Source organism: Onychomys torridus, chromosome X, assembly GCF_903995425.1.
Source record: "Onychomys torridus chromosome X, mOncTor1.1, whole genome shotgun sequence".
NCBI classification, from domain to species: domain Eukaryota; kingdom Metazoa; phylum Chordata; class Mammalia; order Rodentia; family Cricetidae; genus Onychomys; species Onychomys torridus.
The window spans coordinates 84818554-84890642 of NC_050466.1; the positions used below are offsets into that span (position 1 = coordinate 84818554).

Sequence of the window (72089 nt, forward strand, 5' to 3'; positions counted from 1 at the left end):
TTTCTTTATCCATTCTACAGTTGAAGGACATCTAGGTTGTTTCCAGGTTCTGGCTATTACAAACAATGCTGATATGAACATAGCTGAGCAAATGCCCTTGTGGTATGATTGAGAAATCCTTGGGTATATGCCCAAGAGTGCTATAGCAGGGAGAAGCAGAGTGCTGGAGAGGTCCCCAGAAATCCACAAAGATACCTCCACTGTAGACTACTGGCAATGGTCAAGAGAAAGCCTGATCTGACCTAGTCTGGTGATCAGATGGCCAAACACCCTAACAGTCGAGCTGGAACTCTCATCCAATAACTGATAGAAGTGGATGCAGAGATCCTCAGCCAGGCCCCAGGTGGAGCTCCAGGAGTCCAATTGTCGAGAAAGAGGAGGGACTGTAAGAGTGTGAATTGCTGAGACCAAGATTGGAAGAGCACAGGGACAAATAGCCAAACTAATGGAAACACATGAATTGTGAACCAAAAGCTGTGGAGCCCCCAACTGGAGCAGGCCCTCTGGATAAGTGAGACAATTGAATAGCTTGAACTGTTTGGGAGGCATCCAGGCAGTAGGACCCAGACCTGTGCTTAGTGTATGAGCTGGCTGTTTGGAACCTGGGGCTTACACAGGGACACTTTGCTCATCCTGGAAGGAGGGGACTGGACCTGCCTGTACTGAATCTACCAGGTTTAAATGAATCCCCAGGGGAGTCTTTGCCCTGGAGGAGATGGGAATGGAGGGGAGGGGCTGGGGGGAAGGTGGGGATGGGGGCGGGAGAGGGGAGGACAGGGGAACCCATGGCTGATGTGTAAAATTAAAACACAAACATAATAAAAAAAGTTTCCTGTGCTGGTCAGGACCAGACTTATGGCCATCCTCCCTATGGCAGATCAAACCCTTTCCCCAGGGGCCCTCCCCCATTCCCACGCATAAACAGCAGACACCATAGCCACCAGGATATACTTTGCTGAGGGCTTTATTATGGAGGATACTACACCAGAAAAGTCATGAGGTCTATTATCCTCAAGCTACCTGTTTTAGCAGGTAGTTTTGGGAGGTATTATGGGTTCCTTGGAAGGTTGAAAGCTTATCACTGATGTTTGAGGTAGTTCATCAACACAGGGGGGATATCCAGCTGGTCGACGGCTTGTGGCTGCTTGGCCTGGATCAGCGATCTGCGGATAACCAAACGAGCCTGAGACAGCAGGGACCGTGGAGTGGCTACGGCAACGAGAAACAGATTATGAGTATCAGTTCTCGGTGTGCTCATCCTTTCCAAGCCTACATCTACTGTGCCGTGGCTACTACAGCCATAACACCCTCTCCCTTCTAGGAAGTGTCCCAACTGTCTCCCAATGCATGATACCAATGGGGATACACTGAGGCCTAGAGAAGAGATGCTCCGGGCATCAAAATAGTCAGTCATTGGCAGATCTAAGACCAGGAATTCTATAAATGCTTTCTAAATACCTCATTGTAGTGACCCTTGTACTCATGTGGAATCTTTACCCTTTTCTCCCCAGGACCCCAGGAGAATGGAGAAGATGGAGCTGTCTCTACTTCAACCCAGAGGGAAGGACTTAGATGATGATTAGGAACCCTGGGACCTCCAATAAAAAAAAAAAAATCTATGAGGTATGCATGATCACCACTCACCTCTGGCTTGTTGCAGCAACTTGATGCCTTTATTATTTTGTGAGGTCAGATCCAAGGGGAGAGATGGAAGGTAGATGTTAGCTCCAAAATCTATTAAAAGCTGGATGTACTCTGGCTCACAATTATGATGAAGGCATATTTCAAGGAGAGTGCGGGGCTGCGGAACACGACCTATGAGGCTCTGGTCGGTGCAGTTGTAATTGGGATCTGCCCCATAGAGCAAAAGCAGGCGGAAGCAGTCAAGGTGACCATAGACTGCAGCCAAATAGAGGGGGCCCGAACATGAAGCTATGTTTGATGCCCAGACTGGAAGCTTAGCTTTGACATTGGCCTCTGCACCATGCCCTAGGAGCTCCTGTAAGATGGCAACAGCACCATCACGTGAGGCAGTGAGAACAGGAGAGCAATTGTTGTAGATGCTTCCACTAGGACAGGCACCAGCTTCTAGAAGCATGCGCACACATTCCAGATGACCATGACTGACAGCAGTGAAAAGTGGTGTTTGTGCTTTGACATCCAAGCTATCAACATCAGCACCATGTTCCAGTAGAACCTTCACACAATTCAAGTGGCCATAGGAAGCTGCCAAACGCAAGGGTGTTCCAGGTATTCCCCATCCACTCCTGCTGTTGATGAATCTTTTATAGCGCTCCTGTTGTAGAAGGCGGTCCAGGGTACAGGAGTCATTGTCATATACAGCTTGATTGAGAGCCTGCTTCTCTTCTGTGTTATTATCCTCCTCCTCCTTTTCAGGCTGCAGAAGAGAGAAGATCTTGGCGATGTCCATGAGGTTCATTCTGGCTTATTGGAATAGCGCTATTTTCATTCTGAGGAAGTGACAATTAGAGATTTGTGAGTAACAAAAGAGGGAGACAGACTAAATGTCTCTATCAAAAATATGGAATGCCAGACTCTACTCTCTGACCTTCACCATTAGGGTACTCATCCATGGGTGTCTTGTTTCTCAGTTTCAATTTTGTTTTAGGACTCAAGATGGTTTTCAAATTAGTCAGGTAATTTCACAGTTTGGTGACTTAGCATATACCATTCTGCCTGCCCTCAAAACTCTTACTTCTGGGAAGATTTTCCTGAGTTCTTGGAGATTTCAAAAAGATCATAATTAGAATTCAGCTACAAACAGACACATTTGTACTTAATTGTGCACCACTTAGTGAATCAAGTGTATGACAAGGACCCTATATCCATCTGGTATTTTACTATTGGTAATAGGGCATGCTTCCTGGCTGGAGACTTGGGAGATGCTTCTTCCTCAGTTGACAATGTGACATTAACAAGGTAGCTTAGGCCAGGTAGTGAGCAGCTAAATAGAATGATAATTTGTGATATCAAGCTGTCATTTATGGGTACTCTAATAACAGTCTCAGGGGGTAAGCTCTCAACTCCACCTCTTGGCATTTTAGATGGAATTCAACTTTTTCATGTCCCCCTCATCCATAACAAAATAAATATCCCTCTCCTGAGCTTTCTGTAACCTCTTCTCAGATTAAGACCCTATGGGGTTCAGGAAGAGAGGTGCCTAAAAAAACAGATGCTAAGGGTATTGGCTGTTTAAATGAAGAGGTAGCATCACAAAGAATATGATTAATATAAAGGCAAGTAGATGGCAGAAACAACAGGTTTCCAGAGCAAGTTCTCTATGGTGATGAATAGCTTCTCCTTCAGGACTATTTCAAACCAAGAGTACTTTGACACTTAGATTCTTCTGCTTTTCCATCTTTTGACTCGAGCCTTATCACATTCTCTGTCAAATATGGTCTAGAGCTTTGATGCAAACTCTTTTTCCCTCAATAATCTTTAGGCCTCAATAAATCACCTATGACCCAATAATGGACTTAGCTTAACCCCTGACCATGCCAGTCCCTCTCTAGGCTCTCCAAGTGAAGTTTTCTCACCTTACTTGTAATGTCATCAGGGTGAGCTGGTAGGGTTTTCAGAGCTCAGGACTCCCTGCTTTCCCATAGTCTTCAGCCTAGGTCTCAGGGCCTCACAGCTCCATTTATTCACTATCTCCCCAAACCCTTTTGTTTGATAGGCGCCTCAGGAAAATACCCCTTTAAGAATATTATGGGGTGGATGAGTGAGGTCACCCTCAATTTTAGCTCTGTCCTCACTTGCTAGCATCAGCTTCGTTCTTGGAGTGCGATGGAAGTAGAATTTGGGGAATCAGACAGACCAAGGTTTGTAACTCAGCTCTCCAAGATCCTAACACAGTATCTTGGGCAAGTCTCTTTTTTTGTGATTTACTATCTTTATCTACAAGACAGAAATGGTAGTTCAATGTTTTATGGGGTTTCTAGGGTAAAGATAACTCCTCTACATAAAACTTCAAAGATGAGCTGCTTTACATTTTCAACCTCCTTACATTAGCTCCTCTCCCTCAACTAACTTAGGAAATGAAACGTTCTCCATCAGTCTTCTTTACCAAACATATTCAGATACCTACAATTTACATACCCACCTCCTATTTATTTCTCTAGCCTATGCAGTGTTGCACCATACACTCTCAATCTGAGAAAGCTTTTAAATAGGCTGAACCTATTAGATATTTTGAACATCTTTTCTTTCCTCTCTTCTTTTCTTTCTTTTTTCTTGTGGTATTAAGAATGAACCCAGGGCTTCATGAATCAAGCACTTCACCACCCTCTGCTCACTTTGCAGACTTTTCTGAAATAACTGTCCTTACTGAATGTTCCATTCTACAAAACCCTATCAACTTCTTAAGGAGGACAATCCCCTGATTTTTCTCCTCACAGTTCTTCACTGGAATATTTATATTCCCCTGTTTTCTCCTCTATGCTCTTCAGTCCCAGAGCTTAGCTTTAGCCCTCACCTTTGTTCTACTGATTTCTAGTCTATTACATCACTGTCCCACCCTCGGGCCTCTTTTTAGTTCCAGGCATATATTCGTTGAGTCTCTACAATTATTTCCAAGTCAGTAGTACCATACTAGGACCATTACTACTCTGAGACTTAATCCTTATATCAACTCCTCATCATCTACCAAACGAAATCTCCAAGACATATCTTAGTTCCTTATCTCTTACCACTTCCACTCAATCTCACGTCTGGTGGGTTTTATAACCTAGAGACTTCTCCAGACCATATATCCTCTTCAGAGTTTCATACCCATTCTAATACTTTATCTAGGCCTCCACTGTCTTTTGCCTCAACCATTGCAGTTATCTCTTGACTATAGTTTCCTTTATCAATATCTTTCCCGTATTGTGGTTAAAATGATAGTATAAAAATACAAGTGTGATCTATTCTAAATCAGTTAATAAGTTCTCTTTTCTTTGCTTTATTTTCTTATTTTCAGTAATGGGGATTGATTATTCAGCTTTGCTGGTGTTATTGCTCTATCACTGAACCACATCTCCAGCATTCTTTGTACATTTTAATTTTGAGGCAGGGTTGGCGTTGAACTTGCAACCCTCATGCCTCAGCCTCCTTAGTAGCTGTGCCTTCAGTCCCAAACAATGCTTTTTCTTTCGTTCAAGTTATATATGAAATGCTTTATATCTCACATAACTTTGTCAACCTCTCCAGCCTCATTTTATACTACTTTTCTAATTAGACTCTGAAATACAGTGATAAGGGGTGAAAATGACCTCAACTACCTCTCCATGTACATCAATCTTTTTTTATGTCACTATATGTCTTTTGAGTTAGTTCCTCTATAGTTTATGTTCATATAAACTCTACTGTCATCACCATGCACTGTAACTTTTATAGGGATCTGTTTTGTTCCCATTGTGGATGAAGAAGTCATGTAGGGGTAGGAGTAAAACATAGGTCTGGAGTTGAGTTTCAGTCATGTAACTGTGTGGCCTAGGGCATTCTTAATTTCTCTGCATGAACTTCTTTATCACTACAGAGGAGGTAATGATAGTAATTGGAGTAATTGCTTAAAATGTGCCTGAACATGGTTCTTGATAGTTAATTAGATCATGTTCCACTTCTATTATTTTAATGACATATAAGTCAGATTGAATTGTAAGATGGCAAAATAGGGACAAACAGCATTCTCCTAAGTCTTAAGGAATCTGAAAGAAAACATCTGATTACTGACTCAAAAAAGAGGTAAGAATCATGGAAAGGCAAGAGAGGATCAGAGTAAAGAGTGGACTCAGCAATTAGAAAAATAGAGAAATGTTGAATGGTAGAGGCATGAAGGAAATACAATTTTTACCATGATCTCAATAGATTCCCAGAACACTTGAGACAAAGTCTGACATTACTTTGTGATAAATACATTGAAGAAACCAGGAATAGAAAGAATATAACTTAACAACATAAAGGATATATGAAAACCTATAGCCAATGTTATACTAAATAGGGAAAATTTCAAAGCATTTCCAGTACAAACAGAAAGGAGATAAAGGGTTGAATTTTTTCTATTTTTAATAAATGTAGTCCTTGAAGTCTTAGCTTGACCAATAAGACCTCGTCTGGCAGCGCAGTAGAGCTGATCCTATTGATGAGGGTGGGGGATGGGGTGCAGATGAACCTGCAAGGGGTGAACTAGCTGGGACAATGACTGAGAGCTCACCCCTGGTGGTGAAGATGGGGGAGAGGTGGTAGGCTGACCAACCCTGCAACTACTCAGGCCCAGATCCAGGGTTATGAGTTGGTCTACCCTAACATCCACCCCGGCTATGATCTGCTGGAGCAGAAGGGGCCAGTCCTGCAGACCCAGAATTTCCATGACACAGGGCAACAACAGGATATCCAAGAGAAGGACCCAGCATTGATGATGTATGAGAAACCAGAGGCCTGAAACCAGACCAATGATTCTTTGCACTGAGTACTTTCACATAAAGACATACCGATAAAAGGGTTTACTGCATGACTCACTATGTCACTCTACAGCTTCCATAACAAGACTTTTCCTTTTTTCTTTCTTTTTTTATCTTAAATTTTACTTTATTTTTAGGGGGAGGTTACAGGGGCAGAGAGCAGTTACAAAGGGACAGGAAATGAATGGGATCAAGATGCATGATGTGAAAGATACAAAGAATAAATAAAAAGAAATAAAAAACAAATAAATAAATAAATAAATGTAGTCCTTGAAGTCTTAGCTTGACCAATAAGAAAAAAGAAATAAAAGGAACATGAATTTTTTAAAAAGGCAGAAATAAACTTATCTGTACAGGCAGAAGTCACCTTACCCATATTGCATATTTTCAGACCATATGATGTTATACATAAGAAACCCTTAAGATTTTACCAAAAAACAAAACAAAACAAAACAAACCATCTCAGAATTGATAAACACGTCCAGTGAAATAGCAAGATAAAATATTGATATATAAAGCTCAACAGCCTCCCTATATACTGATAATGAACATGCTGAGTTACAAACCAACAAACTACCCCATTCACAGTGGCTTCAAAAGTGTGGTGGTTTGAAAGAAAATGGTCCCCAAAGGAAGGGGCACTATTAGGAGATGTGGACTTATTGGAGTAGGTGTGGTATTGTTGGATGAAGTGTGTTACCAAGGAGGCAGGCTTTGAGGTCTCATATATGTATGCTAAAGCCATGCCCAGTGTCACAGTCTACTTCTTGTTGCCTGTGAATCAACATGTAGGACTCTCAGCTACTTCTTCAGCACCATGTCTGTATGCATGCCACCATGTCCCATGGTGGTAATAGACTAAACCTCTGAAGATGTAAGGTACCCCAATTAAGTGTTTTTCCTTTATAAGAGTTGCCATGGTCATGGTATCTCTTCACAGCAATAGAAACCCTAAATAAGACAGAAGCATATCTTGGAATAAACTTGATAGATGAGTCCTTTTTAGTAAAAATTTATATAACTGAACAAAGAAACTGACTAAGATATCAGAAGATAGAAATACTTCAAATGATCAGAGATTGGAAGAATTAATATTGTGAAATTGACATATTACCAAAAACAATCTACAGAATTAATTTGATCCAAATCAAAATTCCAACAATGTTCTTCACAGAAACAAAGAATATAGTCCTACAATTCACACTGAAGCACAATAGAACCCAAATAGCCAAAGTAATCCTGAATAAAACTACCTATACTGAAGGTATAAAGGCTTATTTTGACTTATACCACAGAGCTGCAATAACAATGTCTGCATGGTAGTAGCACAAAAACAGACACATACACCAACAGAATAGAAGGCCTAAAAATAAATCCAAGCAGCTGCAGCCATTTGATTCTTTTTGTTTGTTTGTTTTTTGTTTTTTGTTTTTCGAGACAGGGTTTCTCTGTGTAGCTTTGGAGCCTGTCCTGGAGCTCACTCTGTAGACCAGGCTGGCCTCGTACTCACAGAGATCCACCTGGCTCTGCCTCCTGAGTGCTGGGATTAAAGGTGTATGCCACCATCACCTGGCTCCAGCCATTTGATTCTTACCAAAGGTGTAAAAAAACTAAATCATAGAAAATAAAACCTATTCAACATTTGATGAAGGTAAAACTAGATATCCACATGTAGCAGAATGAAACAAAATCCATATTGCTCAGCCTATACAAAAATCAATTCAAAGAGTATCAAAGACATTAATGTAAGATTTGGAACTCTCAAATTACTAGAAGAAAGATAAGAAAAACACCTCAAGAGATCAGCATTGATAATGATAACATGGGAAATAATGACGAAGAATTGGCAAATGTAATTATATAAAATTAAAAGTTTTTTTCACAGTAAAAATAAACTATTTATAATAGAATGATGATGCCATTTACAGAACTGAAGAAAATATTTGCTATGTATACAACTAACAAGGTATAAATATCTAGAATAAAAAGAAACCTAAAATAGGACTACTATATGACCCAGTAATACTCCTCATTGATACATACCTGAAAGACTCTAAGTGAACATACGAGAGTTATTTACGCATGTTTATAATAGTACTACTCATAATAGCCAAGTTGTGGAATCAACCTAGGTATCCAACAATAGATAAATGGTAAGGAAACTGTGGTGTGTGTAAACATTGGAGCTTTATTCAGCCATAAAGACAAACAAGATTATGTCACCTGCAAGAAAATGGTTATAACTGGACATCATATTTTGCAAAATAAGTCACAGATTCAGAGAAATATTTTTCTCATTTGTGTGTATTAGAGATTTTATTCTAATGCTTAAAATTATTTTAATCTGTATGTCAAAGTAGAAGTAGACTTTCTGGGAGAATGAAGTGGAGCAGAGAAAGAGGGTGGGTGGTAAGGGGTGGAGAGAAGGGAAGGATAATGGGGTGAATACGGACAAAGGACACTTTTGAATGAAAATACCTTTATGAAACCAAACTATGTGCAATAATTATATGCTCATGAAGACAAATTTCAATTAACTTTTAATTATGATAGTTATAGATTTCTTTTTTTATTTCCTTTTTTAAAATTCTTTTTAGACAAAATCACTCTATGTTATAGTGGGTAGCCATGCCAGCTTTGATCTGGAAGTTCCAACCCCCACTGAGGCTTTGGTAACTGCCACACCTACAAGGCGGGGCCGAGAGAGGACCCTGAAGACCCGAGATCAGAAAGCATTGGCTCTCTTGGTTCCTCGACCCTGGACACGGGGGGTATACGGAGCAGAGTTCTTCAGAGAACACTGCGGGACTGCGCTACACCTTTCCCAGACCCTGTTACCTATCCCTTCACTTGTATGTAAGTTACCCCACAAAATAAATCTCCCTTTTAACTATGTGGAGTGGCCTTAATAATTTCACCAATACTATGTAGTCCAGGCTGTAGTACACAGAGATCCATCTGCTTCTGCCTCCCCAAAGCTGGGTTTAAAGAAGTGCACTATAATACCTGGCTTTGATTATTAATTTCTATGATTATTCTCTACCTTGTGATTAAATTTCCTCATCTATAGGCACAAATGGTAGTCGATCCTTCATGAGAGAAATAAGTACTCCTATAATCTTATTTTCTTTCTGTATTTCCTATTTCTTCCCAATGGATCTTGTCAACTACTTTAGGGGACAAATCAGAAAAAAAAACTATAGTTTATATGTTGTGGTTTTCTATGATTATTGCTTACTTAATATTTTTAAAACTTGAGCTGGAATGGATCTTATAGACAAGTTAATTTCTTCACCTTAAGGAAGGGCAATTCAAAGCTTAGAGTGTTTCAGTGACTTTTCTAATATCACATTATTGTTATTATGAATTATCTTGTTATTATGAACCCAGAATATATCTGTAAACTTATACGTTTCAAAGGTATTTCACATAGTGGCATAAATAACACCCTCATTTTGAAGATGGTAGAAACTAGAGCTTGGAAGTTAATATATTTGTGAAGTGCCTTACACCAACCAGATCATTTCTACCAGAGCTAGAAATAAAATCTAGATTTCCCTACTTTTCACCCCCCCTTTCTTGGATTGTAACATAAAACATACATACACTCCTCTTCCTTGCTTCATGTTTAGTTACACTGCAGCCTTTAACTTTTGAGCATCATATTGAATTCCAAGAACTTTTGTAATGGAAGTTTCACTTATATATATTTTCTCCTGACAGTGCATGGGGATTCTCTTCTTACTATTTTATTTTAGGGACTTGGGTCTCTGTTGGAAGAAATGCTGACATTCTCACCTAGGTCACACAATGAGTTCACAGAACAGTTTATATTATAATGAGCTCCAGACAGAAAGAAGCCATGGCTGTTTGTGCTTGAGGTAACTGTGCCTCAATTAGATAAGAACACAAAAATCCAGCTAGTCTACTGTGTAGCTTTACCTTGCTCTAGATTTTTAATAAACAGTTAGTACATGTATACTGTACAGAAAGAACTTCTTTTTAATCCCCATTTAAACATTTCCTTTGTGACACCGATAGTGGTAAAGTCAAAGTCCTTTTTGTTCTGCTTTTAGTACATGAAGTAATACATATATAAATAAAGAGCCAACTAGCTTGAAATGTTGCTATCAAATCATTTTTAACACTGTATGATATAGTAAATAACAAGATCTATTAATAATTTGTAAGTGGTGGTTGACGGTCAATGTAATTTCAGGACCTCTGCCACATTGTAATATGATATGCTTGTGATTTATTCTGGTGACCAAGTCATACAAACTTGTAACACTACCACCACTTGCTGCCTACATTCATCTTAGAAAAAAATATGCTGAATTTCAGTTAGAGGTTAGGGAATAGGAGACAAAAGGTAATTGCTTATTTTCCAAGTTTTTTAAACCTTTTATATTTTATCTAAGGCCCTCTTAGAATCTGTGTGCCCAGAGTAAGAACTCTTCTAGGGAGAGTAGATGGTTTCATGGGAGCTAGAACATTCCTTAAGACATTATTAGACTCTTTTTAAGTTTCACCTTCTTTATTCCATCTTGAGAAACTCTGTCTTTATGGCCTTGAGCCCACTCTACTGCATACTCCCGGTCATACAAATGCTGTGTAGGGACACACAACCAAACTTTTAACTTTATCTCTGTGGCAGATAACAACACATATTCCTGAATAAATAAATTCATCCACACATAGTGGCCCATGCCTGTAATCCTAGCACTAGGAAACTTAAGGCAAGATTTCCACTTTGAAGAAGTTTAAGGCCAGACTATGTGGTAGATTGAGATTCTGTATCAAAAAGCACCACTGCAACTACCACCACCACCAAAATCAAACAGAAAACATTTTTTGAAACAAAAATTAAAAAATGGAAACCAAGACAATACAAAACAAAGTAATGAAAAAAGTCACAGACACACTTTGAGACAGATGAATCAAGAAGCTTCCATAATATCCGTTCTCCCTCTAAAGGTTCCGGGATAGAGCTGAAAGTTAGGATACTCACCGGACTTCAGCTTGAGCTGTGCTGAATGGGGAGTCGCAGTCCTAGCTCCTCTGTGAAGCACAAAGGTCCTAGTTGGCCCTCTTAAGAGGTTTGGAACCTCTCTTCCCAGTGGAAAGACTAGTCATTGGTCCCTGGGCTGATTTACTCTAGGTGGCTATTTTTAGTTAACCCTCATTCTCCCTCCCTTGACTGTGTTATCTTACCAGTGACATTCTGGGAGTGATCTCAGCAAGAGGAGGAGGGATGCCCCAGGGAAGTCCTATGAGGCCTTTTTGATAGATAGGCATCTGGGAGGCTAAAACATGCTCTCAGTATGTCCTCACGTACTCTGCTACAGTGCTCACTAGGACACTAAGATAAGGGCGCTGAGCAATAGACATTCCTATGTATCACAAAGGCGCCAGAGAAATCCCAGCTTCACATAGCTAGCTCACCTTCCCCTGGGCTATAACCTTTTACTTTCTTCTCCCCTATGAAGCTCTCTGTCTTTTCCTTTCTTTAGGACTCTATAATGTATCACTCCATTCTCTACTGACTGAAGAGGAGGATGAATAGGGGAAAACTTCATACTGGAATGAGCTCTCTGTCATCTTTTCTAAAGCTTAAACAAATCTTGCTGTCTTATGAAGGAACTTCTTCATCTACTCATCCATTGGGTTCACTCTGAAGGTGTTACCTTCTTACTTAGAGGCAACACCTCCAGATTAATGGACACAGCAATAGGAACTTAGTCAACATCACAGTTCTTAGGTATATAATTTTTCTCTCCGATTACCTTTAAATGATGGAAATGGTACAAAACTAATTTTATAAATAACTACATCATCAATTTTAGATGTTACAAACAAAAGTGGAACCAGCATCCTGCCTCCCTCTGGAATAAAAACCAGTCTTTCTGTTTGGATTTGAGTCTCATTCCTTGGATGTCAATTCATACACGATACTGTAAACCTTGTCAAAAGCCTGTAGCTAAGGAGATCATAGGCCCTAATGGGAAAACTTCTGCTGTTTTATAAATGGGTATGACATGCCTATCATGTTGTCTTCTAAGTAACTCTTTATGCATATACATCAGTGCCGCTATGAGCTTCAGTCAGAGAAGCTTCTTTTTGCAGTGGCCATAAAAAACTGCACAAACTCAATTGGTCAAAGTGCTAAGAATAAGTGATTGTTGAATGCTGAGCCCCAAACGAAACATCAGTATCACCCCCTCCAATGCTTAGGGAATGTGATGAAAGAATGGTTGGAAAGAATGTAAGAGCCAGAGGAAGAAAGGCGAGTGGTGAAGAACTCTGACTAACGGGCATGGCACAGACTTGGATGTAGCACTCTAAATTTCCCAGCAGCTGTGATTGCATGCACAACATTGGTCTCCATCAAGAGCCTGTCTCAAAGCAGAAAGAGCTTATGGGAGGATTTGCACATCGTTAATGGTTGCTAGGGGAGGGAAAGACATTTTCTTTGAGTAGTAAGGTTCCCACGTTCCTGTAAACAAACTCTTATCCATGTTCCTGGGTAAGCAACCCTAATGAAATTCCAGGAATGGAGACAGAGACAGAGACAGAGAGAGAGAGAGAGAGAGAGAGAGAGAGAGAGAGAGAGAGAGAAGAAGGAGGAGGAGGAGGAGGAGGAGGAGGAGGAGGAGGAGGAGGAAAAAGACAAGAAAGTAAAAGTAAAGGGAGCTACTTGCTGGGAAGAGGAGGAGGATCAGTGGGAATGGGAGAAGGGTGAGAGAATAATAGGAGGAGAAATAATGAAACCTATTGCTGTGTATAATTAATATATGCTAATTTATTTCTTAATCATCTTTAGTTCTTCTTTTGAGAACTCTCTCCAGATCCTTAGCCCATTTTTAAATGGGTCTTTTTTTATTCTTTGTGTTTTGAGTTCTCTATATATTCTAGATTTTAATCCTGTCAGTGTTCAGCTGGCAAAGAGTCTCTCCCATTCTGTAGGCATCCTCCTTATGTGATTGTTTCTTTAGCTGTGCACAAGCTTTTCAGTTTCATGAGATCTCACTTGATGGTTGGTAGCCTTGATTCTTGGGGAAATGAGGTCCTATCAGAAAGTCCTGTCCTACACCTACATCACATAGGGTACTGCCTATGTTACCTTCTGACAGCTTCAGACTTCATGTTTTGGTCTTTGGAGTTAGTTTTGTGCAGAGGTGATAGAGTTCTAATTTCATGTGAACATCTAGTTTTCCCAGCACCATTTGTTTAAGATACTTTCTTTTCTCCAGCTTGTTTTTTGGCATGTTTGTCAAATATGAAGTAGCTAAAGTTATGTGTGCTCATATTTGGGTTTTTTATTTTGTTCCATTGATATTCATGTTTGTTTTTGTACCAGTACCATATTATTTTTATTACTATGGCTCTGTAACAAATCTTTGAAGTATTAACCCCTCCAGCATTGTTCTTTTTGTCCAGGATTGCTTTCCATTGCCATCCAGGGTCTTTTGTGATAAATGATGTAATGATATTATAATTTCAAAAATATTTAAAATAAAGAAAACAAATGCATCTAATCAGTACATGTGCAAATGAACTGAACAGAGATCTTAAAAAAGACAAATGGCCAATAAACACTTGAGAAATGTTTAACCCCTCTAAACAAAGGAAAATATAAGTGAAACTACTTTGAACTTTCATCTTACCTCCGTCATAATGGCTACCAAGAACACAAATCATAATGAATGCTGGTGAAGATGTGGGGAAAGGTGATTCTTATACACTGATTGTAGGAATGGAAGCTGGAATACCTTGAAACACTAAAAACAGAACCATCATATGACCCAATTATGCTACTCTTAGGTATATACTCAAATTCTAAGTTAGTTATGTCAGAGATCCCTGAACATATATGTTTATGGCCACAGTATTCACAATAGCATGCTATGAAACTAGTCTTTATACTTATTAATGGCAAAAGAAAATGTGGTGCATACACAATAGTTTTATCAAGTCTAAAGAGGACTAAAATTATATAAAATTCAGGAAAATAGAAAGAACCAGAGATCATCATGTAATTAGGCAAAATAAATGAGCCATATTCAGAAAGACAAATATATTTTAAATATGTAGGACCTGGAGTTAAGGGTGTGTGTGTGTGTGTGTGTGTGTGTGTGTGTGTGTGTGTAGTTCAGACTGTGAAGGGGGAGCACAGGGTCTAATGGGTGTCAGCAGAGTGGAATAAGAGAGAGTAATGGGGGAAAGAAAAAGAATTCTCATACCAGATTAACAATATATGCATGTACACCTATATGATAGAACAGAAGAAGGGGACTGTATTTGATGGGAAGGTAAACAGAAGGGATAAATGGAGAAGATAGCAGAGGGGTGGGAAATATGAGGAAAGTATAAGTCTGTTATTAATAAAAGACGTAACAAGATAGTGTACAAAAAAGAATACAAGGTCATCACCAGCTATGGTCACATATAGTACAATAGGTCTCAAAGTATTTCTTGTAACTCCTAAATTTATCTACACCAAGGCTCTAGCATTTCTTCAATTAAAGATGAAATTTTTCTACTGTTGTACTAGTTCCTATTTGAGGATTCTGCTCATAGATTTGTGCTTTGATAAATTGTGATTCCTTTACATCTTTGTATCTATTCCTCCAAATTAGGGGATAGTGTTTTGTTCCATGGTCTTGTTACTGGCCTAGCAAAAATGAAGATATTCTAAAGAGATACTTTTGTCTCTCAATCTGACCATCAGACTATTCAAATAATGGACCCCAAAGAAATGGAAATTGCCCCAAGAATCTCATGTTGATAGAAGGTAAAGGCACCACCCAGATGGCAAATGTATCTCACAAGAAGAGATTTCACACAGATCTAACAACTTGTCAGACCACTTTATAGGATGAGACCTAAGCCCAGACAGTGATGGGTCAGAGATAGACAGGGCCACACCTTGTCCAGAACAGTTCGGGTGTGGATATCTCTGGCCCTCTATTTAAATTTTAGTCTCATTTTAGGCCCTCAAGATGGACTTGAGGAAATCAATGGATCTGATCTCTTTGTCACTCTTCCCAGTGTGGCCACATTGAATAAATCTCCTTTTTCTGCTTTCCACTGGTAATAGGATTATTTTTAATGGCTTATTTAGGATGTGTGATCAAACTTGGCTTGGGGCACAGAAGTGTGACCCAAGCCAGGTTTAATGACAAACTCAGTTCTTTAATGTATTTAAGAAAATTTGTTAATTTTGTTTGTTTCCCTGTTTTCTTCTTTATGAGTTGGGATGGCAATTTCCAAGATTTTTCCCATGCTAACTTACAAACAGGAAAGCCTTTTATGTTGTTACATTTCCTTTGAGGTCTCATAGATTATATAGAAATGTTTTGATAACAAATTGCCTAGAGACTTTTGCTGTAATCTTTATGCTATAAACTTCTAGTTTTACGACATTGTGGGAAGAATGTCCAATCCATATGATTATCATTCCTTTAAAGTTGTTGGGGCTTGTTTTAGGGATAAAGATGTGGTTTACTTTGGTATGTTATATCAGAGCTTGAAATTCTGTACTCTGCTGTTGTTGGAGACATATAACAGATTTTGTTGGCTGGAGGGTTTTTCCCCCCATTCCTATATTCTTATTTTCTATTATTGTTATCAGTTCCTGAAAGAAGGATGTTAAAGTCCTCAACTACAATTATGTTTGTTTGTTTCTCATTTAACTTCTATCATGGTTTGTTTCGTGTATTTTGAGTTTCTGTTGTTGGATCTGTATTCATGTTGGGTCATAATGTCTCCCTCTTTCTTTGATTAGTTTTTCAATGCTTTGTTTCATTTGTCATCATTCTGACTTGGCCTCCTGAGTGCTGGTTACAAATGTTCTCCACTATGTTGCCCTCTCTTTTTTGGCATAGATCAGATGTTATTTTGTAGCACATCTTGGCCTTGAACGTGAAATTCTCTTTATCATTTATTTTTTAATTTATTTATTTCAGCCAGGGTTTCAATATTTAGCCATAGATGGTCTGGAACTTGCTATACAAAGCAGGCTGGCACAAAAGTTGTGGTGATTCTTCTGTCGCTGCCTACTGAGTGCTGGAATTACATGTGCCACCAAATCTGGCTTTCTATTACACTTACTGCCAATCTGCCTATGTTGTTGTTGAATGTCAAATGATTTATGATTTACTTATATACAACACCTGGTAAGGTTATTTTTTTTTTAATTTTTCTAGACAGGGTTTCTCTGTGTAGCTTCGCGCCTTTCCTGGATCTTGCTCTGTAGACCAGGCTGGCCTTGAACACCGCCTGCCTCTGCCTCCCGAGTGCTGGGATTAAAGGCGTGCGCTGCCGCCACCACCCGGCCAAGTTTTGCTTTAATAGTCTCTGATATTCTCTTGTGGTATATGTAAAGAATTTTCATCTAGATATTAGTTATATTGATTTTCACTCTGTCCGCATGCACTTTACCTGGTAGAGTATTTTCAGTACTATGTCCTTGCATCATTTTTGTAGAGGTTGCAAACAATATTAGAGTGTGACAGTACTTGGTATGATACATGACTAATCATAGCCAATTAGTATTAATGTTTTACTACTCCCTAAAGTATCAAAAATAACATCCATTTAGATCCTTTTACACCCTTTAGATAATATGATCTTAAGTATCAGATGTTACTAAAAAAAAAAAAAGAAAGAAAAAAAAACCTCCCACCTCCAAACCAGGACCATAAAACAGGCCTAAGACTTCAAGAAACCTGGAACGTGTCCAAACCCTATCACATCCTGGAACCAAGAAGGTCAATCATAAGCAATCTGACTTATGACCCATCCTGTAGTTTACATATTTAAAAAAAGGCAGTTTCTGGGCTGACAGGCCTTCTTTCTTCCATACTCTCCACTACAAAAATTGATGCTCGGGTCCTGCAAGGTGCATTCTCCCTAGCCCTTGGAGGCATAAGCCTCTCAGGCAAATAAAGTCTGCTTTTTTTGGAGGTTGAACTGAGTCTATTCTTTCATTTTTTTCCACTGACTTATCTCTTATATTAGGTGCAAAACCCTGGGGAGGGCTTCCTAGTGGATCCAGCCTGACCAGGACCCTTCCTTTGCCACGAGCTTTTCCAGTTACCATTTCTCTTCTTTCCTGAACCTTCCAAGAGTCACTATGGCTGAACTGTGGCTGCTATACAACCTGAAGACTTCACCGCATCTGGGACCATGATTTTCAGCAGCCTTCTTGCCACACAAATGGAGAGTTTTGTCTTCACTCATGTATGACATTTTATATATTAAACTTCTAAGGCCAGTTTCCAAAACTCTCTCACACATTTTTATCTAGCCAAGAGGCACCCTTCCTTTAAATTTCCCCACACTCTGCTTCTCTACACAAACCTTCTCTTCCCCCACACCCCATCTCCACAATCTCCCTTCCACTCACTGTCCTCTTTCCCTTCCTTGATCCCTGAAGCTCACCCTACGTGCCTCAGATCTGAACTGCTGTCCCACAGGCAAAAGGTCCAATTGAGATCTGGGAACTTTCCCCTTCTGAGGGACCGCCTAAGTCCTGCACAGAATCAGAAGATGGCTTTGGTCTGTAAGATTGCTGATTATTTTAAGTTATTCAAGGTGTGCTACAGGAGAATTTTATCTGCTCTATGGCACCAAAATGGGTGCTGCTAGGGAGGGCAAAAGCAGTAGCAGCAGAAACAGAACAATTACTGTGTATAGGTTATATTTGTTCTGTGCTGTCTAAACTCACTACGAAGCAGGCTTGGGAGATGGGATTTGGCTCTGTGACTTCGGAATCAAGCATGTTTGTTTCAATGGACTCCAAAACCCCTATCCTGGACCAGGCTGGGGGAAAGGGAAACAGCAAAACAGCCCAAGAACTAAAGGCATTGTACCCATATGGACAGCTAATGGGCAGGCTATTTCCAGCATAGCTTACTATTATTAATTTCCTTATATAAAGATGCCCATAGTAAAACCAAATCTGGTACAAGGATACAAAGGTCTGACTATTGAGCTGCTGCTGACACCCTTTCCCTGATCCTGGAATAGAGCTGGTAATTGTATTTCCTTCTTCTGTGTAACAAAAAAAAGTTCTCCTTAGATACTCCTCCTTCTAACACTAATGTTTGTATATACTGTAGAAAGCAATTTTAACTGTTTGGTGACTAGAGACCTGTGAACAGAAACTAAAACTATACTGTTAACCTAAGGCCTGGCTCCACAGTGCTGTTACCTCATACTGGTCAGGGTGTAACCTGATGCAGGTGCCAGAAGGAGGGACATTCCTTAGTGAGATTTGGAAAGTTACTCCTCACCTAGAGACAGACTAATCTTTTACAGCACTTGTATCTCCTGTCCTTCTCTTGTTGAGAGACACAGGCCCACTATTGTTTGAAACTAAAAGTAAATAATGCTTAAATTTCCTCTCTCTGCCTTTTTAGAAGCTATCTGAGAGAGTCCTCACACTGACACTAGCCATTCTAACAACTCCATATAGACTGATTTCTTGAGCTAAGACCATGGAATTCCTTCCTCTCTTTATTTTGCTATGTTGGTACTACCTGCCTAGGCCATAGGTACTAAGGTATCTTTTAAAGGAAAAGGATGTAACGGTCCACATCCATGAGATGGTGAATCCCATAGAGATTTGTGCTCTGATGAAGAATGAGCTCACTTTGCCATGGTGTTGAACTTAGTATGAACAGAATGCAACTAACTATATGGTTTACCATAATCTTGGCTAATAACATCATAAAATGGATAAATGTCGTGTGACTTCAACACCATCTTGAGTAATGTAACCACATGGCATATACAAAAAAAGGCAGCACCATAAAGCTTTCCCATTCCACTGAACCCTCAGAGGATCACTGCACCCCTTTTTATATTAACTAAGAAGATAACACCAGATCTCCAAGTGGTTTTCTTTATGTCGTGGTTTTTAATGGTTTGTTTTGTTTTAATTTTGATAGTTCTTCCATGATACATTTACAGTCTTCTTCCAATCTTGATAGCTCTCTTTTAAATAAACAAAACAAAACAAACATACTGGGTGGTGGTGGTGGCACACGCCTGTAATCCCAGCACTCGGGAGGCAGAGGCAGGTGGATCTCTGTGAGTTCGAGGCCAGCCTGGTCTACAGAGCGAGTTCCAGGAAAGGCAGCAAAGCTGCACAGAGAAACCCTGTGTCGAAAACCCAAAACAACAACAACAACAACAAAACAAACAAATGAAACCCCAAAGAAACAAAAACCCAAAGTCACATTGAGTGCCAATAGGGCTTGCTTTCTTACCTAAAATTTTCAAAATATGCTACAAACTTCCATGAGATCAGGGAGACTCTAAGGCAGAGGAACTTTCCTGCTTTCATGGAGCAATATGTAATTTCTTATCCTCCTCAACCTGACAAACAATTTCAGAGTTCATGTTAGGTCAAGGGCTTGGTTGGTACTTTCTTATTAGCTATCACTTGTTCAAACTACTGCTTAGGATGCACTATTGGGCTACTCCCCTCTACATGAGAGGAGAAGTTACTTGGTTTATATCACACCTAACAACATGATCTTAAGCCTTATGTAGCATTAAAAATAAAGTTCTATTTCTTTGACAGCAGGTGCTTCTCACCTTGATTTGTCTTACAGATGAGGTTAAAAGAAAATCAGTATCTACCATTTAAAATGCAGGGCTTCTGTCCCATGGTAGTTTGGAGAAGAATGGCACCAATAGGCTCATATATTTGAATGCTTAGTTATCAGGGTGTGGAACTATCTGAAAGGATTATAAAGATTGGAAGGCGTGGCCTTGTCGGAGTAGGTGTGATCTTGCTGGAGATTTCACTAAGGGTGGGCTTTGAGGTTCAAAAGCCCATGCCAGGCCCCAGTATCTTTCTCTCTCTGCCTATGGATCAAGATGTTGCTCTCAGCTACTGTTCTAACACCTGCCATGTTGCCATGATCTGCACCATAATGATAATAGACTAAATATCCGAAACTCTAAGCAAGCCCCCAATTAAATACTTTCTCTCATAAGAGTTGCCTTGGTCATGGTGTCTTCACTGCCAGTAGAATAGTGACTAAGACATGTTCTATCTAAGTTAAACAACTGTACCCTTAGATGTGCCTACCTAAAATGACCACAGCTGGACATGTTAAATGTTATACTTCTTCACAGAAAGAAGAAATAGACAGGGCCATCCCAAGACCTAATTACATGAGGCTCAAGGTCTTATGCAGGCTCTAGGGTGATAGACCAGGGAAGGCTAGAGAAAGGGGCCTCTACCTGTGTGGTTAAGAGAAAGCTGTTATACATACAGGGTGAAGAGCCTTCTGTGACTGCTTCTGGGTCACCAACATTCTCATCAGTTACCACTTACCAATTCTCCATAAGTAAGCCCAATAAATTTAATGGTTCCCCAGGATGAACTCTAATGAAATGGTACTTTGGTTTGTTAGCAGAATCTTATGAGGACAGAATAGATATCACTTAGTACTCCCTACCACCACCCAGGAAAAAAAAATCTCACATGGATAGAGAATTTATTAATGCTATTATGTCTCACAGTATTAAAAAAGGAAACCAGTAAGTAAAAGGAAATGCTAGAAGGATATAATCAAGGACTTTGTTTCAGTAAAGAACAGTTTCTACACAACAAAATTAAAATGGCTGGATGTTTCTAGAATGGAAGACTAAAAAGCGTATGCAAGTTATGAAAATCTGAGTAAGCCATTTAAGGTACATAAAGGTTGAGACTTGGGGATAATGTATGTGCTATTAAAGTTTCTAAGGTCAAAGATCAACATTTACAAGAACTGGATGAAATGTATGTCCAATCAAATTTATTTAAAAGTGTGTGGTTTTTAAAATATATATAATACAGTCATTAAAAGTACAAAACTACTATAACTGACCTTCTGGGTTCTCATTCAACATATTTGGAGGCCTATACTAATATTGTTAGAAGGGTTAAAGGGGAGAATATTTCTCCCTTGCCCTCCAAAGTAAACTAGGTCCCTGAGGACTGGAGCAGCCCTTGAAATGTTCTACAACTATGGCATGGGGTCACTTGTTCTTTTGTTTGGTGAGACATGGAGGAGTAACTGGCTTCTTCCTCACCCAATGCAAAAGTCTGACAACCTAAAATAAAGTCTTGGAAGGTTTTTCTCCCACAAGTAGTACCCCTAGCTGATGGACTGGATGATTGGGAAGCCAGGACTGCAAGGCAATCAGCCATCCTGTCCTTGTTCAAGCTGACCAACCCTAAATTAGGAGAGTAGGCCCTTCAAAGATTAAAAAAATGCCCTCAAGAATGGACTCAATTTTTCAGGCTCCTGAGTCCATTTCCTCCCCCTATACTTTAAGATCTTCCTCTCCATTGCCTTGCTGGGTGTGTGTCTCAAATTGCTAACCAAGTGTTCCCTACCTCACCCACGCTTTCACTTCACCTTGTAAAGATACTAGGGGTCCTTAGAAATTGAGGAGAGTTTTCTTAAATCAGCTTCACTTATCATCATTTGGCAAAACTTTCTAAAACAAGAGACCTTACCAATTCAAAATAAGCCTACTTCACAAGACCCCGTTCTGTGTTCATAGCCCCCACTTCCCTGTGTCCATTCCTGTCAGTTCCCTCCAGCCTCACCAATGCAATCTCACCACACCAGACTATTTAGTGCCTTTCTGCTGCTATCTGCCTTACTGCCCTCATTGTGTTCAATCTTTTTGAGTCTTTTGGTTCTTAATATATTGCTGGGGACCTAACTTCCCTGTCATAGGCAAATACTTAACTGTCCTTCCCTATTCAAACCTGATGCCACCCATAGTCTCCTAAAATCCCCCTCACAGTTTTTTTTTTCTTGACACTAATATCTTTTGCATAGCAAAATCCATCCCCTGTCTTGCTACTCAGAACTGAAACACTGGAACTGGGAATTTCTTTGACTCAATTAACTTCTGTGTTGTCATCTCTCAGAAAACCTTAAAGAAATATCAGATCAGGTTGACATCCTTCAGGATCAAACTGATTCATTAACTGCAATGGTACTTCAAAACTGAAAAGGATTATATCTGCTGACTATTGCAAATGGAGAGATGTGTGCCCTCTTCAAAGGACTATGTTGCTTCTACACTAGCAGACTCAAACTGGCTCAGGATAGAACCCAAAGACTTAGGAACCAGGCTCAAAAAGTTCAACACTATGCCTCCTCCTCTGGATGGGATTTTGTTTCCCTTCAATCCTGCCCCATCTTAATCGCCCCTTTCCCTTATTTTCCTCATATATATGTCTTTACAGTGTCATTAAACTTTTTGCAGAAGTTCTTCCTGGAATGAATCACTGCCAACACTAGATCCACCACACAGGACACATTAAAAACAACATTCTCATCAAGTCATTCCAGACCATCAAACTTCTGAAAAGAGGCCCCTTCTACCAGCACAAAGTCGACAGACATAAAACATCTTGTCCTATCTTTTGTACATAAAGGGTATGAGATAAAGGGAATCACCCGCACAAAACCCAGGGCCATGCTACAGGCAAAAGGATTTAAGAAGCCTAATGCCTGAGGAATTCTAGAAAACAGCCAACCCTCATCACATGCCCTGGGGCCAGAAGGTCACAAAAACAGGCCATCTGACTTATCTCTCACTCTGCAGTTTACCCAAAAAAGGGCAGTTTCTGGGCTTGTAGAAGCCAGTTGCTCCCTATTCCCTGCTTTCTCCCACAAAAATGGATTCTCAGGCCCTGTATGAAACAGTCTCCTGTTCCCTTGGATACTGAGCCAAGGCATTTGGAGATGCCAGCCTCTCAGGCCAAGTCTACTCTCACCATTTTGAGGTTGAACTGAGTCTGTTCTTTCATTTTCCTTCAACAACTTACTTCTTACAGTTACAATTTTTGTTTCAGTTATCAAATATGATTTATAAAGCCAACTTCATTAGCTGTAGTCCCAATGGAAATGTAATCTTTGAGTCCTTTCTGGTGTTGTTATTTTATCCTACTTGTTTATGTAATATTACTAGAATTCCCTGCTTTCTCTGTGTTCCACTGTGTCTTAGCCATGCCTGGGATCAAAGGCACTGATGCACAAAAAAGGCTTCCTAACCTTTTCTCTTATTGTCACAGGCCATGGAGGTGGGGAGAGCTTCTTGGATCACTGCTTACTGTGGCTATCTTCTGACCAATGTCTCTAGATGGAAAGGGATCGAGATAAATGTCCTTCATTTGGTGGTTGTTGAAGCTCAAGTGTGAAACGCTCAACATAGCCTCCAAGAGTAAGCCAAGTAAATCCTTTCTTCTCAGACTTACCTTTGATTCTAATATTTAATCAAGGCAGCAGAAAGGAAACTAGAAGACCTAAACCCAAGGCCTAGCCACAGCCATAAGTATCAGCTCAAACATAACCCTTAAACTAGCTCTATCCCTAGCATGAATATTAACACTAGCCCAAGATAGTACCATAATCCAAACTCCAGACCAAATATTTATCCTAGCCCAAGCTCTAACTATAACCCTAACCCTAATAACAGCCATATCCCAAACATGAACCCCAAATTTAATATTACCCTAGTCCTAGTCTTAACACTATCCTTAAAATGATACCTAACCTTCCTCCAATCCTAATCTTAAATTTAGACTTAATCCTAACCATGGCTCCAAACCTAAATCTAACCTATCTAACTGTCCTAACCTATCCCTAAGCAAAACCCTAAAATCTATCACTAGCTTTATCCCTAACCCCAACCTTAGCCTAACACAAGTCAAAGCCACAGCCCTAATCCTAACACTAGAGGATAACAACCCTTGCCCATAGCCCAGCATATACCTATTCATAACATTAAACTTAATCTTAGCCTAGACCTATTCCTCACCCTAACACTAGCCATAGCTCAAATCTGAATCCTAACCAAAACTCTAGCACTAATCCTAATCCTATCCTTAACCATAACCCTCATCCTAGTCATAGGCCTAAACTCCAGCTTGAGCTATACACCAAGACTGTGTTTCAAACAAACAAACAAACAAACAAACAAAAAACACCCCCAAAATATTTGAAATTATAAATTAATTATCTGTAAAGGCAAAATTAACTCTAATCCTAAATATTCCAATAAAACCAACTCTAGCCTTATCTTATTCTAAACCTAAACCTATCCTTACTCCTAGCTCAAAGCCTAACCCTTGCCTGTAGCCCTAGACTTAGCCATAAAATTAACCATAACATAAACCTTTGCTGTTGCCCCAACTCTAGCCCAGTCATGACATTAACCTTAAACATAATATTACAACAAGCCCTAATGCTAAACCTAACCTTTATCCTAGTATTAGCATTAGACCTAATCAAAGCCCTAAAATAACCCTAGACTTAAATGTTACCACACTCAAACCCTAGCCATAGCATAAATATAACCAATATACTTTCTTAAAAGATTTCTGTTTATTGCATTTGTATAAGTATTTTGCCTGCCAAAAGAGGATGCCTGATAGCCTAAAACTAAAGTTACAGATGTCTGTAAGCCATCATGTGGGTATATAGAACTGAATATGGGTCTTCTGGAAGAGCAGCAATTGTTCTTAATTGCCCATCTTTCTAGCCCCTAGTCCAAACTTTTTATTATTATTATTAACTCTTTTTAAATTTTTTTTTTCATTTTATATACCAATCATAGTTCTCCCACCCTCCCCTTCTTCCCCTCCCCTCCTACCTTCCCCTCACCCCACCCCCATCCACTCCTCATATGGGATAAGGCCTCCGTTGGAGAGTCAACATAGGCTGGCATACCAAGTTGGGGCAGGGCCAACTCCCCACTGCACTGAGGCTGAGCAAAGTATCCCACCATAGGGAATGAGCACTAAAAAGCCAACTCATGTATCCAGGATAAGTTCTGGTCCCACTGCCAGGGGCCCCACAAACAGATCAAGCCACACAACTGTTACCCTCATTAAGAGGGCCTAGTTCGGTCCCTAGCAGGTTCCCCAGTTGTCAGTCCAGAGTTGGTGAGTTTCACTAGCTCGGGTCAGCTGTCTTTGTGGTTTTCCCATCATGACCTTGACCTCTCTTACTCCTATATTCCTGCTTTCCTCTCTTCAACTGAATTCCAGGAACTCAGCCTAGTGCTTGGTCTCTGCATTACTTCTATCAGTTACTGGATGAAGGTTCTATGATGACAATTAGGGTACTCACCAATCTGATTATAGGAGAAGCCTAGTTCAGGCACCACCTTCACTATTGCTAGGAATCTTAGCTGGGGTCATCCTTGTGGGTTCCTGTAGTCCAAACTCTTAACCTAACCCTATTCCTAGCAATAATCCAAATCCCAGCACAACCATAGTTCTAAATTTTATAAAAGTCACACCCTTGCAATAGCCATAGCTCTAAACTCTTAACCTAGCCCTGTTCTTAGCATTGATCCCAACCCCAGCTATAGACATAGCCCTAACTCTAAATCTGAATCAATATTAACCACACTCTAAATCCTAATCCTTGCTGTAAACACAATCTCAGCCGTAGTCATGCTTTAGGCATAGCCATAACCTGAGTCCTAACAGTAATACTACACCTACTGCTACCATTACTCCATTCCTGGTCTAGAACTAACACTCATCAAATCCCTAACCGCAATTCTAACCAGAAACCTACCCCTGTCCTAACTCTAGACCTACCTGTATCCCAACCTTACCCAACCCCCTGGCTCTAATGCTACCCTATACCTGCCAGTTGGATTGACACATATCCATAAAGAGGGAATCATTATTGAGACAATGCCTCCATGAAACTGGCCTGGAGGTAAGTCTATGGAGGTATTGCCTTGATTAATAATTGATGTGGGTAGGCTGGAGTCAACCCATGGTGGAGGTTACAACCCCTGGGAAGCTGGTCCTGAGTTGTGTACTAACACAGGCTGAGAAAGCCATGAAAAGAAAGCCAATAAGCAGGTAAGAAGTACTCCTCTAAGACCTCTACTTCATTTTCTGCATCCAGGTACCTGCCCTAACTTTCTTCAGTGATGGAATGTGACTGTGACTTGAAAATTTTAGGATGAAATAAATCCTTTCCTCTTCAAGTTACTTTCAGTTATGGTGTTTTATCAGAACAGTAGAATCACAAACTAGATAGATACCTATCCCTAACATTAAGCCAAACCTCAGCCTAGACTTTTGCCCAGTCCTACCACTAACTTTAGCACTTAACTAAAGCACTAAAGCCTAACCAGAATTCTATTATCTAACCATAATCCTAATGGGATCTCTAACAAAATATTAAGCCTGAATACTAGCACTAAATCAAACCCTAAACTTAATCCTACCTCTAGCCTTAGCCTGTCTGTATCCCTTTACTAACTCTAGACCGAGCTTTAGTCCTATCCTATCCTAACCATAGACCTTAGACATAAGATTTCACAGTCTTAGTTGTGGCCCTAGCCCTAACCCTATCCCTAAACTAAACTCTAGACCTAACCATAACCCTAATCCTAACCTGAGCCCTACAACTGAAAAACTTGGATATAGACCTAATGCTAAGGAATCTTAATGTTAGCCTGACTGTTGAACTAGCACTAGCTCTATCCCTAGGCCTAATTTTAACCTAAAAACAACACTAACAACAACCCTTGCCCTAGCCTTAAACCTTACATGAAACCTAACCCAAGCTATACCTCTAACATGTCCTTTAATCTAGGTCTGTCTCTAGCAATAAACATTAACCCAAACATTTTACCTAGCCTTAGCCCTGAATCTAGCAATAGACCTATCCTGAAGCCTAAAGCTAACTCTCAATCTAGTTCTATACCTAGCATTAATATTAACCATAGCACTTGCAATAACCTTATTTCAGTTAATTTAACTCTAGCCAAATTATGAACTCCAAAATCAACACTATCCTACCAGTATCTATAACATTAACTCTTAACCCCTAACCCTTAATTTTAACCCTATTTTGACCTTAACCTGAGACCATAACACTAACTCCTAACTTTAACCCTACTCTGGCTCACTTACTAATGAGCTCATGGCTTAGCTAGCTTTCTTATACAGGCCAGGATTGCCTGCCCAAGAATGGTGCCACCCATTATGCCTTGGACCCTCCCACATCAATTAAGACAATCAAGACCATCCCTCACAAACATGTCCACAGACCAACCTGATAAAGATTATTACTAGCAACCTCACATGCACAAAACATGGGAGGATTTTTAAAAGTATCAATAAACCAAACATTTTAAAACTGGAATACAAGAGGGGTAAATGAGCTTTGTGGCACTGAATAAAACACTAATGGTGAACACCCTAACTACATCACACATCTATCCCCCTATGATATGATGATCTTAAGATAGCAGAAAACTGGAAGTTTAAAAGTAAATCAAACTTCCCTATTTTTGCTAATTCAGCTTGTGCTGCTGTGACAACATTTACATCATTCTGTAAACATAGAGCTAATGAAAAGTCAAGTTCTAAGTAAAGATTCTAAGGTATGCATTAGTTGCATGTCCATGCTGGTATGTGGTTGAAATTGATTCATATAACACTCACTAGAGAAAAGATTGGCTGTTTCACTTTACTTTGTATCTCTCATTTACCATGTCCAAAAGTATACAGGATATTTTGCTGTTTAATATCAGCTAGTGATTTAGCATTAAAACATCCTTAATTAGTGAACAATTTTTTTCTTCTGAATGCTAAATGACCTATGAGCCACATGCTAATAGAATTATAAAGATATATACAAATAGTATTACTGTGTTATTCTAAAAGGACTAAGCCTGATAGTTCTACGGAAGCACTGATAACCTGGAATATAGAGCACGCTCTGTTTCAGGACTAGAATATGTGCTGTCCTTTCCCTTTAGTGCTCACAAAACATAGAGAAACCATGGGATCTGCAAATATGACAAAGGTGGAGACTTGGAGGTACTTGATGCTAACTGGTGTATGGTTAATTACATGTAAGGGGGGATTAGACATAGGTCATTAAACACTAATCATCTAGAGATACAGGTGTACATATTTTTGCCTGATAGGGGGCTCGGAAGTCATCTGCCTTGAAGATATTTTAAGAGGAAATAATACCACCCACCTTCCTTGATTCTCTAAAATAGTGAGTTCTCAACCTTCCTAATGCTGTAACCCTTTAATATAGTTCCTCATGTTGTGGTTACCCCCAACTATGAAATTATTTTGTGGCTACTTCATAACTGATGTAGCAATATTAATGTAAATATCTTTTGTAGATAGAGGTTTGCCAAAGGGCTTATTACCTACAGGTTGAGAACTCTGCTCTAAAAGAAAATACAAGTCTGACAGACAAGCACCAGGCTGAGCTCCCAGAATCCAGTCCAGAGAGAAGAGGGATTCTATGAGCAAGGGGCATCAAGACCATGATGGGGAACCCTACAGCGACAACCAAACCAAGCTAGTGGGAATTTATGAACTTTAGCCCAACAGCTATGGAACCTCCATGGGACTGGACTAGGTCCTCTGCATAAGCAAGATAGTGAGACCCTAAACAACAGCCCAGACTGGCCTTGAACCTGGAGTCCTTCTCTCCGTTCTCCCAACTGCTGTAAGTGTTTTCTTTATCTTCTCTCCCTTCTATTGTATTATTTTGAAGACAAGATCTCATGTGTATAGTGAGGATGACCTTGAACTTCCACTCCTATTCCCTCTACCTACTGAGTGCTGGAGTTATAGGCATTCTTGGTTTATATGAACTAGAATTGGTCCCTGTGTCATGTACATAGCAGCCAAACATGAGAGTGTTTTTAAAAGTATTTTATTCATTATTTTTATTTTTATTTATTTCATGAAAATGTTCATACAATAATTTTGATAATGTTTTCCCTTTCCCCAAACTCCTCTTAGATTCTCCTGACCTCCTTATCAATCCAGATTCATTCTTTATTTGTCTCTCCCCATCAAAAATAAAAAAAACAAAGGAAAAATCAAAACAAACTACTAGAGAGGAGAAAGGTAATCATTAGTATTACCCAACTACAAATCTATGAACGATAACAGCAACCTGCCTGCAAGATCTACTTGTACAATAGTGGCACAAATGTTATGGGAATTAACCAACCACTTTTGAGTAGATATAAGGCCCACTCCATGAGATGGAACATGTGCTTAACACTACTAAAGTGGCCAAGAACATGAAACTAGATAGGTCCTGGGCCTAGGGAGAAAACCTACTATTACTCTACTAACGGAAAATAGCACTAAAATGACTCCTGATAGCATGCTGCTATACCCATTGATCAGTGCTGTACTCAACCCACATCAAAGAAGCTTCTTCTTGCAGTAGATGGGCATTTACATAGAAACCCATGACTAGACAATGTGAAGAATCATGGACTTCGGAGCACTTAGTCCTAAGTTGAATGTCTTCATCAAACTTCTCCCCTCAAGGTTCAGGGATCTATGTGGAAGAGGAGGCAGAAAGATTATAAGAGACAGAGATGATGGATGAGTCCAAGGAAACAGTATCTTTCAGACATAACAAGACTGATGCTGCATAGGCACTCACAGAGACTGTGACAGCACTCTTAAGGCCTATACATATTGAAACTAGGCAAATCACTGCACAGAAAAGGGGAAGTAGACAAAAAATCCCACCATTAACCAAGAAACTATTTGCAATTGATCCTTGCTGGGAAATGGGAAAATATGTTTTTTTCAAGGAAGTGTCACTAGATATATCAACTACACTCCAGGTCAGGCCTCATGCCCAAGATTAGTGGGACAACACAAAATGGACTCCAGGTATTTTGTGTGTGGTGGGAATATTTTTGTTTCATTTTGTTTTCTTTTGGCATTTTTAAAATCTGAGTGTTTTAAATGGCATTTCCAAACCAAATTAAGCTTAGTCTGAATTTAACATAAAGAGATGTTTGTAAAGTAAAGAAAATCATGTAATATTTTTGCTGCCTGCTGGCTTGCATTAAATATCCAGCACCTTTTTGGTGCTATTAGGGTTTGATATACTGTTGTCAAATTGTTCTATAAGACTATTTTGTAAAGTGGCCTCTTTCAGTTGTGTTGAAAAGTGTAAATAATCATTAATAAAAACACTCTAAAAAGGGGTTTACTGTGTTCTACAAAGGCTATGCCTGGGTAGATTGTTCTCTCTTTAGTTATCAAATATTTTGAAATAATTATAACAACATTTAATTCTATATGTGATACAAACAGGTATGAATGCAACTAATTCAGGTTTCCTCCTAGCCAAAATAGGACTGATTTTCAATATAAACATTTATAAGTGAACTAAAAGTAAACATGACTTAACCTCTGAATTTTTTATGAACTTGTTTTTATATAATCTGAAGAAATGGCTGGCATGTTAAGTGACACCAAAGAGACAAAGGACAAGGGAAATATTAGGGATTATAAAGGATTCTTTCTTTTTTATCTCTTAAAGGAAATCCTGTTTTCAAAGTCTCTGGTGACAGCATAGAATGTTGCCTTTCCAAAAGCAAAAATGTTCCTTTTGAAGTCCTTCAGAACATGTGTTATGTTACCCTCCAGCTGTGAAAGTGAGAGTCTGTGTCTCCCTCTTAAACAGAAAGTATCGGTATTGTTGCCAATTATGGTAACCTGGATCTCCTTTAGATGCCAGTGCAAGTAAAGGATGTTACATGCTCTGATTTTTTTTTACTTCACAGAAGATGAGTGTGCTTTGAAACAAATTGTCTAATTTATTCCTGTGTATCTTGCACAGGCTGAACAAAACATATTCATTAATTGGCATGTGAGAAAGCAGTGGTTTCCATATTAAGACTAGTACCCTGTCCCTTGGTATTTTCTGAAGGTGAATGAGTGAACTAAAAGCTTACTTCTCTTCCAAAGCTTTGTGCCTTTTAACTACTTTTGTGGCTTTTAAAAAATGTATAAATGTATTCTCTTTAGAGGACCACACAGCAGCCTTCATAGAGTCCTGGTTGTGATTAAGGTTACAGGAAAGATGAAAGAATGATAGATAAATACACTTGAACAGTTAAATTTTCATCCATGCTTGATTAAATTGTTTGCAACGAAGTTCAAAACAGGTATTCTCTGAGAAGTACTGTTGTTGAACTATTTTTCTTCCCAAGGCCATCATTTATACTGATAGAAATCTTTCTCAAGAATGCTTTAAGTTGAATATTTTCTTTCTCAATACTTTTCTCTGATGGATTATATACTTTTGAGTTTTCTTTTTTCTTTTTTAAATTTATTTATTTTACATTCCAATAGAAGTTTCCCCCCTCTCCTCTCTCCCTGTTCCCTCCCCCTACCTCCCCTCTGCTCCTCCCAACCCATTCCTCCTCTGTTTCTGTTCAGAAAGGGGCAGGTCTTCCATGAATATCAACAAAGCATGGCATGTCAAGTTATAGTAAGACTAAGCATCTCCCCTTGTATTAAGGTTGGGCAAGACAACCCAGTAGGAGGAATTTATGTTCCCAAGAGCCAGCCAAAGCATTAGGGATACCTCCTGATCCCATTATTAGGAGTCACACAAGAAGACCAAGCTACATAACTGCTCTCTCTCTCTCTCTCTCTCTCTCTCTCTCTCTCTCTCTTCAGCGGGATTCCCTGAGCTCAGCCTAATGTTTGACTGTGAGTCTGCATCTTGTTACTGCAGTTACTGGATGAAGGCTCTCTAATGACAATTGAGGTGGTCACCAATGTGATCACAGGAGATGCCTAATTTAGGCTACATATCCACTATTGCTGGGAGTTTGTCATAAAACAAGATTCACTTGTGACAGACTGAAATTCTTATCCTTTTTAAAATCTTATATTAAGGGATATTATTGATTTATGAAATATTCTTACAATTTACTTAATATGTAAATGACCCCATTAGCATTCCAGGTATTTTACTTTTCTTTTTTTGTTTTCTTACAATATATAAATATGCTATGCAGAGAGAGTGCAAGCGGTCAAGCTGTTGTCCCTGCAGCTATTGATATCAACTTCTCATCAAAGAAGCATCTGGAAGTTTGGTAACTAAAAAACTGCACAAAGTATATATCTTCTATGTTAGATTACTGTTACAAATTCCACTTATTCTTTCCTTGCTCTCTTTCAGATTCACAGCCTCTCTTTCATTAATTGTTATTGCATACTTATATGTATATGCATATATATTCTGGAACATAACCTGCTCAGTCTGTATAATGTTACTTGTGTATATGTTTTCAGGGATGACCATTTGGTATTAGAGAACCAATTGGTGTGTTCTTTTCTGAGGAACTATCTCTCCCACTCTAGCCTATAGTGCTTTGGGTAGGGTAGAGGTCTCCTGGTCCTTTCCTCATCCACTTTGGCATGTTGTTCCTGTTCAGCTCATGTTAAAGCAGATGTATGGATGAGACTTTATGGGTGTAGCGTCCATCATTCCTAGGAAACACATCTCACTGCAAACTCCCTGATCTTTTGGCTCTCACAATCTTTCTGTCCCCCTTTCCATTATGTTCTCTGAGCCACAAGTGCAAGAGTGTTTTGTAGCTGTATCCATTGGGACTGGGTCTTACCTTTTCCATAAATTACTTTTATTTTTACAACTTACGTTCAGGGCTACAAATGAAAACTATGAACAAAAATACTTTTTTTTTTTTTACAGAAGTCAAGTAGACAAATAGCAACATCTGACTATTTCAGGTATACAAGGAGCAAATTGTGGAAGAGGATCAAAGGAGAGTCACCAGATAATTGTCTTGAAACTTAAAAACTCTAGGGTCACTGGACATGTTGGCATATACATGTAATCCCAGCACTGGGGAGGATAAGGAAGGATGATCTCTTTTTGTTGGTGGTGGTGGTTTTTGTTTGTTTGTTTTTGTTTGTTTGTTTTGCTTTTTTTTTTGGAGCTGAGGATGGAACCCAGGGCCTTGTACTTGCTAGGCAAGCATTCTACCACTGAGCAAAATCCCCAACCCTAAGGAAGGATGATCTTAAGTTTGTCCTGGGCTTCATAGCAAGTGGAAAGTAAGGTAGAGTGGGAAGAGATGGGATACTACATAGAAAGATGGAGGAGAAAGAGGAGGTTGGAAAATGGTCATTGGGACAGGGATAGCTTGTAATAGAGCATTTGGCTACCATGCACAAATCCCTTGGTTTTGTCCACATCACCATCAAAGAAAATTGCAAGGTAAGCAGGTTCTTGTTATTCAATAAATCTGTTTTCTTTCTTTCTTTTTTTTTAATGTGGAGCTGAGGATCGAACCCAGAGCCTTGTGCTTGCTAGGCAAGCACTCTACCACTGAGCTAAATCCCCAACCCCATATAAATCTGTTTTCTTAAAAATAGAAGGAGGAGAAGAAAGGAAATGCTTTTTATTTGTGAATTAAAAGCACTCAAATGAATATGAGTTAAGAACAGAAAACTAGATGCCTGCCAGGAAGACCAGGTAGGCTGCCCATGGACTTTCTCCACTCTATTATCTCAGACCCAATTCTCAGGGTTACTCTTAGTGTGCCACAGAACATCAGCTGTAGCTTCCCCTCCCATCTTGTGCATGCCCACTGTGTATCTCACAAAACACCCCTCTTCCCACCTCATCACTGTGTCCTAGCCCCCAAACCTGGCAGACACTCCCTGCTCAACCATAGGCCATGCCTGTCAGAAGACCAGGTAGGCTGCTCACAGACCTCCCCCACTCTCTCCATTACCCCAGACCCAATTCTAAGGGTCACCCCTAGTGCTGCAACACAACCCCAGGGGCAGCTTACCCTCCCCCCTGTCCGTGCCTCCTGTGGATTCCTCAGGCTATCTCTCCCTGGTCTCTCTCTGCTTCCCTCAGCCTCTAATACCAGCAACCATTCCCCAATGAACACTCCAGCTGAACAGACCCATAAAACAGGCAATACTCAGACAACACACTATCTGATTATCCAGAGAAGAAACAGAAACCAAGGAACAAAACACCCACCCAACCAAGACAAACCCAGAAATCAACAACTAGACATATATCACCCCTATCACAGATGCCTAGATGGCAGCTTAAGAATACAATCAATAACAGCCAGGACCATATGTCTGCACCAGAGCCCAGCTATCCTACCACAGCAGGTCCCGAATATTCCAGTACAGCTGAATCATAAGAAAAAGACATTAAAAGCAACTATATGAAGATGATAGAGGTTCATAAAGAGGAAATTGATAAACCCCTTAAAGAAATCCAAGAAAATACAAAAAATCCGTTGTAGGAAATGAATAAATCCCTTTAAGAAAGCCAAGAGAAAAAAACCAAACAATTGAAGGAAACAAATAAAACTATTCAAGACCTGAAAATGGAAATAGAAGCAATAAAGGAAACACAAGCTGAGGGAATCCTGGAAATGAAAAATTTAGGAAAGACAAGCTTCACCAACAGAACACAAGAAATAATCTCAGGCATTGAAGCTAGGATAGAAGAAATCTGTATATCAATCAAAGAAAATATTAAATCCAAAAATGTCCTGACACAAAACATCCAGGAAATCCAGGACACTATGTAAAAACCAAGCCTAAGAATAATAAGAATAGAGGAAGGAGAAGAAACCCACCCCCAAGGCCCAGAAAATGGTTTCCACAAAATCGTAGAAGAAAAATTCCCTAACCTAAAGAAGGAGATGCCTATAAAGGTACAGAACACCAAATAGAAAGGACCAGAAAAGGAAGTCTCCCCCCACCACATAATCAAAACACTAAAAATAGAGAACAAAGAAAGAATATTAAAAGATACAAGGGAAAAATACTAAGTAACCTATAAAGGCAGACCTATAAGAATTACACCCAACTTCTCAATGGAGACTCCAAAATCCAGAAGGGCCTAGACAGATGTGCTGCAGACTCTAAGAGACCACAAGGCCAGCCCATACTACTATATCCAGCAAACTTTCAATCACCATAAATGGAGAAAATAAGATATTTCATGACAAAACCAAATTTAAACAGTCTCTATCTATAAATCCAACACTACAGAAGGTGCTAGAAGTAAAAATCCAAGCCAAGGAGGTTAACTATACACTTGAAAACACAGGAAGTAAATAATCTCACATCAGCAAAACCAAAAGAAGGGAAATACAGACACCACCACCACCAACAACAACAAAAGCAAAATTCCCCCAATAAAAAGACAGATTAACAGAATAGATATGAAAGCAGGACCCATCCTTTTGCTACATACAAGAAACACATCTTAACATCAAGGATAGACATTACCTCAGTGTAAAGGGTTGGAAAAAGATATTCTAAGCAAAAGGACCTAAGATGCAAGCTGGTATAGCCATTTCAATATCTAACAAAATAGATTTTAGATCAAAATTAATGGCTGAGAAATGTTCAAATGCAAATCAAAAGTACTTTGAGATTCCATCTTATATCTGTCAGAATGGTTAAGATCAATAACACAGGTTACAGCTCATGTTGGTGAGGATGTAGAGCAAGAAGAACACTCCTCTTTTGCTGATGGGAGTGCAAACTTGTATTAACACTATGAAAACAGCCATTCCTCAGAAAGTTGGGAATTGATCTACCTCAAGACCCAACTATACAATTCCTAGGCATATACCCAAAGGACACTCAATCCTACCACAAGGACACTTGCACAGCTATATGTTCAGAGTGGTTTATTCATAATATCCAGAAACTGGAACCAACCCAGATGCCCCTCAACAGAAGAATGAATAAAGAAAATGTGGTACATTTACACAATGAAGCATTACTCAGTGGTTAAAAAACAATGACATTATGAAAATTGCATTTAAGTAGATGCAACTAGAAAACAATCCTGACTGAGGTAACCCAGACCCAGGAAGACAAACATGGTATATACTCACTTATAAGAGGATATTAGCTTTTAGGTAAATGATAATCAAGCTACAATCCACAGACCCAGAGAGAATAGGTAAAGAGGAAGGCTCTGGTGGGAAGCATGAGAAGAGGAAATAGAATTGATTCTGTGGGTGGACTGTGGGCAGGTGAGGATGGGAGCAGAAGGGGTCAGGTCAGGATCGGGGAGGAAAGGAGGGAGAGAGTACAGGAAGAGAAGTTGGAATTGAGGTGCACTTAAGGGGTAGATTGGAAACCTAGAGCAGTGGAAACTTCCTGGAATCTATGAGGGTGACCTTAGTTATGACTCCTAATAATGGAAAATACAGAATTTGAAGTGGCCACCTTTTGTAGCCAGGCATGGCTTCCAGTGGTGGGACTGGCTTACATTAGGTTCGGTTGTTTCCTGAGGAGGTCCGTGGAAATCCCTAAACATCCCAGGCTGATGCTAGGATAGAGGGTCGCTCTCTGAAAACCGTCAGTGGGGACCCATTGTTGAAGACAACTGCCACTCAGCTCATTGAATGTAGATAGGTCAAGCTGGTTCAGGCTTAGAGCTTTACCCACAGCCAGATGTTATGCAGCGAGAGTCTACATTGAAGATCTCTATTGGGTCCCTCCCCTTGGAGATTGAGGAACCCCTCTGAAGAGGGAGCAGAAAGACTGTAGGCATCAGAGAGGGTGGAGGAAGCCAAGAGAACAGCTCACCAAATCTACTACAAAGGGATGACACAAGCCCACAGAGAGTGAAGCGGCAAGCATGAGCCTGCATGGGTCTGTACCAGGTCCTCTGCAAATATGTTATCGCTGTTAGCTTGGTGTACTTGTGAGATTCCTACCACTGGGAGTGTGTGTATCTCTGACTCTTATTGCCTGCTCTTGTGACTAGTTTCCTTCTATTGGGTTGCCGTGTCCAGTTTTCACCTTTTCTTTTTGTGTTTTGTTTTATCTATCCTGTTTGGCTGTCTTCTTTTGGAGGCCTACTCTTTTCTGAAGAAGAAATTGGCAAAAACCATGGTTGAAAATACAGTATGAAAAAATGAAAAACTAGCAAATGTATCAACCCCAAGTGGGTTGGGGATTTAGCTCAGTGGTAGAGCGCTTGCCTAGCAAGCACAAGGCCCTGGGTTGGTCCTCAGCTCTGGCAAAAACAAAAACAAAAATTAAAAAAAACAAAAGAGCACGCTTCTTCACACTGTTTTCCCCCAAAAGTAACAAACATATTATATACATGTATGTGTACACACACACACACACACACACACACACACACACACACACGCACACACACATACATACATACATACATGTAAATTAGGCCTCATATAGCCTCATCTGCCTTTGAACTATCTAGCTGGTGCTGGCCACTGACATCCTTATTTTTTTGCCTCTCCAAATTGTTGGTATTATAACTATGTACTGCTATACCAAGAAACCTATTAGATTTTAAAAATCATGTCAACTGTATAAAAATCCACAACCTATATGACACCTAGATAATTAAAATAAGAGGTCCTAAAAAGGCTTGTTTTGTAAAACAATTAGACAAACATACAAATTATGTCTCAACAAGAGACAAAGCACTAAGATTTTCAGTTGCTTATGTAACTATGTCAAGAATGTCAAGAACATTGACTGGTAAAAAAAGACAAGAACCATATTTTTGCCTTGCATGTTTTACCTGTAGTATCATGGAGTGAATATAGATACAAAGAAAACTTACTGTAAAAAATTAACTTTCGGGCTGACAAGATGTCTCAAGGGATAAAGACATTTGCCACTATGTCTAATAACCTGAGTTTGACCCTTGGGATCCATATGGTTAAAGGAGAGACTCCTGCAAGTTGTCTTTTCACATCTGTGTGTACACTGTGACATGCACGCTCATACTCATACACACACATAATAAAAATATAATACATTTTAAAGCAAAAATGCTGTTAATCAATATTAATACAGACCCCCCAATGATTTGAAATTGATAATTTTATACTATACTTGATTAGACCTGCAGGCTATCTACAAAAAAGAGAGTTAGCTAAAGGAATATTATAACAAGACAGAGCTTGGGGAGAATGACTGCTGTAAATAAGAAAATATTTCTTATGTGGTATAAAACTTCAAGCACTTCTTCATACACTCATGCTAACATGACCATGAGTCAAATATATCTGAAAGTAAATTTTCTCTTAAAATATTCTGCAATTCATGGATACTTGCTGCATAACACCCCTCCACCTTTGCAACAGGTCGTAATTTTCCCCTGTGATATTTTTACTTTAGCCTCAGGCAATGAGGGTAGAAAAGCAGGGAAGGGTAATCATAATCATTAAGGAAACAGGCAGTGTACGGAAGCATCTCAACTGAAAGGCAATGTTTCCAAACTTAAATCCCATCTTAGAAATTAATAACATGTTATTTTCTTAATTACATTCTGGGCTGTTTACACTGGGCACTAAATCAGTAAGGGCCATAAATCTCTTTCTAGAAGAGAAAGGGTACCATAGTCTTACCAATTTAAACCATCTGAAAGACCAGCATAACCCTGCTTGGGACAAAGATAACTGTGTCCTTTGTAAGTATCCCTATCACAAAAGTAGCCTGTCTTCTTTCTGCCCTTGGGAATCACTGTTTTCAGAGATAACCATGTCGCCCATAATGTCTACACCATCAAAGAAATCCAGGATTCCAGAGAAGCCTCTGGCCTCAGAAATATGCATGTTCCCAGGGATGCCAAGTTTTTAGAGATTATCAAAGCCTCAGTTGTATCTGTGTTCCCAGAGATTCCCATGGCTTTGAAGATGTCTACACTCTCAGAGAGGTTCATTTATGGTCATAGGAAGTTTATTTATGATCCTACAGCAGTCATGATAGAGGTCTGTACACTGGGTTTTTGCTTGATCTATCTAAGCAAAGGCCTCGTCTGGACAGGGTGCCATTTAGACCTTCACTGACACTCATGAAGCTTAGAGGATGAAAAGACTTCCCAAGTACTAGGACAATACATTCCTTAATCGACATCTCTTCTAGTGACTCATCACAGGTTTCTAGTTTCTGTCTCCAGAACAAAGAATGACATAAAAAAGATCCAAAGAGAAAAAAGTGGTCTACAGGGATCCTGCTTCTATTATTTATAAGTGGCAAATTATTCTTTCTACTGGCCAGGCTGACACTGTACAGCAGGAGCACACAGCAAGAGGTCCCAAGATCTCCAACCTATGAAGTCAGGGTGAGAATGCAGAGGAAAAAGGAAGTCAGTCCCAAGGGTATGGAGAGATGGAAATGTGCAGTGGGTGGTTATGAACAAGCAGAATATCATAAGTGTTCATAGGAAGCAGAAGGTTCCAAGACCTCTAACCTGTCAGGCTGGGCTGGACATAAGACATGGGATTGCATAGTATATACAATCCCTGAGACTTCCAGCCTGACTGAGTCGGTCAGGTTGCTTGAAAGGAGTGTGCAGCTGGGGCCAGGTGTCCTGATACATGGAACTTGAGAACTCTAAATCAGTCCTGTTGGTGTGAGCACAGCAGAACAATGGAAGAGTGCTCCAAGCAAGGGCGACAGGTGTGCATAGAGGTGGTGGGGTTCCCAGGACATCTAACCTATCTGGTCTGGTTATGGCTGAGAATCTCTTTTGGGGACTTTTCTTTTTACCTTTTCTAGTTGAAGCACATCTATCTCAAGCACTGATCTTCTTTTTAATTTCCTGAAAGCTCCTTAATATACTCTCTCTTTGGGCTTGCTGCTCCATGTAAATATATATATACTCTACACCTACATCTTAGACAAAAAGAAGCTAAAAGTGGGCTAGTGAAGTAGCTAGAGGAATTAATCACCAATGTATTTGTATGTCAAGAAAACACTAGTCTAGTAGGTGGGAAGATCTCAAAAATATAACTTTAATGGTTTAAAGACTAGAGTTACTAATAATTGAAGAATAAAGTTTCCAGTAGAAATATCTCTGGATAAGAAGATACTTGGACTATAATAAATTTAAAGTACATTTAAAAATCAAGCTACAGTTTTGAGAAAATTGCAGATTTCATGTAGTTTTGAGATGAAAGTGGGAGGACTAACATCAGCAAGATAGTGAAATAAGAAGTCATGGCTTCTCCTTCCCTGCATGGCCACACCAATTCAATGCAATGTAAGGACAAATCCCCTGTGAGAAATTAAGACACTAACTGAAAGGCCCATGTTCCTATACTAAGCGTCACACTTGCCTCATTAAAGCAATAGGAAAAGCAGAAAGACTCACTCGTCATAATGCTCATTCCAAGTAGATTCCACAGACAGGAGGGAACCTCAGCTCTTAGCTTCTAGTGGAGCTGTAATCTCGATTCTGTGTAAGAATTGGATCACACATCTACTACCCCAAATTCTCCAGGTCCCATCCTGAATGGCTGGCTCTTTCCATGTTTTAGAGCAAACAGCCATGTATCTCACTAAGGACTGTAGAGTATAAAATGGCAGCTTTAACTAGCAGGCAAGCATTAAACACACCCCTTTTTCTGAGATGAACAAAGAAGTGGTTGAAAATTCTAACTCTTGCCTTCTCCCCAAGGCAGGAAGGAGTTGAGCCAGGCATTCAATATTCTATCGTCTTTAGAAGCTTCCAAGAAACGTCATCTGTAGAATTTGTGGAGCAGTGCTGATGAAACTGGGCATGCTATAGATACCTGGGATACATTAATACCAGTTCAAAAGCTCTGATCAGGTCAAATGCTGTCAAGTCTCCTATACAAAGCCAATCCACAGGACTAGAGAGGTGACATTTTTTGCTAATGTAAGGATGCCTATGCAGTTAGGGAAAATGAAGAAAAAGAGAAGCATAAAAAAAGATAAAACTGATTCACTGACAGATTAAAAATAAGCATAAAAGAGCCTATTAAGATTAGAAAAATGAATGAACAAAATAAGCATTTCGATAAAAATTAAAATAAAGCTCAAGAAATGAAAAAAATTCAGAATTCTCAAAGCCAAAAGGATAATTGAACTCAACATTCAATACAGGAGTCCAATCGTATTCTAGAAGAATCATAAAAAAAAAGAACCAGCAAATTCAAAAACAGATTATGTGACTTACTCATTCAGAGAAGCAAAAATGAAAAATAATAAACAGGGAAGACAGCTTAAAGGAACTATGGGTTGTTATGAGACAGACCAATATATTCAGTGTAGGAATCTTAGGGGAAGAAAGGAGGAGAAAAGATTAGTTTTTAAATTGGCCAGGCAGATCAAGTGGTGGTGACACACACCTTTAATCCCAGCACTTGGGAGGCAGAGGCAGGTGGATCTCTGAGTTCGAGGCCAGCCTGGTCTACAGAGTAAATTCCAGGACAGCCAGGGCTACACAGAGAGGCCCTGTCTCAAAAAACCACAAGCCAAAAGCAATGAGAAATTGGCCAGAGATGGTAGCACACACCTTTAATCCCAGTACACAGGAAGCAGATGCAGGTGTATCTGTGTGAGTTACAGATAAGCCTGGTCTACCTAGAGAGTCCCAAGCTAGCAAACTACATAGTGAGACCCTGTCTAAAAAAAAAAGCTGAAAATTCAGCAATCCAAGAAAATAAATAGATATCTTAGGGTTCTTGTTGTTATGATGAAACACCAAAAGCAAGTTGGGGAGGAAAGGGTTTATTTGGCTTACATTTCCACATTGCTGTTCATCACTGAAGGAAATCAGGACAGGAACGTAAGCAGGGCTAGAACCCAGAGCCAGGAGCTGATACAGAGGCCACGAGGGGTGCTCCTTACTGGCTTGCTTCCCCTGGCTTGCTCAGCCTTATTGAACTCAGGACTAGCAGCCCAGGGATGGAACTACCCACCATGGGCTGGGAACTCCCACATTGATCACTGAATTTAAAAAATGCCTTACAGCTGGATCTCATGGAAGCATTTCCTCAACTGAAGCTCCTCTCTCTCTTATGACTCTAGCATGTGTCAAGTTGACACACAAAACCATCCAGGACAATATCCAAGTTTTTTTTTCTTTAGAAAAAAAAAGCACGAATAAGATGAACTGAAAGAAATTCAAACTGAGATACATACACATACTAGTCAAGCTATCAGAAGTTAATGAAAGCATAAGCAAAAAATAAGTCATATATGAAGGAAATTTTCATATAACAAACGATTCAACAAAATCCTAACATGCCAGAAGCAGGTCTTCTATTGCAATGATAAATTCAAACTGCTGAAAGTGGAGAGAAAAACTTACCAACCAAGAATGCAACAGGAGGTGAAATTGAATTTCAAAAGTTAAAGTGAGAAAATTAGTTTCCAGGACAGATAAAACTGGGGGATTCCATTACCACTAGACCTGCCTCACAGAAAGTGTGAAGGGAGTTCTTCAAGCTGAAGGACTGATAAAGCAGCATCACACTGTCATGAGGAAGATTGTGACTTGATAGAGGTAAATATTTAGATAAATCTAGAACATCGCATTGTACTATTGGTGGTCAATAAAACCACGTTTATATTCCTTCTCTGGATTCTAAATGAAAGCTCTATCACTTTAAGAAAGGATTCCAACAAACTTAATATGCCATGCTTTATTGACACCCAGAGGAGGCCTGCTTATTTTGGAATAGAAACAGAGGAGGAGTGGATAGGGGAATAGAGAGGAGGTGGAGGAGGAGTTGGGGGGTGGGAGGAGGGAAAGGAAACTACAATCGGGATGTAAAATAAATGAAAATTTTAATTAATTTTAAAAAAGAAAAATTTCCAAACTGTGAGATGTGTATTTGGGCCTTTTTGGTGGCCATTTTTCACCAGATCTGCTCAGATAGAAAGGGAAAGGTCAATTGTCACTTAGAGGGGAAACACAATCTTTCTCCTACCCTGAAGTCCAGTTTCTTATTAAAGAACTAGTATAGTTTGGAAATCCCTCATCTTTTACCCTCCCAATAGATGATCAACTTGGGAGGATTATTTAAAGAAGCAGTGACCTATTTAATCATTAAAAAAGTTCTACAAAAAGCTTTGATTCTGGTTGTACTCCCTGAGGCTATGCTTCTACCTGTCCATTGTCTGAATGGACATCTTTAGTCACCAAAGTTAAGAACTTTTCTCTCTGTGGCTTATGATGTTTTCATTTAAAAATTTGATATAATTTTCTGTACCCCATCAATATAAACATTATATTAGAGGGTCATTGAATATTTATTCACTTGCTTCCTTTGTGTTTGTTTTCTTTTGGGGTATTTTAAAACAAGTTTTATGTATAACCAGCTGACCTCAGTCTCACTATGTAGCTGACAATGGCTTTGAATATGTGATCATTCTACCATGACTTTTGAGTGCTGGGATAATAGACATGTGCCACCAGGCTTAGCTTCACTAATTTTCCTTCTTCCATTATTATTTTGGATTGAATACAGAGTAGTGTGCATGCTAGGCAAGTGTTTTACCACTAAGCTATATACCCAGCCTAGAAGAATTGTTTCTTAATGAAAATTCTTAAGGTCATATTAACTTCCTATTTTTTTCTATACAAAAGCATACTTAGGTCTTGGTATTTCGTTTTATCTAAGTGAAATTATGGTCTACATTTTTCTGCAAAAGGGAGATTTGTGTTAGAAGAATCATAAAATTAATTATCCCCCTACAGGAGTATCAATGTACTTTGCTGAAATTGTTGATTTATTAATCGGGCTCATCTTCCAAATGACACCAAATTAAATTACTTGGATTCCAATTGTAGGTATGTACAGGGTATCTTTTAAACTTTCTGTGCCTTTAGAATAAAATTTTCTGTATCAATGCATGACAAACTATGAAATCATAACCAAATAATACAATTCTGATGAGCATAATGTGAACATAAAGCTCTGATAACAGAAATACAAAGCAGTATTTGAATTAATATGAAGAACAATACAAAGAAAGTTCCAGTGAGGATAAACCAGTATTGTGGATTCTGCTTCTTAGAAAGACCAAAAGGGAAGTCTTGGAATCTGGATCAGAAAACAACAATAAGTCTATTATTCAGACAGGTGAACCCAGAAGCTAGCCATATGGACATGGTATCCATTCAACTTCATCATTTTTTGAGCCTTTCCTATCTGTGGTAGTTTAAAAGAAAAATATCCCATATAGGTTCAGGTGTTTGAACACTTGGTCCCCAGTTGGTGGCACTGTTTGGGGGAAGTTTAGGAGCTACAGCCTTATGGGAGGCCACTGGGAGTGGAATTTGAGAGTTTAAAGCCTTGTTCTACTTTAGTTTGTTCTCTCCACTTTGAGCTTGTGGGTTCTGACATGATCTCTCATCTTCCTGCTCCTGTCACTAAGCCTGCCTGCTGACATGCCTCCTATCAAGATAGATTCCCTTCTCTCTGGTAGTTAAGCCAAAGTCAATTCCTTCTTCCATAAGTGGCTTTTGGTTATGGTGCTCTAATACAGCAATAGAAAGAAAAAGAACTGATATGCAAACTCTTACAGAAACCTATTATGTGTAACCTATCTTCTGAAAGACACTAAAGCATGTTAAATGTCCAAGGAAAAGTAGAAAGGAGTTATACTCAATGTTAAATCACAAAGCAGTTATATTGAAAAACCAGTTATTTCATAGACTTAGAGCTCTTTTGTGTAAAATGACAAGTTTGTCCAGAGTTCTTTGACTCATTCTCAATCTGTTACTCACATAAAGGAAAACATCATTACTTTTTCCCTTACCTTAAATTTGCTGGATATCCTGTGAAATGGATCTAGATGAATGATGGTCACTGAGCAGATTTGTGATGCGTGGTTCCACCCATTAAAACAGTTGGTCTTTTCAACCTTTGCTAACTGTTAAGAAAAGGCAAAAAGTACAATAAGCCATCTTTGCATCATAAGCTTTGTTAATAGGATTTCCAAATACTGTCCACATGGTACAGAAAATCTACTCTTACAGTACTACATTAATTTCTTGTCATAACATCAGAACCCTCTATGGGGAATAAAAAGAAAACAACAGAATGCAAAAGAACAGCTTACCTAATAGGAAAAGAGAACAAAAACATTCTATAATATGGAGTTAAGATAAAAGTAGGGTTCTTAATCCACAAAACTACAAACAAACAACAAACAAGGAGCAGTACTTAGAGGAAGGAACCAGTAAGAATAGTAAATCATGATTAAAATCATAAATCATAGATCTATATCCTTCATATTAGAAAGTGATTTCCCTTAACCATTTATTCTTACTAATACAAATTCTTCCTACCAATATGGAGGAGTTTGCCTGTCTTCAGTAAGCTTCTATAAAACCGGAATAATGTAAAGATCAGGGTAATCAACATTGGATGTTTTGACAAGGGTAGATATCGATAATTTATTTATTCATTTTTTTCATGTTACCGTATGTGCAAGATGTATCAATAGATACAAAGACAATCAGTTCATGCTTTTGAAGAGCCCACAATCTAACTAAGGGTGACCAAAAGTAAATAAATAAAGCCAATATAGTAGAAAAATTACTGTTACAGATGAATGTATAACTATGTCCTTTCACAGCAGCCTGAGAAACTTGAGCCTTGATGGAAAAACAGGAATTCCCCAAGTAATGATGGGGAAGGAAACTAATTTCCTTTAATTCTGTCATCCATTCATACATATCAGTAATTGCTCAATGACTATACAAGAGGCACTTCAGAAGACAGTAGGAGTATAAGTGAGAAAAACATATAAATGATGAATACACAATGACAATGCATAAAACAATAACATTCCATGCTGGGTTTTTAAAAAAATACAAAAGACAATTGTCCTAGTTAGTATTAACTGTCAGTTTGACACATTCTAAAATCACTTGAAAAAGTTCCAATGGAGTAATTGTAGTTGGCTTCCTCAGGCTGGCCTGTGATCGTATCTGTGAGGGATTGACAAGTCATAATTGATATAGAAAATTCCAGCCCACTATGGGTGGCACCATCCTGAGGCGGGTGGTCCTGAGCACTATAAGAAAGCTAGCTAAGCATGTGTCCATGAGTGAGCAAACTGGAAAGTTTCTCCATTGTTTTTGCTCCAAGTTACTGCTTGAGATCCTGTCCTGACTTTCTGCAGCAATGGACTGTGACCTAGAAGTATAAGCTAAGAAATCATATCATCCCCTAGATTGCAACAAAGATGAAACTAGAATAACAACCCAAAAAGATCAACTAAAGTGAATATTGTGAGATAAAAAAGGCATTTACCAAATGGACAAAGGAGAAAGGACATTCTGTTGGGGGAAATAAATAACTGTATACACACAAGCAAGGGCCAGCAGCATAGTGGGGGGAGAGAGTGGTCCAGTTGGCCAAGGGTCAGACCAATGAGTGTGTGCTTTATTTGGTGGCAATAAGGAGCACTGTAGTCATGGCACAAGGAGGATCATGATAAGATGTGCATTTTCAAAAGAAAATTTTGGTAGCTATAAGGAGAACAGACCTAGAGGAAATTAGTTTAGATATAGGAAGACAAATGAAGGAACTTCTAGCATCATGAATTTCCATTAGTAACTGAAGTAAGGAAAGAGTGGTAGAGCCACAGAGATATTTGCATATCCATGTTTATTTCTACACCTTTCGAAACAGCTAAACTCTGGAACTAACAATGAGATTTTATTTGGCTTTCAGAAGAACAGAATTATCAAATGTATAGGAAATTAGATAAAGCTGAAGATTACGTTAAGAGAAATAATCCAGACTCGAAAGAAAGACAAATACTGCTCTCTCTCTCTCTCTCTCTCTCTCTCTCTCTCTCTCTCTCTCTCTCTCTCTGTGTGTGTGTGTGTGATTATAGGTGCCTTTCTTCAGACCTCAAACCTATTTACTGGAGACTTCAATTCTTGGTGTAGACCCTGGGTCCCTCTAGCCCTTTCATTCCTATCTCTCCAGGTTATTATTTAGTTTATTGCAACTTACTTGCTTGATCTCCTCTTTCTACCACACCTCCAACTCTCTGGGGAACTCCCCTCTTGGTGTGAACAGGATTCCCTTAGCTCTTCCCTCTTAGCCTTTTCTCCCAGCCCAAGTCCATTCCTCCCTGACACACACCAACCTGCAAAAGCATTCTCTACCAGGCAACCCATAGCCATCACAGTTTCCTAAGATCCTGAGAAGAATACAAATATATCCATATTTATCATATAACACAAATCAACTCTGAAGGAATCAAGGATCTCAACATAAAGCAAGATACCTTGAATCTGAAAGAAGAGAATGTGGGGAATAGCCTTGAACTCATTGGCACAGTAAAGGACTTTCTGAACAGAACACTGTTAGCACAGGCACTAAGATCAACAATTAAAAAATGGAACTCATGAATCTGAAAAATGTCTATACAGCAAAGGACACTATCATTAAGACAAAGTGGCAGCTCATAGAATTAGAAAAGATCTTTATCACATACATATCTGACAGACGGTTAATATCTAAAATATATGAAGAACTAAAAAAAAACCTGGACACTAAGAAAAAAATAGCTCAGTTTTAAAATGTGGTAGAGAACTAAACAGAATTCTCAAAAGATAAACACAAATGGCTGAGGAACACTTCAAGAAAATTTCAACATTCTTAGTTATTAGGAAAATGCAAATTAAACCTACTTTAAGATTTCATCGTACATCAGTCAGAATAGCCAAGATCAATAAAACAAATGACAGCTCATGCTGTCAAGGATGTGGGGTAAGGGTAATATTCCTCCTTTGCCAGTGGGAGTGCAAACTTGTAGAGCCACTTTGGAAATCAATATGATGATATTTTCTCAGAAAATTGAGAATCTATCTACCTCAATATCTAGCTAAACCACTCTTTGGTAGATACCCAAAGGACTACATCCTACTACAGGGACACTTGTTCATCCATGTTCATTGCTGCTCTATTAGAAAGAGTGCAGATGTCCATCAACAGATGAATAGATAATGAAAATGTGATATATTTACACAATGGAATATTATTCAGCTGTTAGAAATGAAATTTGTAAGTAAATGGATGGAACTAGAAAAAAAATCATCCTGAGTGAGGTAACCCATATCCCAATGACAAATATGGTATGCTTTCTCTTCTATGTGGAGGTTAGCTTTTACTCCTTCATTAGTAATGCTACAATCAATAATAACAACAGAAGTTAGGTAAGGAGTAAGGGACTGGGATGGGGGAGGATCTCCAAAGTTATGGGAAATAGAATACACCATTATGGATAGATGGAGGTGTGTGAAACAAGAGGATTAAACCAAGAAAGGAGGGAAGAAGGAATTTAAGGGAAGGAATATGAGGGGGCACAACTAACACTAAGAGTCATTTGAGGGATAATATGGACACCTACTACTATAGAAGTTTTTAAAAATATATTCATATACGAAAGAAATCTAAATGGACTCACCAAATAACTAGAGGAGAAAATGCCTCAACTAGACATCATTTAATGCCAACAGAAACATCTAGAGCCAGGAATGGGTTATATATAATTGAATATAATTAAATTGTTGGCCAAAGGGGCCCCATGGAAACCCTCAAACAACTCAAGGTATTGCCAAGATTATTGATCATGCCCCAAAATCCGATGGTAAAGCCATATGCTATACACAACATTTAAGTAACTCACTGAATACAGATAAATTGAGTTAGTGCCTAACTAGAGGCTTCACACCTACTGTCTAGTATCCATGGTACTGGAAAGTACTTTGCATGCTACTAGAGGAGAAAGGTAAACACCAACACAGCTACAGATCCTGTGATCTACAATGGTGACCTCCCTGCGTGATACACTGGTGCAATAGCGGCATAAACGTTGTGGGAGTAACCGACCACTATCTGGTTGGATTTCAGGCCCATGTCATGAGATGGTATCAATGCCTGTTACTGTTCAGATGGCTAAGAACCTGAGACTAGATAAGCTATGGGCCAAGGGGAAAACCAAACACTATTGTTCTGCTAAAGTAGTATTTCTCAACTTTCCTGATGCTGCAACCTTTTAATACAGTTCTTCATGTTGTAGTAACCCCCAACCAACCCCAACCATAAAATTATTTTCATTGCTACTTCATAACTGTAATTTTGCTACTGTTATGAATCAAAATGTAAATATCTATGGTTTCTGATGGTCTTAAGTGACCCTTGTGAAAGGGTGGTTTGGCCCCCAAAGGGATTGTGAGCCACAGGTTAAGAACCACTGTGCCAAAGGGACACATCAATAAAATGACTCCTAAGGACATTCTAATATACCCATAGATCAGTGTCTCAGCCATCATCAGAGAAGCCACCTCCCACAGTAGATGGGAATAAATACAGAGACCCACAATTGAAAAATATGCAGAGAGTGCAAGACCTTGGAACACACAGTTCTAAATGGGATGTCTCCATCAAATCCCTCTCTTCAGACCTCAGGGAACCCCAAGGGAGGCAGAAAGATAGCAAAAGCCAGTGGGGTGGATGACACAAAGGAAACTATGTCTTCCAAATATGACAAGACTGCTGTACATATGACCTCATAGAAACTGCAAGCATGCCCAGAGCCTGCACAAATTCATGCCATGAGGGATCCCAGCACAAACCCCAATCCCTAACCTAGAAGCTTTCTTCAATCAACAACCTCTTGCAAAGGAAAAACTAGTTTCTTCAATGGAGTCTCACAGATATATAACCACAGGCTCCATGACAAGCAGTATTTCTGTCAGGTTTTTGTTTTGTTTTGTTTTGTTTTTTGTTTTTTTAAATCTCATATTGCTTTAGCATTTAGGAATTTTTTATCTTACTGATCTTTTTCTTGTATATTATGGTTTTCAATTTTGTAGTTTTATCAGTTTTGTTTTTCTATGTGTGTGTGTTTCTTGTGCTTTTACTTCATTTTTTAAAACTCAGTTTGCTTGAGTGATTTTTTTTTGCCTGTTTTCTAAAGAGAGAGAAAGAAAGCATGGGATTGGATAGGTGGGGATAGTCTGGGAGGAGACAGGGAAGGGGAAACCATGTGGAAAAATTAATTACAAAAAGATATGTAATCAGTTTCTGTGCCCATCAATAGATGAATGCATAAAGAAGAATCTGGTATACGGAACATTATTCAGTCATAAAGAATAATGAAATTCTAACATGTTTAATAAAATGGAATGAACTGAAGGACTTAATGTTAAGCGAAAGAAGCCAGACACAGACAAATATGGCCTCTTCTCTCTCATGTGGGAGCTTACAAAAACAAAGGTGACCTAAAAGTAGAAAAGTGATTATTAGAGACTAAGATGGTGACTCAGGGAAAGGGAACAAGGATAGAAAATGGTTCTGTGTGATTAAGGCACTTTTGCCTATGTAGTACTTGTATTTGATAAATACATACTTTTCTATATGTGGCAACTAGAGTCCTATTATATGTAAAATTAATATATGTTAGTAGAAATTTTAAATGAAAAAAATAATAATGAAGTATGGGCTAAGAGGTAGCTTGTAGTTGAGAGGCCTGGATGATCTTCTAAATGACCTGGGTTTGACTCCCAGCACCAACATGGTATTTCACAAACATCTGTAACCCCAGTCCCAAGATATCTGATGACCTCTGTGGGCCATGTATACACATGCTACATAGAAATACATGAAGTCAAAACACCCACACTGACTAACCTGACATAAAAATTATTCATGATACAGTATAAAAATGAAATTGTAGGCCTTCAATCCAGCACTCATGAGCCCATCTGATTTACATGGTAAGCTCCAGGTCATCCAGCACTAGTGAGACTCTGTTTAAATAAAGCAATTTGAGGCCAGTATCTAATTTTTTAATTTTAAAAGCATACTTTATTCATGAAGTTTGAAACTATAAAAACATCTTTAGAAACTAATATGTGTGAAAATGTTTATGCCAGCTTCTGAATTGTGTCTAGTCACTCATTCATGCTCTTGCAAAAATCATTTAAAAAACTTGTTATTGATTCTTTGTGGATTTCATATCATGCATCTCAATCCCACTCATCTCCCTGATGTGTTGCATCTGCCCCCTCTTCTTGCAACCTACCCTCACTCCAGGATATAACAAAATAAAATTTAAAAGAAAAGAAAAAAATCTTATAGTGGAAGCTGTAGTGTGACACAGTGAGTCACACAGTTACCCTTTTATCCATATATCTCTACTTGCAAGTGCTCATTGCAATGAGTAATTGGTCTGGTTCAAGGCCTCTGGTTTCTGCTATACTATCGACACTGGATCCTCACTGAGACTCCTCATGGATAGAGCTGGCACCACTACTCGCCTGCCATGTGAGGGAGGGATAAATACCCCTATCTCCCTACCTGACTGCAGCAATTAGTGAGATCAGGTTCTGTACCTTGCCTGGGCAGCACAAGATAAAGAGATCAAGGGGATACAAATTGGAAAGGAAGAAGTCAAACTTTCGCTATTTGCAGATTATATGATAGTATACATAAGTGATCCCAAAAATTCTACCAGGGAACTCCTACAGCTGATAAACACCTCCAGTAATATGGCAGGATACAAGATTGACTCAAAAAAATTTGTAGCCATCCTATACAGAAATGATAAATGAGCCGAGAAAGAAAACCGTGAAACATCACCTTTACAATAGCCACAAATAATATAAAATACCTTGGGGATAACTCTAACCAAACAAGTGAAATACCTGTATGACAAGAACTTTAAGTCTTTGAAGAAATTGAAGAGATATCAGAAAATGGAAATATCACCCATGTTCATTGATAGGTAGAACCAACATAATAAAAATGGCAATCTTACCAAAAGCAATCTACAGATTCAATGCAATCCCCATCAAAATTCCAACACAATTGTCCACAGGCCTGGAAAGAACAATACTCAACTTCATATAGAAAAATAAAAAACCTAGGATAGCTAAAACCTTTTTTTGTTTGTTTGTTTGTTTGTTTGTTTGTTTTTGTTTTTTTGAGACAGGGTTCCTCTGTGTAGTTTTTAGTGCCTTTTCTGGATCTCACTCTGTAGACCATGCTGGCCTTGAACTCATAGAGATCCACCTGGCTCTGCCTCCTGAGTGCTGGGATTAAAGGCATGCACCACCACCGCTTGGCACTAAAACAATTCTTTACAGTAATTTTTATATTAATGGAAAGGATTACATAAACCTCAAAGCAAAAATTACTCCGAAGAAATGTCAATGTTTTAAAAAGGAGAAGTATAATAATAATTATGGTCTTTTATCACACTAATGATGTCATTGAGCTTTCATTAAATTGATGACAAATATGAAAGGAATACCAATGGAAGCATAAACAAGAGTAAGCAGGTACCAAACAAGTTTGCTATGAGTGATGCTTCAGCAAACAAATCAATAATTTTAACATTCTTAACTTCAGTAAGAGGCCAGCTAATGAAGATGGTAACATTTATGATCTTTGTTGAAATATGTTTGCCAGATCTTTATTTAAATATATATTAATATTTAGATGGAGAAGAGATATAATGTTTATTGAATTTCTGGTATGTGCTAGACACTGTTCAAGATCCTTTATATTTATTATCTCCTTAAATTCTGAGTATAGTCTGTGAAGGTAGATACTATTATTATCACTCCCATAATAAATAGGTTCATACAGGTAAACCAATTTGCCTAAGGTAATATAGATAAGGCTTGAGTGCATGATTTGATCTCAGACTTTTAGGACTGCTAAGAACAAAATTTTATCAGCATGGTAAAATTTCTACTAGTATAACATTTAGAAGAAAGGAATTTTTCACATAAGGCCTATTTCACACTAAGGCCTATTGCCTTAGTTTGAATTTTTATTGCTGTGAAAAGACACCATGACCACAGCAACTCTTATAAATAAAACATTTAATTGGGGTAGCTTGCTTAAAGTTCAGGCAATTATCATCATGACAGGGAGACTGGCAGCATGCGGTCAGATGTGGTGCTGGAGCTGAGAGTGCTACATCTTGCAGGCAACAGGAAGTCAACTGACTGTCACACTGAGGGAAGCTTGAGCAAAAGAGATCTCTGACACACTTACTCCAACAAGACCACACCTCCTAATAATGCCACTCCCTTTGGGGTCCATTTTCTTTCAAACCACCACACCTATTAACCTGCTTGCATTTTCTATGGATGCATCTAGGTAATCAGAGTGTTTAGCTAATGTGTCAAAATGCTAGTTTAATTCCCAGCACCACAACATACACACAACACACACACAACTTGACTTTCTTGAATTTGAAAACTGAACTGTTAAAAGACTTTCTGATGTTGCATTTGACAAAATACACCAATGTTCCAGTGTAACATGAATTGCTAAACTGTCTTACAATAATAATAATAAAAAAAAACCAGAGCCAGATATTGGGGTGAAAACTGAGAGATCAGAGAAGCAGAAAGAAGCCAGCTACATTCTTACCACTAGGAAATCCTCAGCCAAGAGAGAGCTACTTCCTGTATACTCATGCCTACAAACCTTTCTGTGCCCTGCCATCTTACTTTCTCTACCCAGCTACATCACTTCCTCTTTCTGCTCATCTCTGTCACTTTCTGTCTGTCTATACAAACCTCCAGACTTCTATGGTTAACTAGCACTGGGATTAAAGTTATGTGCCACCATACCTGGCTCTGTTCTCAGTGTGACCTTGAACTCACAGAGATCTAGATGAATCTCTGCCTCCGAAATGGTACGATTAAAGGCATGTGCTACCACTGCTTGACCTCTATCTTTAATATAGTGGCTGGCTTTTTCCTCTAATCCCCAAATAAGCTTTATTGGGGTACACAAATAAAATATCACTACATTTCCCCCTTTTTATCTAAAAAATTATAACTAATATAAGAAAAACTATATACAATATAAGTTTAATGTAGTATATAGATGCAATATATATAGGCAATAAATGTATCAACAACATCTAGTCCATTTGCATTTGACAAATTCAGCAAAAATATTCCATTATCAGTCCTATTTTGGTGAGTACCTAATTCACTTTCCCATCCAAGTACTAACCAGACCCAACCCTGCTTAGCTTCCGAGATCAGAGATCAGACGAGATTGGATGTGTTCAGGGTGGTATGGCCATAGACCTAATTCACTTTCTGTCCTAACTTGCATTACCAACTGAAAACTATCTTTTGATGTCTTACACTTCTTTAGTGAGTTTCTTTTCTGAATTTGTTAACAAGGAAAACTATAACTAATCTTCAACTCCCTCCGAGACCTGAGAAGAAAATTATATTACCTAGTTAAACAGGAAGTGCAAACAAGTGACTTCCAAAAAATGTGAGTTGACAGAAACAGCTGGCTGCCTGGACAGTCACATGAGGTTTCTCTACAATGTTGGGGCATCCATCTTTGGCCTACAGGCTTAGCATATCTGACAGACTCATCTGGGAAGCAGGGTTTTCTAAAGAGCTTTCCTACCTTATCTTGGCAAGGATCGGCAGTCCTTTCTTTTGTGTCCTGCTTGTCCATTTTGGACAGCATACTGTCAGCAGTCGAGGCGAGGGCATTTTCTTGCCCAGTGGCTAACTTTTGCCACAATGAAAGTAAACTCCATATGGAGTTTCTTCAATGCCCATCATCTTCTCTGAAGTAGATTGGTGCTGCCAGGAGCAGACATGTCTCATTGTCATACAAAAAAAGAAAAAAAATCTATGTTATTCAAACAGCTTAAATGCCATATTCTGTAGATCTCTGAAGTGTTTGAAGATGACCTGTCTATCTAAAATATATTTCTGCTTGACCTTGAAAACATACCTAATATGACTATAAGTTTGATTGTAATGACTAATTACTAACTTACATTTTTATAGCCTAATTAGTTGATAGTAATAACTTTCAAGGACTAGCAAATTGCATTACATTGTTAAATGAATTGTACAGGTCCAATACCTTGAACAAGATTAGAAATATATGTACGGCATTTTCTAACAAAATCAATCTCAAAATTGGTATCAATATACATAATTTGTATACAAAACTTCACTGAGATGTACAGACTTTGGGTCTGGTTAATTTCTCTGAGTGATTTTTTTAAATTTTCATGTTTTAAAAATAAATTTTGGAAGGCTAGGTAGATGGCTCCAGGGCTAAGAGCACTAGTGGCTCTTCCAGAGGTCCTGAGTTCAATTTCTAGCAACCACATGGTAGCGCACAGCCATCTATAGTGGGAGCTGATGCCATCTTCTGCAATAAAGGTATACATGCACAGAGACCACTCATATACATAAAATAAACAAAGAAAACTTTAAAAAGTTTATAAAATATGAAAACAAAAACTTGCATATATACACTTATACATTTATACATACACATACACAACATATTTTTACATATATAATTATAAATACATACATATGCATACATTTATACACATGTACTTAAAAATACAATCTACTGAGTCCATTTAGTGTCACTTGTATGTATATGTGTTTAGGAATGACTATTTGGGATTGGATAACCTGTCAGAGACTTATTCCTGAAGAAGACTGATTTATTCCTCTCTTAAAAGCAGTTGCCTATAGTTTCATGTAGTGGTGAAGCCTTGTGAGATTTAACCCATCCACCTTGGTGTCTTAGTTACTTTTCAATTGCTGTGAAGAAACATCATGACCGAGGCCAATTACACAAGAGTTTATTAGGGGCTTACATAGAGGGAGTTCATGACCATCATGGTGGAGAGCATGGAAGCAGGCAGGCAGATATGGCACTGGAGTAATAGCTGAGAGCTTACCTCTGGATCCATAAACAAAGAGAGGGAGAGCTAACTGTGCCTGATCTGGGCTTTTGAAACCTCAAAGCCTGCCTCCAGTGACAAACCTCCTCCAACACAGCCACACCTTGTAATCCTTACTAGATAGTTTCACTAAGCATTCAAATATATGAATGAGTCTGTGGATGCAAGCCACCATAATTGGAATACCAGTTGGTGCTGTCATTGTGCTGAGTCTTATTTAGATTACAATAATCTTAAGATTTCATGAGTGTAACTCCATGTTACTTATAGAAGACATTCTCACAACAGATATCCTGGTCCTCTGGCTCTTAATAATCTTCCCTTTTCCATAATGTTCCTTGAGCCTTAAGTTTGTGGGTTGTGTACAGATATATCAATTTGGGCTGAGCAGCCCACAGTTTGTTGTCCTCTGCATTTTAACTAGTTGTGGCTTTCTGTAATGGTCTCCATCTACTGCAAAATGATGCTTCTTCCTCCTTACCATTTTAAGATTATTAAATCTTTACTAAAGAGACAGATTTTACTGAACTCCCATATCAGAATGTCAGACACAGGTATGGCTGGAAAAAAGATAGCACAGTTTTTGAGCAAATAAAGGATTGTGACTTATCAGAAAGAGAAATGATTTTCTCCCTTGGGCATAGTCAGTACTAGAGAGTGCTAGAGAATAACCAATAAGATATCACAAAAATGAAGCAGAAAGTTTTCTTAAGGTTTAAGCACCTCCCTTAGGCATAGCTCTAAATCATGATACTAGCAATCAAAAGTTAGCAATGAAATATCCAAACCTGTTGCTGTCCAACAAAATTATATCAATAAACTCATGATACCACATTGAAGTAACAAAGCTAGATTGTTCAGAATACCTTCTCACGGCTTTGTTGGACAACAATAGGCTTATAAAAGATACAACGGGCTTACAAAAATGATTTTACACAATGCATGTCATAATAAACTCACATATGCAAACCTAACTTTCTCAATGAAGTCTCAACATGGGGAAAGGGGAACTTCACAAAGTAGAAATGAATAATAAAGAGGTGCTCAGACAATACCTTTGGTCTAGTGTCTATAGCATACATAGATTGGCTCCTAGAATTTGGCAGGAGCTTATCATCTGTATAAGTTCCATACATCACATCCTGAATATTTCTTCAATAAAATTTTACTATTGATATATAATGTTCTGATCATTTTTTGGAAATGTCCCATTTAATATAAACCCAGTAATAGTAACATCACCTTAAGTAGTGGCAATAGAATTCAATGTAAAGGAAAGATCTAGAGACTCTGAGAATGAGATTCAGTGGTTTCAGGGGTTAATGCCAAATCCACAGTGTTGCTATCTTTCAAGACACTTCGTTTAAAAACATCATAAATATATAACAGGTATGTTTTGTTACTTTGAGATAAAGGCACAATATTGCATTACCATAATCTCTAGCACTTGAATAGTTGCTCTTTTCAAGATCTGACTATTTTTTCTAACTTTAGAGCTCAGAATGATCATAAGAAGTAAATACTACCACTTCCTAATTACAGCAATTCAAATACAAAGAAACTAAGTGCTTTCATCCCATTACCATAAATTATATTAAACACAGAGAGAAAGAATCAAGGATATCCAAGTGCTCCAAAAGTACTTTTATAAAAATAAGCCTTTTTATTATATAGTTTCAGACTAAGCTGGAACCCATAGAAAAGAAACAAATGGACACACTAAAAATTGCTTAACCATCTTACTCTGTGTTCTATTGTTGTGAAGAGACACCATGACCACAGCAACTCTTATAAAGGAAAGCATTTAATTGGGGCTGGCTTATAGTGGAGAGGTTTAGTCCATTACTGTCATTGCAGGAAGTATGATGGCATGCAGGCAGACATGGTAGCTGAGAATTCTACATCTGGATCTTCAGGCAGCAAAAAGAGAAGACACTGGGACTGGCTTGAGCTTTTGAAATCCCAAAGCACACCCCCAGTGACACAGTTCCTAAAACAAGGCCATACCTCATAAACCCTGACAGATAACACCACTCCCTAATGACCAATCATTCAGATGATATATAAGTCTATGAGGGCCATTCAAACCACCAAAGGGAATGGCACTATTAGGAGATGTGGCTTTGTTGGAGTGAGTGTGTCACTGTAGAAGCTCGCTTTGAGGTCTTATGTATGCTCAAAACAGGCCCAGCAAGACAGACAACTTCCTGTGAGTCAAGATGTAGGACTCTAAGCTATTTCTTCAGCACCATGTCTGCCTGCATGTTGCTATGTCTCACCATGATGATAATGGACTAAACCTCTGAAAATGTAAGCCACCCCAATTAAATGTTTTACCTTTATAAGAGTTGCTGTGAGACAACCACCACCACATCTAGATAATATATATATATATATATCCCTCCCTCTTGTTATCCCCTATAAATTTCCCACAGCTACTGAAGTTCAGAGAAGTTAAATGGTCTGCTTTGGGTCATACAGCTCTGAGTGTCAGGGTGGGAATTACACCCAAGTATTCTATAGTCAAGTTTAATTATTATTAGATAAGAGAGCAAAGGCACACATTTCTTTGCTTTTGAATTTCAAACTCCCAACCATCTTTTCCAAGGAAACAGGTTTAGGAAGCATTATTTCAAGGAAGGTAGGTACTGTATGTCTGAAAACAGCAAGCTACCTATTATTTTACATTTATTTCACTTGTTAGGAAGAGGCTATAGTTAGCAATCACTTATAATAAAGTTGGTAAAACTCAATTAGTAGGTTCAAATATAAAAACACAGATGCAATTGAAGATGGAGAAAAATGCAATTTACTCTTTAATCATATAATGAGTTCCAAGTAGGCATATCTGAAGTGCCTTTATATACTAGTACAGGGGTGAAGAAGCTCACATTTTAGGTTTCACTTATTCTTAAAAGATAGGCATAGGAACTGGGGTGTAGCTCAGTTTGTAGAGTATTTAGCAAGTAGAGGCCATGGATCCAATCCTCACCACTATATAAAACTGTCCATGGTAGTACACACTTGTAATCCTAGCACTTGGGAGGTAGAGGAAAGAGGATCAGAAGTTCAAGTTTGTTTTCTGCTACACAGGGAACTAGAAGATATCTCATAAGGAAGAAAGTTATCAAGAGATAACAAGATGAATCTTTCCAAAGATGAAATATTATAACATCACAGGCTTGACAACACAACTTAAACATCCCCTAATATTTGACAAAAAAGTACTAGAAGGAGGAGGATGAGTATAAGGAGGAGGACAAGGCCATCCTTCATTTTCCCTCATCTCTTTTGAGGATTTTGATTATAAGAAAAAGCATAAAGATCTTCATGTATGTTAAAAAAGTTGGGCATGGAACAAAGCAACAAGTGAAACAAAGATTACTTTCTCTTAAAAGGAATACTTTCCAAACAAACCCAGAAAACTACAGTGACCTGTTTACAGTTTTAGATTTACAGAAGAAATAAGAACAAGCTTATTGCTTTATGTTCTTTTTTAAGCTCTATGGGCTTACATTTTAAAAAACCAGAAAGAGCATGAATAAATTACTTAATAATGCAAATAAAAAATTGGAAAAACAGCCTGGCGGTGGTGGCACACGCCTGTAATCCCAGCACTCGGGAGGCAGAGGCAGGTGGATCTCTGTGAGTTGGAGGCCAGCCTGGTCTACACAGCTAGTCCAGGACAGGCTCCAAAGCTACAGAGAAACATTATCTCCAAAAACCAAAAAAATAAAAAGAAAAAAAAAACTGGAAAAACAACAAACTAAAACCGAATATAATTTATGGCAAGAAATAATAAAAATCAGAGCAGAAATTAACAAAACAGAAACAAAGAAAACAACACAAAGAATCACTGAGTCTAAGAACTGGTATAATATAAGATTGACAGACTCTTGTCCCAACCAAAAAAAGAAAGAGAAGACCCAAACTGACAGCATCAGGACTGAGCAGGGAAGGATTGCAATACACACAAAGGAAATTCATAATAATACTTAACAAAAACGCTATGCCTAAAAGAAATGGATATATTTCTAGACTCATTCAAACCTCTTTACTTAAACTAGGAAGTCAACAGCCTAAACAGACACATCACAAATGAAAACATTGAAACAGTAATAAATAACCTTCCAAAAACAACCATGTCCAGATGGATTCACAGAAGAATTCTACTAGATATGAAAAGATCTACAGCCAATCTTTTCTAAACTATTTTTTTCTGTTTTATTTTGTTTTTTATTATATTTATGTTTTAATTTTATACATCAGCCATGGGTTCCCCTGTCCTTCCCTCTCCCACCTCCGACCCCACTTTCCCCCCATCCCCTCCCCTCCATTCCCTTCTCCTCCAGGGCCAAGACTTCCCTGGGGATTCATTTAAACCTGGTGGATTCAGTACAGGCAGGTCCAGTCCCCTCTTTCCAGGCTGAGCAAAGTGTCCCTGTGTAATCCCAAAGTTCCAAACAGCCAGCTCATGCACTAAGAACAGGTCTTGGTCCCACAGCCTGGATGCCTCCCAAACACTTCAATCTATTCAATTGTCTCACTTATCCAGAGGGCCTGATCCAGCTGGGGGCTCCACAGCCTTTGGTTCATAATTCCTGTGTTTCCATTTGTTTGTCTATTTGTCCCTGTGCTTCTCCAATCTTGGTCTCAACAATTCATGCTCTTACAGTCCTCCCTCTTTCTCGACAATTGGACACCTGGAGCTCCATCTGGGGCCTGGCTGAGGATCTCTGCATCCACTTCCATCAGTTATTGGATGAGAGTTCCAGCACGACTGTTAGGGAGTTTGGACATCTGATCACCAGACTGGGTCAGATCAGGCTTTCTCTCGACTATTGACAGCAGTCTACAGAGGATGTATCATTGTGGATTTCTGGGGACCTCTCTAGCACTCTGCCTATTCCTGTTCTCATGTGGTCTTCATTTATCATGGTCTGTTATTCCTTGTTCTCCCTTTCTGTTCTTGATCCAGCTGGGATCTCCTGCTCTCCTAAGCTTTCTTTCCCTCAAACCTTGCCCTTCATTTCTCCCACTGTCGTCCAGGTTATTCATGTAGATCTCATCCATTTCTCTGTCATTGGGCGATCCCTGTGTTCTTCCTATGGTCCCGTTTTCTAGGTAGCCTCCCTGGAGTTGTGTAGCAGTCTAGTCATCTTTGTTTTACATCTAGTATCCTACTATGAGTGAGTACATACCATGTTTGTCCATCTGAATCTGGGTTACCTCACTCAGGATGATTTTTTTTCTAGATCCATCCATTTGTTTGCAAACCTCATGATGTCATTGGTTTTCTCTGCTGAGTAGTACTCCATTGTGTATATGTACCATATTTTCTTTATCCATTCTTCAGTTGAAGGGCATCTAGGTTGTTTCCAGGTTCTGGCTATTACAAACAATGCTGATATGAACATAGCTGAGCAAATGCCCTTGTGGTATGATTGAGCAATCCTTGGGTATATGCCCAAGAGTGCTATAGCTGGGTCTTGGGGGAGATGGATTCCCAATTTTCTAAGGAAGTGCCATATTGATTTCCAAAGTGGCTGTACAAACTTGCATTCCCACCAGCAGTGGAGGAGAGTTCCCCTTGCTCTACATCCTCTGCAGCATAAGCTGTCTTCTGTGTTTTTGATCTTAGCCACTCTGACAGGTGTAAGGTGGTATCTCAGAGTTGTTTTGATTTGCATTTCCCTGATAATTAGGGATGTTGAGCAATTCCTTAAATGTCTTTCAGCCATTTGAACTTCCTCTGTTGAGAATTCTCTGTTTAGTTCTATAGCCCATTTCTTAATTGGACTGTTGGGCGTTTTGATGTCTAATTTCTTGAGTTCTTTATATATTCTGGATATCAGCCCTCTGTCAGATGTGGGATTGGTGAAGACCTTTTCCCATTCTGTAGGCTGTCGCTTTGTCTTGTTGACTGTGTCCTTTGCTCTACAAAAGCTTCTCAGTTTCAACAGGTCCCATTGATTGATTGTTTCTCTCAGTATCTGTGCTACTGGTGTTATATTTAGAAAGTGATCTCTGGTGCCAGTGCATTCAAGAGTACTTCTTACTTTCTCTTCTATCAGATTCAGAGTAACTGGATTTATGTTGAGGTCTTTAATCCACTTGGACTTAAGTTTTGTGCACTGTGACAGATATAGATCTATTTACAGCCATTGACATCTCAATAGATGCAGAAAAACTCTTTGAGAAAACCCAATGAGCCTTCATAATAAAGTCCTAGAGAATAAAGAACTAGAGAAGTGTTTCTAAACCTATGAGTCATGACCCCCAGAGGGGTCACATATCAGATATCCTGCATATCAGACATTTACATTAAGATTCATAAAATGGCAAAATTAAAGTTATGAGGTAGCGACAAAATAATTTTATTATTGGGAACTGTATTAAAAGGTTTCAGCATTAGGAAGGTAGAGAACCACTGAACTAGAGGCATATACCTCAAGATACTAAAAGCTGTATATGAGAAACTCATAGCCAACATCATCCTAATTGGAGAAAAGCTTGAAGCAGTCTCACTGAAGTGAGGAAGGAGAAACAAGAATGTCCACATGCAGAAGAACGAAATAAGACCCATATATTGCAGATTATCCACAGGTACCTCTAAAGGAACTATTTATTTTAAAAAATTATATTGAGAACAACTCACTAAACAGAATAATGCAAATCCATCTCAGAGTCCTGGAAAGCTGATGGTCTGTCCCACACTGCTTTTGCCACCTAAGTCAGTCCCCACCATCTAAGCCTACATGGGAGAGAAGAGAAAGGGCCTGCATACGTGCCCTTCAAATCTTAAGCTAGCTCAGAGGCCACACCCTAGGGGCCAGTACCTCAAGGGCATAAGGAGAACAGGTACCCACTACACCCATATCTATTTCCTTGCATGAAAACTAACTCCAAATGTATCAAAAAACTAAATGTAAAACATGAAAAGTGCTAGACGAAAATACAGGCAATATACTATACAATATAGGTGTAGGAAAGGACTTTCTGAATAGGACTCCATTTGCCAAAGAATTAAGGCCAGCAACTGCCAAATGGGACCTCATAAAACTAAAAAGTTTCTGCTCAGCTAAGGAAACAATCAACTGGATAAAAAGGAAGCCTACAGAATGGGAGAGAATCATTCATAGCTATACATCTGAGAGAGGATAAATATCTAGAATATATAAAGACCTTGAAAAACAAACAACACACATTAAAAAAAATAGGCCTGGAACCTGAATAGAGTTCTCAAAAAAGGAAATGAAAATGGCTAAGAAATATCTTTTAAAATGTTCATTGTTCCTACCAATTATGGAAATGTAAATCAAAACAACCTTGAGATTCCATCTTACTCCAGTCAGAATGGCAAATATGAACAAAACAACTGACAACAAATGCTGGAGGGTGTGTGGGGGAAAGCCTCATACACTGTTGGTGGAATTGCAAAGTGGTGCAGGCACTATGGAAGTCAGAATGAATTTTCAAAAACCTGAAAATAAATCTACCATATGATGCACCTATACCCTCTTTGACATATATCCAAAAAGACTCAACATCTGTGGAGTAGGCTCCACAGATACTTGCTCAGCCATGTTTATTGATGCTGTGTTCATAATTGCTAGGAAATGGAAACAAGCCAAATGTCCTTCAGCTGATGAATGGATAATACAAATGTGGTACATTATACACTATGTAATACTATAAAATCCATAAAGAAAAATAAAATACTGAAATGTGGATGGAACTAGAAGAGATCATTTTAGATGAGGTAACCTATACCCAGAATAACAATGTCACTTGTTCTCATTCATCTGAGGCTTTTTGCTCCCAATCTCAATATGTGAGTACATAACCTGGAATAATCATAGAAATCAAGAAGGAAAAGTTAATTATTGCAAAGGAAGTGGAGCAACAGAGAGGGGAACAGCAGGGTATGAATGATCTGAAGGAAGGAAGAGGAAGTCAGTATCTTTAATTGCAGAGGATGGAGGGAAATAAATACAGGAGAAAGAAGAAAGTGGATAAAAAAAACCAGTAAGGATGTCCGAAAAAGTCATAAGCCATCATACTATTAACTGTCCACCTAAAACTACCTATAATACATATAAGTCAGTGTATATGTATACATACATACATAGTTTAAGTATTGGTATTGCCCTTGGGTGTCCTCCAGCGGTAGAAAGAGAGTCCCTATTTCTCAAGACGCCATGCACTTTAGAAACTGGGCCCAGAGGTCCTGCTCAACAAGAAGAATACCATGCATGATACTGGAAGCCTAGATAACTAACCAGTGCTAGTGAAATCATGGTAATTGGTAAAGAATTTACAACCACTAACTTACTAAACCAGCATAATCTCTAACAACAATCTATAAACATTTGTTCTTATGCCCAAAGGTAAATGTAGTCTTCAACATTCATCAAGGAAACTCATTTTTGCAGCAGACAGAGACCACAACAGAAAACCTCACTGATCAAAATGCAGAGTTGTGGATCCCATACATCTGCAAAAAAAATCTCCTGTACTTAAGGCTCAGAGAACATTTTGGAAGAAGGGAAAGAAAGATTGTGAGAGCCAGAGGATAAGGCAATTCACTGTGAAATTGTCTGTCTCCAAACAATGTCAGAAACTACAATCATAAAGTCTCACCAACATAACTGCACAAACATGACCTGAACAAGGAGGACACCAACAGACATTCAAACATCATAGGAGAAAGCTCATGTGGCCTCAACACTACACAAAGAACTACAAGCAACTAAGGAGCACTGAGAAGAGGAGAATAGTCTTCCCCAGGAAGAGCTCACAAATTGGTTATGCAATACCAAATAGTTGCCTCTAAAAACATATACATATAAGTAATGTTATACATAATGAGCAGGTTGTATTTATGTATTTAGAAATGTACGCACACACACACACACACACACACAAACACTCATATGTAGCAACAATTACTGAAAATAGAGGTCACGAATTTGAATGAGGGTGAAAAGACATACATAGGAGTGTTTGGAGGAATGATAGGGAAGGAGAAATGATAATTATATTATAATCTCAAAAAATAAAAATATGTTTAAAATAAAATAAAGTAATTTTAAATATATATAATTATAAAAAAATAACTTTTTTATCTCAATACTGCAATCAATTGGGGAATTTGTTAATGAAACATACATTACCATGACCTTATTATTATAATTTACGTGTGTGTACATTTTGTATATGTATAAATTTTATATATGTATGTATCCCACTATACTCCATAAAATGTCCAATTATGTGTCAAGATAAAAATAAACATGTAGTCTTCATCCCTCGTCATGAAAAGTTCTCTTTGCAACAAATGGAGAGCACCTCAGAAAACCACAACCAATCACAAAACAAAGTTGTCAAGCCCAGTCCAATGGGTACATTTACAAAATACTCTAGCACCTAAGCCTCAGTGAAAGAGGAGAAAGAAAGGTTTTTAAGAGCCAAAGGATCATGGAGTTTGCTGTGAGATTGTGTCTTCTAGTAATACCAGATGTTACACATACAAAGTCTCACCAACATGGACTATCCAAAAGTGAGCTGAAGAAGGATGACACACAGTGGATATGCCAAACTGGATGGAGAAAAGCCCACAAGACACCTTGTCTACACAAAGAAGTAAAGGAAACTGAGGAAAGCTGGGAAGAGAAGAGGTGGTCTTCCCCAGGGACAATGGTGGCCATGCAGGAGCCTAGAGTTAGGATTCCAGGAAGACACTCCTTATAATAACTTAGGATTCATCTCCAGCAATAGAGAAGGACTGAAGATGGGTTTTTTGTTTGTTCATTGATTTATTGCATCACCTGCTGGAAGTTGAAAAACAATAAGGCATCAAGAGAAGGTCCCATTTAAGAAAGAGCAATTTATAACTAAACACGATGGGTTCCCATCTCAGTGAGTACACAGCTGAAGTAAACACAGCCAAGATAACCGAGTGGAGAAAGATTTATTACCACCTTCAGCAGGTCATAGAGCAGTGCCCTCCATGAACAAAGAGTGTTCCAGTATTTTTATGCCTTCCCAGTGAGAAGTCTCTCCAAGCACTGACAGACTAGTAAAAGGGAAATATTTTAATAATAGCAGACAACAAGTTCTGGCTAATGCACAAAGGGGAGCAAGCCCTGAACAGAAATTCCCCTTAACTTCTATAGCTTCACAGCGCCCAAGTTATGCTTTGAGCAATTAAAAGTGTTTTGAGAGACAGAAATTTTAAGGTTTGGTTGTTTGGTCAAATGGGAAAATTTACAATGTAAAAATGTTGCCATAGTTATCTTGAGACAGAGCAGGGTTGCTCTTCCGGGACAGCTGGTAACCAGGGTCCCCCTGCCTGCCTGGCCGATATTGCTCTTCCTGCTAAGAGGCAGTGCCTTGATTAGTGGCTGTCAGCTAGGATTATCTAAACTGCCTGACAAAAGCAGAGTTCCACTTTAGCTGAACTTTTACCCTTGTGTAACTTAATATTTTCAAAGCAACTTTATTGGCAAATTCTCTTTTTTTTAATTTAAAAGAATTTAATTCACTTTACATATCAACCCCAGATCTCCCTCTCATCCCTCCTCCCACTCGCCCCCAGCCTCCCCTCCCTCCCACCTCCACCCCCTCCTCTAAAAGGGTAAGGCCTCCCGTGGGGAGTCAGCAAAGCCTGGTGCATTCAGTTGAGGCAGGACCAATTCCCTACCTCCTGCATCAAGGCTGAGCAAGGCATCCAACCATAGATAATGGGCTCCAGAAAGCCAACCCATGCACCAGGGTTAGATCCTAATCCTACTGCCAGGGGCCCCTCAAACAGACCAAGTCATACAACTGTTATAACATCACTTTATTACTTCAAGAGAACATCAGGATTTTTTTATTTAGAGAGTGTATAGACTCACTTAGGAGTTAGCCCATTCTTTGAGAATGTGCAGTTAACGTTGTGAAGCACATGTTTTAAAGATTAAACTGGGGCTAGTGAGATGGCTCAGAGAGTAAAGGCACTTGTCCCTGAGCCTGATGGCCGGAGTACAAACCTTAGAACCCACATAGTAGAAGGAAAGAACCCCCATGCCTGCAGGTTCCCCCTGACTTCTACATGCACACTGTAGCACACAAGCATCCCCCCACACACACAAAGTAAGTGAATAAATAATAAAGGTAAACATATATAAAAATGAAAGTAATAGACAGCAACACCTCTGAGCATGCTCAGTTTACACCATAACATTTTGGCTGAACATAAAGGAAAGGAGTCTCTGAAAGTGCAATGCCCTGAGGGTGCCGTCTCTACTCAGTGGCTAGCAGAACTGACCTGACCAAGCAACAATGAACTTCTTCAAGTTCTATACCAGTTAAACACAAACTTTAAGAATGCATACAGACCCCTGCAAAACAAACTAATTTTTCCTGAAAATACAAAATTCCTGTCAACCTGAGTCAGAGTAGTTCTTCTTTCTGTTTTTTTTTTTTTTTTCTTTTCTCCTATTTCTTTGTTTTTGTCACACAAAACCCTCTGTCCTCTTGTTGCCTGGGAGATCTCATTCTGTTATGTTTAATGGAGATGCCTCTATTCATGAATTGCAAATAAAAGTCAATTAGATCTATGTTTGGTGTGATTGTGTGCGCCCCTCCCCCTGTAGTACACGAAATCAGAATTCCCCTTTTCTAAAAAGCATTGATTCTGAGGTGTTTGTATAACTGAAAGTAGAGCAAAAGACTTGCATCTCTTCCCTCACAAGTTTGCCCCCCTTTTCTGAAAGCACAGAGATAGTCCTTAGCCTCTTTTCCACTCACTCTGGATTTCCAGAATAGCAGAATCTCCCCACACATGACTCTCAGACTCTGTCTCCCAGATCATGGGAAGACCACAAACTAAAATAGAGGTTGTCATCTATACTCTGAATCAACAGGGACAACCGTGGGACACCCTGAAGGGCCAGAACTTGGTCAGGACAGCTTAATTATTGCATACTTCTTACTCTCTATTTAAACTCCAAGCTTCTCTGCTAGTTCCCTGAGGTAGGACTCAGAAAGACTAGACCCCATTTTTATTCCTCTTCTCAATGTCTACACTTGTCAAGATCAGGCTATCCTCTACTCTACATTATGGTGTATTGTACAAAACAATGTTGTTGTTTTTTCTTCTTCAGGATTTGCATTGCCCTAAGAGATCCTATTTTACAAGCAGCTTGTGATTCCATTTTAAGGGAGGAGGATAATGACTGTAGCCCCTGAGCAGACCCAGAAACATCACCATCTGTCAGATCTAATGACAGCCATCTAATACAGACTAAGTGACCTATTCCTGGGAATAGAAACAGAACCCAGCCTGTAAGTGTACTGAGGTGAATTAAGACTGCAGAGGCACATGGGTATATTAAAGTCATAAGAGAAACCAGGTGCAAGAATTTATCAGGCATAACTATCAAGGAAAAAATATAACTCCTTGATCTGGATCCCATAAAGTAATGGGCAACTAATACTGCTATAGCATAGTCCAGGATCAATTTATCATCTGATACTTTGAGTATATATTAAGGACTGAGGACTCTCCAACAATTCCTTGAACTTTGGCTCCACAATGTACCCTGATGTTGATGGAGCCTACTCAATTGACTGCTCATTTACCTGTTTGCCTGTCTTGCTCTAGAATGATTGAGTCTTTCACCTACCAGCTAAGCTCTGCAATTTCACTCTCAAACTGGACTCTAATGTCTCTAGTAGCAAACTCTCTCAGCCCAATTTTGAACCTTCTTGAACTCTGCTGCAGCTCTTTGAACTAGTATTATTTTGCCCATATATGTATCTAAAGTATTATTTATGTGCATGTTAAACATCCATATATTAATATTTTTGATATGTCAAATGATAAATATATCATTATTTAACCCATATATGCATATAAATACATAGATATATTCACTGTGTCTTGTGGGATATGAGTTAATAATAGTAATTACTACTGGGATAAAAGAACCTGTGTTCACCTTAGCTAGTCTACCAAGGTATCTACATCATCAATCCATTTTTACTTTTTTTCTGAGATAGGTAGCTGGTCTTGAACTTGAGATCTTCTTGCCTCAACCTCCAGAGTGCTTGGGGTTACAGGGCTGAATGAGTATTGAAGGTGACTGAAGGGTAGGTAAATAACAAGTGGCCAATTACAATGGAAGTAAGCAAGGAGAAACCAGACCAAAGGACTAAGAGTTTAACAAAAGACCATTAAAGACTGCTATAGAATACAGAAAAGTCTCTCAGGGGGTACTTGAGAGCTAGAAACTGAGGAAGTGAAGAAGTTGATGAGGGAGTAATGCCTGCTAACGTTCAGATACAGGCTAGAGGAATGTAAAAATCAAACTATAGTAAAAGCTGCAAAGAACTGCTGCAAGAGGAATATGGATATAAAGCACTTTCCAGGGATGCATTATGCTGATATGAGTGCAAGAGAAGAGGTAAACATCAGAGGCACATGTGATAACTTCAGTCAAATGAATGTTAAAGAGAAATGTAGCAGTTTTTTTTTAATGTGCATGCACACATGTATAAATGTAAGTGTTTGGGGGTATATGAAAAGACCCGATAAATGTATACTACCTTATAAAACTATATACTTTGAACTTCCTAAAACCTATTAAATGGTATCTTTCATTCTGGTAATTTTTCACAAAAATCTCAAAATGGTACTATTTATATATTAAAAACTCATTAGTATCAAACTATGAAATTTAGATCGGATAAAATGGATTTTGAAAAGATTTCCTCCAACAGGCTCTAGAGATAAAAAATAATAATTAATGAAAATTTTATTTCATGGGAAACAAAATATATATATTCTGTAATATATGCAGTGCTCATAAAATAAAAATATAAGCCAGGCCTGTTGTGGAATATTTGTTCACTGTGTGAAGATGTATTGCTTTGACTGGGATTTCTGGGGAGAGAAAGGAAGAGGAGGAGGATTCTAGGAGTGCAGGAGATGCCAAGAGACACAGAGAGGAAACAGGGTGCAAGATGAAAGAGAAGTAACACTACATGATAGAATGTAGATTAATATAAATGAGTTAAATTATAAGAGCTAGTTAAGAATAAGCCTAAGCTCTAGGTCGAACTTTCATAATTAATAAGAAGTCTCCATGTCATTATTTGGGAGCTGGCTGGAGGGACAGAAAAGGACTCATTACATATGCCCTTAATCCCAATACTCGTGGGGTAGAGGCAGGAAGATTTCTGTGTGTTCAGCCTACATAGTGAGTTCCAGTATAGCCAGAGCCATGTAGAAAGACACTGGCTCAAAAAAAAAAAAACTAAATAAAATAAAATAAATAAAAATTAATATGATTTATATTAATCAAAGTATCTCAAATACCAAGAAATATACACTAAAATTCCTATTAGATTAATTATTATTCATTTATCTTTCAGGAATATTCATATATACTGTGCTGGGTGGTTTTGTGTGTCATCTTGACACAAGCTAGAGTCATCAGAGGAAGGAGCCTCAGCTGAGGAAATGCATCTTTGAGATCCAGCTGTAAAGCATTTTCTTATTTAGTGACCAATGAGGGACAGCCAAGCACATAGTGGGTAGTGCTATCCTTGGGCTGCTGGGTTCTATAAGAAAGTGGGCTAAGCAAGGCATCAGAAACAGCTACCTCCATGGCCTCTGCATCAGCTCCTGCCTCCGGGACCCTGTGCTGTTTGAGTCCTGTCCTGACTTCCTTCAGTGATGAACAGCAATGTGGAAGTATAAACCTAATAGACCGTTTCCTCCCCCAACTTGTGTTTTTTGGTCATGGTGTTTCATTGTAGCAATAGCAACCCTAAGACATACAATGGTAAATTTAAGGTTTTTATTAAGGCTGTGATACATATAAACTGGCACATATGTTTGTCAAAGGTCTTTATGTTAAATTTCTTTTTCATGATAAAATCATAGCATATGTAATCCCCTAAAGCAGTAATATTCAAAATCTAGGTAAATTTACTCTGTATGTAATAGAAATAGAAATGGCTATGTTGTCAATAGCTGCTTAAAATGACTTGAAATAACAATAACTAATATTTTACATGTTTGAGACAAATTTTAATTCATAATTGTGACACTGCAATACAAAATATAATTTTTTATTATCTGTTTGAGACAAATTTTAATTCATAATTGTGACACTGCAATACAAAATATATTTTTTTATTATCTGAACTATTCTCTTTCAGGAAAAAAAAGGGGGTGAGGAATTTCTCAAGATTTTTATCCTACTCAATTTAAATTTTTAAAAAGGAGATCATTTAGAAAGCAAACTTCAGGGCTGGACAGGTGGCTTAGTGTTTCCTGGGCCTTGAGAGAGGTAATAAAGATGTCCTGTTTAAGGCTGAGTATTCAACAATCACCTACTCTCACCATTTTTACCAGTCATGAATCTCTGCATTATCCACTGTCCATTGCAAAAGAAGAGTCTCTGACCAAGGCTAAGAGGAGCACTCATCTAGGGTATAAACACAAATACTTAGAAGGTTGTCTGACTACATGTCCATTTATTAAAACATCCGTCATGGATTCTACTCCAGAGTCTCTGACCTCCCAGCCATAGATTTTCTTTTCTTTCTTTTCTTTTTTTCTTTCTTTTTTTCTTTTTTTTTTTTTGGTTTCTCGAGACAGGGTTTCTCTGTGTAGCTTTGCGCCTTTCCTGGATCTCACTCTGAAGACTAGGCTGGCCTTGAACTCACAGAGATCCGCCTGTCTCTGCCTCCTGAGTGCTGTGATTAAAGGTGTCCACCACCACCATCGCCCAGCAGATTTTTTTTTTTTGGATAGGATATTATTCAGTACTCCAGGATAGCCTGGAACTCCATATTTAGCCCAGGCTTGCTTCTAACTCCTGGAAATCTTTCTGCCTCTCCCTCCTGACAGCTGAGATTGCAGGCGTGAGCTACCATGTTGAGATTTTTAACAGTTCTTTGCTAGTTCTATAATCTGTAAAATCAAGTTGAAATTCCTCTTTGTAGCATTCACTGTTCATTCTGATTCACAAAAATCTATCACTGAAATTTACTTTCTCTCTAAATACAGCATATAACTTGCTTTAATGATTTACTCTGAGTTTATGCCCTTCAAATTGTCTTGATGGGAAGTCCTTCTTACTTCCGACAGGCTGATTTGATCTATGCTTTAGGTTCAGTTTCAAAGCTTCCTTCAT

General features: G+C 38.8%; 1 protein-coding gene across 1 annotated transcript; it reads right to left on the minus strand.

Moving 5' to 3' along the window:
* Window positions 1-949: 949 nt before the first annotated feature.
* Asb12 (ankyrin repeat and SOCS box containing 12) lies at window positions 950-44958 on the minus strand. Its single transcript, XM_036173950.1, has 3 exons — window positions 44914-44958; window positions 1645-2471; window positions 950-1209 (listed from the first exon to the last, which is right to left on the minus strand). The coding sequence occupies exons 2-3, from the start codon at window positions 2438-2440 to the stop codon at window positions 1079-1081; spliced, it is 927 nt and encodes a 308-aa protein (XP_036029843.1). The 5' UTR covers window positions 2441-2471; window positions 44914-44958; the 3' UTR covers window positions 950-1078.
* Window positions 44959-72089: the final 27131 nt, after the last annotated feature.

Excerpts from the sequence above, each read along its gene's own strand:
- Asb12 (XM_036173950.1), bottom strand. The coding sequence starts at position 2,440 with ATGAACCTCATGGACATCGCCAAGATCTTCTCTCTTCTGCAGCCTGAA. Across the intron at positions 1,210-1,644 it reads GTTGCTGCAACAAGCCAGAG|CCACTCCACGGTCCCTGCTG; the intron begins GTGAGTGGTGAT and ends TCGTTGCCGTAG.